The 68931-nt window shown below is 39.4% G+C and overlaps 2 protein-coding genes across 2 annotated transcripts; both read right to left on the bottom strand.

The window, feature by feature from the left end:
- Positions 1 to 9496: 9496 nt before the first annotated feature.
- LOC137287714 (carbohydrate sulfotransferase 15-like) lies at positions 9497 to 35545 on the bottom strand. The gene is made up of 8 exons (XM_067820103.1): positions 35417 to 35545; positions 21836 to 22069; positions 20572 to 20791; positions 14568 to 14693; positions 13231 to 13387; positions 11415 to 11565; positions 10028 to 10175; positions 9497 to 9678 (listed from the first exon to the last, which is right to left on the bottom strand). Exons 1-8 carry the CDS (start codon positions 35543 to 35545, stop codon positions 9497 to 9499), a joined length of 1347 nt encoding a protein of 448 aa, XP_067676204.1.
- A 2241-nt stretch (positions 35546 to 37786) lies between these two features.
- Positions 37787 to 60820, bottom strand: LOC137287713 (carbohydrate sulfotransferase 15-like). The gene is made up of 8 exons (XM_067820102.1): positions 60525 to 60820; positions 47986 to 48127; positions 47001 to 47220; positions 42365 to 42490; positions 41706 to 41862; positions 41239 to 41389; positions 38171 to 38318; positions 37787 to 37968 (listed from the first exon to the last, which is right to left on the bottom strand). The coding sequence occupies exons 1-8, from the start codon at positions 60818 to 60820 to the stop codon at positions 37787 to 37789; spliced, it is 1422 nt and encodes a 473-aa protein (XP_067676203.1).
- Between the last annotated feature and the right edge of the window lie 8111 nt (positions 60821 to 68931).

Raw genomic sequence — 68931 nt, 5'->3', positions numbered from 1 at the left:
CGACATCTGAATAATGTAGAGACCATCAGGTTACGTTCTGTCATGATCTCCCCCTGCTGTTGCCACGTACAATGTACATCTCTGACAACTATACAGATTTCCGAAGTACGAATCTATATTCATTTTCATGAAGGTGTCTTTCAACGAGGCATCTCAAGAATACGTTTCAAAGCCTCAACAGATGCAAACATGTATTATCACTATAATATCAACTACCCCAAGTGTCTTAAGTTCCCTTTTCACAGATTATGTGTATCTGATGAAATAGTGAAAGACAGTATTGTATGAAGATACGTTTAATGATTTAAAGTCCTTGCAAATGTATCATGCAACTTGAAACTGGGGATTCGTGAAGATTATCCTCCTCTTCGGGAGTGCTGGGTAAAGCTAATGCCTCTTACCCTACCTGGACCCGTGTTTGAACATGTCCGCCTGTTTTTCTGATAGACGATATCAACTTTTTAAATTTCTCTAAAATTAATCCAACCTGAAGAATGTTCGACTCTTATGTATTCGATGTCGTTCTAATCAAAGATCTTATGTGATCAGGTTGTTTGGTATCTCTAACTTAAGGGCACCCATGAAGAGCCACCTCCTCGTGGTGGGTGAGGGGTAACGCTAAGTGCTCTTCTCCCGTGTGGACATGGGACAGAATGTGTTCACAGCACTTGTCGTAAGAGGCGACTAAATTGGGTCACCTGTTTGCCGTGGGTTGCGTCCCATGTCGGTGGAGGACGGGATCCTGGTGGTTGAGGGCAGATGGGCTTTTAACTGCGTTTCATTTGCCCAACACACCACTTCGGCCCTTACTTCACCTAGACGGGTGGTTGAATTGGCCCGATTCAACCAATCGGCTGGTCATGCCAAGCCCTGTGCATGGACTGTATATGTGTCATTGCACAGATTTGATTTGGAATTGTTTTGAATTTCGACTTTGGTATTACTTGTGATGTGTAAGTTTTTGATTATGAATTCTAATATGAACTTTGCCCAGAGTCTTATGCCAGAAGGCGAAGACTCATGGGCCAATCTGGTAGTTTAATTATCTATAATTCTTCTCCTGGAGTATATCATCCGGGTATCCATGGTGCTGCAAGCTAGAGGCCCGCTTGCTTTAGCATTGTCCTGTCCTTGTGATACTCCTTGGTGGGTGGGGAGCTCGGATGATGAACCATATGACACCAACCATGGCTTATGAAGTACCAAACAAAAAACAACGTCCACTGGAAATTGATCCTATTGATACTGACCACAGACCGTCTCTATCGATTGAGTATTGGCCACGTTTCCTTGTTATTGAGACTCCGGACAAGACACCATTAAAGCTGAACCCTTTCGCAGTATCTAAGGGCATTCAAGGTATTGCTGGGGATGTTAAGAACATTCGGCGCTTACGTTCGGGTGCACTACTAGTTGAGTGCAGCAAGAAACAGCAAGCATCCAATCTGATTACTTTTAATGTCCAAATGCTCCTAAATCAGTGAAGGCAGGCTATTGTAACATACAAGTTGATACCTACATCCCCAACCCGCTCAGGTGTTTTAAGTGCCAACAATATGGACGTGGCGTGAATACTTGCACATTGTCTGTTGTGTGTGCTCACTGTGGTGAGAAGACACACACAACAGAAGATTGTGACAGTGATTTCAGGCGACCATTCATCTTCTTCGAAACAGTGTCCTATTTTGAAAAAAACAAATGGAGATAAACAGAATAAAGTTTACTCAAAATATCTCCTTTTCTGAGGCAAAAAACTGGTAAAGAGGTCTGATCTTCCAGAAAGTTATGCTACAGTAGCAAAAACATCATCGGAGTCTACCTCTAAAATAACAAAATCATCCACAGGATGCCAGACTACCTTGACTTGGAAAAATTGCGATTCTCCACAACTTTTGTACCCCGCCATATCATCTCAGACTGAGGAATCACTACCTAGTACATCAAAGTCGTCTTCTGATCACAAATCATCATCATCTCAGTCACACTCAAAATCTCAATCGACAGCTGATAGTCAACAAACTGTGAAAAGTAAACCGAAGCCAAAGCCTGATGCTTCAAAACAACAAAGTGGCAGAGCTCCTAAAGGTTCACAAAATGAAATTCACTTGTTTAATAAATATGTGTCTCTTGTAGACATGGACGTTTCTGAAAACGCCCATTCTAGGGCACATAGCTTGTCGCCCTCCAAAAGAGTGCGGGGTAGATCCCCAATAAATCCCCCCCAAAAGATAGTTTATTCCAATAATATTGTACAGTGGAATTGCAGAGGATTGAGGACTAATTTATATGAATTACAGCTACTAGTCCAAGATTTTACACCTTCAGCGTTATGTCTCCAAGAGACATATTTAAAACAAACAAATACATTTGACCTTCGTCAATTTAATGCATATCATTGTTTTTCAACTCCGAGTGATAGGGCCACTGGAGGATCATCCATTCTAGTCAGACAAAACGTTATTCAAAGCCCTGTTTCACTTATAACTAATATGGAGGCTGTTGCCGTGAGAATTACTTTACATGTAGCGTTTACACTATGCTCTCTTTATCTTTCACCGTCTTCGGCGTTTGCCAAAACCGATCTTCAAGCTCTATATGATCAGCTCCCGAAGCCCTGTATTATAATGGGTGATTTAAATGGACACAATCCACTCTGGGGTAGTGTAACTACAACCGCTAAAGGTAAGTTGTTGGAGGACTTTTGTTCTGACAATGATTTATGTATTTATAATGATGGTTCCAACACATATTTACACCCTGGTACAGGGACCTATTCTGCTCTCGACTTGTCACTCACAAATTCAGAACTACTTAATGAATTAGAACGGTCAGTCCACCATGACCTCTGTGGAAATGATCATTTTCCTACTATACTAAAATCTGTAACTCCAACTGATGTTCCTCCATCATCAAGGCGAATTTTAAAAAGGCTAACTGGGCTTTATATGAAACACTGTGTGCTGAAAAACTTAAACCCGAACGTTTTATTGACGTTCCTGATGCTATTAATTGTGTTTTTCTGAGGAACTGAATTCCATAGCTGATGAATGTATACCAAAGTCCTCTGCTGTTCCACATATTCGAAAACCATGGTTCAGCGATGAATGCAAACAAGCTAGGAAGGCAAGGGAAAAAGCAGAGCATTATTTCCGTCGCCATCCTATGGTGCATAATTTCAATAAATTTAAAATTTTAAATGTTAAAGCACGGCATACTTTTAAACAGTATAAACAAACGCCAATCTTGGCAAAATTATGTAGCCAAAATAAATTCTCGGACACACATGTCCAAGGTATGGAACATGGTCCAGAAAATTAAAGGTAAAGGTACTAAATCTACTGTTCATCATCTTAAACATGGAGATCAATTACTTACTGATAAATCAGATATTGCGAATGAACTGGGCGAAACTCTCGCTAAACATTCTTCCTCTTCTAATTATATACCTAAATGTCAGCAGTATCAAAACCAACAAGAAAAGAAAACTATTATATCAATTCTGATAATGGGGAAGATTATAATGAAACGTTTTCTATTCATGAGCTCCATACCGCTCTTGATCACGCTCCTGACACTGCTACAGGAGCTGATAACATACATTATCAACTCCTGAAGCACTTACTAGAATCCTGTTTAGAGACGCTCTTGTCAATTTTTGATGATATTTGGACTTCCGGGAAATTTGCTCCTTCATGGCGTGATGCCATAGTAGTACCGATACCTAAACCTGGACGTGATCATACGGTTCCATCCAATTATGGACCGATTTCATCAACTAGAGCGTTTGGAATCATTTGTGAAAAACGCACTAATTGATAAACAACACGCTGTGTCTATCTTTTTTATTTCGAGAAGGCAGATGACACAACCTGGAAATACGGCATTTTGAGAGATTTACATGATTTCGGTTTGCGAGGTCGTTTGCCTGAATTCATAGCCACATTTTTAAATGACAGACAATCTCAAGTCCGCGTGGGTTCTACCCTGTCTCATCATTACAGTCAGGATCAGGGTGGTCCACAAGGCAGTAGTTTGTCAGTTACACTTTTTAGTATAAAGATAAATAGTTTATCAAAAGTTTTAAACGATTCAATTGATGGATCGATATTTGTGGATGATTTTAATATTTATTGTCGTGGGAAAATTATGCATACTATTGAACGGCAACTGCAGCTGTGTTTGAACAAAATAGATAAATGGTGTCTTGAAAATGGCTTTAAATTTTCTAAATCAAAAACCAATTGTATACATTTCTGCCGTAAATATAAACCTCATAAAGACCCAGAACTATTTCCAAGTGGCACCCCTATCATAGTTGTCAAGGAGGTTAAGTTATTTTCGATTCACATTTGACCTTTTTGCCCCATATTAAATCCCTAAAAGCCAAATGCTTGAAGGCATTTATTAAAGGTTGTTTCTAATTCAAAGTGGGAAGGGGATCAGACTACCCTCCTTCACTTATATAGATCACTCATCCACTCAAAACTTGATTATGGCTCAATCGTATATGGTGGAGCCTGCCTAAGCAACCTGAAACTATTAGATTCTGTCCATCACCAAGGTCTAAGACTTTGTCGTCGTTCCTTCAGAACTTCACCTATTGACAGTCTCTACGTTGAGGCCAATGAATCATCTCTTACACAACGTTGTATTAAACTGTCCTTACAATACATTACTAAATTACACGCTAATGAATCTAACCCTGCATATAACTGTGTTTTCAATCCCCTTTATGAGGATTTGTACGACAAGAAGCCTCCTCTTGTTCCATCTCTAGGGCACAGAATTAAACCCTTTCTTTCTTCGGCCGGGATTGAGCTGGAAAACAAGAATATCATCAATTGAAAGATAAATATAACAATTATAAATCCTTATTTACAGATGGGTCCAAGGACGGTGGCGCAGTGGCTTGTGCCACTGTCAATGGATACAGAACAATATCCAGATTACCAGATAATAGTTTACAGCAGAAGCTAACGCCATATTAACAGCTCTTAAATATATTGAAAGACACCCTAAACGTAAACAATATAGAATCTATTCAGACTTTCTTTCTTGCCTTCAGGTTATTAAACATATGTCTTGTAAACATCCACTTTTAATTTGAAATTATTGAATTGTATAATAATCTTGCTACTGGCCAATACGACATCGTCTTCTGTTGCTTACCCAGCCACGTGGGCATTTCCGATAACGCAATGGTGAATCTTGCTGCCAAGGCTGCACTCAACATATCGGTAACCCCACTTCTTATTCCATACACTGATTATAAAACTAACATTACATCTTATATCCGTGATCTGATGCAGAAGAAGTGGGACACCCAGGTAGGCATCAATAAATTACATGAAATAGAACCCTATATTGGTTATTCCTACTTGGGCTATCAGTCAAGATTTGAAGAGGTAATTATGCGGCGACGTCGTATTGGCCATACTAGATATACTCATTCATACCTATTGAAATGTGAGAATCCTCCGTTTTGCATCCCATGTGATGAGAGAACCACGGTCAAGCATATCCTGCTTGACTGTGTTGAATTCTCTATCATAAGGGATAAATATTTCAATGTAAAAACAATTAAGGACCTTTTTAACACCGTAAGTTCTCATTTAATTCTTGGATTTTTAAAGGAAATTGATTTCATTTTCATTTTGATTATTATGTTCTGTAGATAGCTGCATTTTAATTCATGGTAGTTTAGATTAGTAACTTGAATTGTTAGTGGCTGTACCCTCAAAGGGGGTTGACGTACCGTAAAATTATTGTCCTCCTGAGAGGGTACGTAAGCCCAAAAACATTTCATGTACGTTTAGACTTCCACTATTTTAATCGTAGTATATGGGTATTTTTAATTTTTGGTTAGATATGACTAAATTGCTAACAGCTGAGGGGATGATGTAAATCCAACTAGGGTCCATGCAGGTAGCAAAGGTACTGTAAGTCCCCATGGCCCCTAGTATGGTGATCTACCTTCAGTTGTTGGCAATCTATAACCTGATTTTATGTTGTATTGTCCGAATAGTGATATTAGTTTTAACTTTCCACACTAGTTTTAATCCCATTTGTGATATTCTAGTTGTATTACTGTCCCTCGTTGACAGGTTTTATAGTATCCATATATTTCATTTCAGTATTAAACGTTCTCGTCACTATAAGGCTGAGATATTGCCGGTGTGACTTTAAATATTAACTCACTCACTCTTATTGACACGTATTTATGCTTGACACGGTGATTGCCGCTTGAAGACAACAATGAATAGTACTCACACTTCACTGCGGTTTTTTATGTAGTGTCCCCATGGTCCGTAGTATGGTGATCTACCTTCGGTTGTTTGCGACGTATAGCCCGTGTTTTATAATGTATCGTCTTCTTTAATTACAATGTTTTAGTTTTTCTTGCTGGTTTTACATTCATATCTGTGATATTCTAGTGTTTCTACTGTCCATCGTCGACAGGTTTTTTATAGTATACATAAATTCAATTTTAGTGTTAAATGTTCTCGTCACGATATGGCTGAAATATTGCCGATGTGACGTTAAATATGAACTCACTCACTCTAACTTAAGAAAATGTTTTAATATACTAGTCACAAAGCGAAAAAAACAAGTTTTTTTCAGATTTCCGGAAACCTACACGAAACTGGGTGATGTTAGAATCATGTGGGTTTCCGCTCATGGCAGTTTCCTGTTGCTAAAACAGACAATTCAGTTCAATTCAAAATTTCATTATGACAAACGACCATTGGTGGTACCCTAACAGTACAAATAAAGTCAAAATATAAATGACAAATTATTATGATCACTTGGTAAAAGTGAATAGATTAGTTCGTTTATCTTTTTTATTGTGTTACTGATAGTTCTTATAAATCTTGAAATTCTATCTAAGGTAAACAGTAGTTTCAATTATGCGAGATTCGGCCATTTGCTGAAACATGTAAAGATATACTGGGATTTTATACTTTCAAAAAACGAACATTGAAATAGATGGTGGAACTGGTTGTCTATCGCCGGTGAATTACAAAGATTACAATTTCTGTTTATTCCTCGTATATTTCTCTAGCGACCTGTCTCTGTTGACAGATAATGGGTTCGATATCCGAAATAACATAATGGGCTGAGAGACGTATACAGGTAATAGAAGGTATTTTTCAAACGGTGCCAGACCTTTGAACAGTTAAGATATAGTATAATAATTACTATTTGAACTTTCAAGAAAATCTTTCCTCCATTTCTGTATAAAATTATCTTTAATAGCTTATTCTGAAGTTGTTTCTGGGTTTCGATAAGAAGTACCATCTGCACATAATAAAATGATGTATTTGGCATACATGTACACAAACTTACACACGCAATTGACGTGAACGCCCTTACAGGCTTCGCTCTCAAGAAAAACATCCAAGGCATTGAGAAAATAATCGAAAATAATAATGGCGAGAAATGTCCTCCTTGTCGGACACCAAAATAACTAAAAACGAAATTGGAAGTTAAATTGTCAGCCATAACACAAGATGTTACGTTACCGTACATACTGCCCGGTGAAGATCCAGAGTAGAATAGGCCTCCAGCAACCCATGCTTGCCATAAAAGGCGACTATGCTTGTCGTAAGAGGCGACTAACGGGACCGGGTGGTCAGACTCGCAGACACATGTCATCGGTTCCCAATTGCGCAGATGGATGCTCATGTTGTTGATCACTGGATTGTCTGGTCCAGACTCGATTATTTTACAGACCGCCGCCATATAGCTGGAACATTGCTGAGTGCGACGTAAAACTAAACTCACTCATTCACTGAGATTGATACAAAAAACATTTAGCCTTTTTAAAATTGCATCTTGAAAATGGGGTAATGTCAGATGGGTTCATAGGAATTGGAACAAAATAGTCACTTCCGCTGAGGTCATCATGAACAGACCATTCAAATTTATTCAGTAGGTTTGAATCCATGATTGATACATCTAGTGCAGAATAACTTCCTATGCCAGGATGTAAATAGGTGTCATTATATACGCATGAATCATAATCTGAAAAGAAGTCTTCGAACTGTTTGCCTTTAGCTTAGTAGTTGTACCATCCCAAAGTGGGTTGTGGCCTCCATAATAATACAGGACTTGGGTAGCTGGACATGAAGAGCTTGAAGATCAGTCTTCTGAACGTATATCTCACCGTCTTCAACCAAAGAGCATAAATGTAAACGGAGCGTGTAAAGTGAGTCGCACTGCAACTACGTAAAGATTAGAAGCAACCGTAAGAGGGCTGTGGATAACATTCTGTTTGACTAGGGTTGAAGATGCTCCAGAGTCCCTGACACCCAGAGTTGAGAAATAATGATAATTATTGAAATAGATCTAAATGATCTGCCTGCTGTAAATATGTCTCTGCAAACAGATTGCTGACGGCGTACACGCCTGGACTAATAACTGTAATTCATTGTAATTATGCCTTAATCATGTTTAATTCTACGGTATGATGTTATTGGGGAGAACTACTGGGAATGTAGGTCGCACGATTTTGAAGAACGACAAGGTTTGTGGCCTAGAGTGGGCATTTTCGGACACGTCCATGTCCTCAAGCTCTGCCAATTTGTTTTAGGAAAAAATCAAGTTTAGGTTTACTTATGCCTTTATAAATTTGTTGTCCGGTAACGTTTAACGGTATAAACGCCTCCTGCAATATCTCGTTTGGCAAAAGGGTCCTGCTTTAACGGGTTCCACACTCTACATCACTCTTAAACGTGGCCAGTGGATCTGGACGGTCTTTGGTCATTAACATCAGGGTCTGTGTCAACTCGAATGCAGAAAAACTAAAAGACTGATTCTTCCAAGAGCCTTTGCCTTCAGAGCATAAAACTGTAGACTAAGTTGATAATAAACATATTCCAAAGTCAAATGCTCTTCTATGAACAAAGGTGCATAGACCAAAATGTAAACAATTCCAAATCAAATTTTGTGCAGTTACATAAAAGCGCTGGGTCTGGCATGATCAGTCAACTGATTCATTCTACCACCCGTCTAGGTGACCTAAGGGGCAAAGTGATGTTGGTCCAAGCAACCAAGATTCCCGTTCTCCACCGACACAGGGCCGCAACCCACGACAAACAGGTTGCCCAAATCTGTCGCTCCTTGCGACCAGCTATGGGGTGGTGTGGACCGAGTTGTCCCTGGATCCACTCGGGGGTTGAAGAGTTTCCCAGCACCCACTCCGAGAAGGTGGCTCTTCACGTAAGCCCCTATCTGATGAGGATATTTCCAGTTTGGAAAGAATGGCTAAAAACAAAGGGGATTTTTTAGAATTTTGAGATCGTTATAAAGAATCGTGCCGAACAAGAGGTATTTAGAAGGTGTAACGAAAACCAGTAACGATGATAAAAGCACAATGACATGTACATATTTATGTAATGGATGAAGCAGACGTAAAATCTCAAATAAAAGCGTGTTCTTTGGAATGCATATTCATATGATCTTTTCTGTTTAGGGTATCATAACCGAATTCAAGTTATGTCAGCCACAGAAATCTCTTGTCCTGTAGTATATCAGCCAAATCCTTCTTGTATCTGCTGTAAAAACTGTCCAGCAAGACACGGGTCTTTTCAAGCATAGGTACCTTAAGTATCTTCTTCTGACTGACCCGTTGATGAGGCACGTTGGCAATAGAAGTAATCCACTCTTCGGTATAATCTGAAATACAATGCCTCTTTGAATGAGGTGACCTCAAGTGGGAATATGTGCATGACAGTAAAGTAATATATGACGAATGGGTGACGATGGGACAAGGGCTAGACCAGACACGTCGTGAAAACAATAAAGAAGAAGTGGACATACATAACATTTTGTCCTATATTAGAATACAGGCTTCTAAATGCCTCTCAAGAACCTCGACAGTGAAGTAGTTGTTGATCTGATATTTTGATGTCTCTTGTCCATAAAATGAGAATTGTGATATCCTTTCCTTCACAGCACTGAGCTCTGATTCTCAGGGTTACAACTTGAAAACATACTGGTGGAACGGGAACAAAAAGGAACTCACTCAGATTCAGATAGTTGAACACTTTTGATAGCTGAGCTTTTGGATCTTGATCATGGTCCTCAGTTCGCAGTATGAGAAATTGCTCTCTGGGAAAAACCTTCAGCCATTCTCGCATGAACACTGAATAACACCCTAAGAAAATACGTGTCTGTGAAAGAAAAGTATAAAATTATGCTTTCTGAGGAAACATACTGTTATTTCTAAGGTTGCTCCGGTAAGTTTATAAACTGAAGAAAGAGTTCCAACAGATGAACACACAAGTTTAGAAGTGTAATTAACATTAAACTTGACAATGTACTATCGCATGTCCAAGTATGGTGACAAGAGCTGTCAGTAAGAAAATCAGCAAAAGAGATGGGATCACGAGAATTCAACGTCAGCTAAAACAATCAGTAACAGTGGACACAAGAAATACCATCTTCTGTGCATGGAGAAAATTAGTCGGTTGATGGAGGCAATCCGTAATTGTTGGCCATGGTCGAACGCAATCTGGCTGCCTTGCAACCTCGTCCAACGTGCTTTCTATGGCGTTTGATATATGGTGGGAGCTGTCAATTACATGGTTCAGCTGTCATGTGGTAGACGAAGTTACTGGCTACACCATTGCCTTTTCATTGACCCTGGTGCTTGAACACCAGATGGTCAGCGATATGACATTTGTAGCATCCCGTACAACGAGACTTGCACTATTACATATTCATCACAATAGCTTCCACATGCCTATGGCAAACTCTGACTCTGCCTAAATCGGCGACACACTATCTGCTCATATCCGAGAAAAGAATGCCCCGAGAAAAGAATCACCGTGCACTTGTCAGTCTTGTCAGCATAATGCAGTCTTCCTAAAGCCCCATTCTCCCAATTACAATTTGGGATGGAGTTAATATCCATTCAAAGGTGACTGGTCCACGTGTTAAGTGAGTGAGTGAGTGAGTTTAGTTTTACGTCGCACTCAGCAGTATTCCAGCCATATGGCGGCGGTCTGTAAATAATCGAGTCTGGACCAGACAATCCAGTGGTCAACAGCACGAGCATCGATCTGCGCAATCGGGAACCGATGACATGTGTCAACCAAGTCAGCGAGCCTGACCACCCAATCCCGTTAGTCGCCTCTTACGACAAGCATAGTCGCCTTTTATGGCAAGCATGGGTTGCTGAAGGCCTATTCTACCCCGGGACCTTCACGGGTCTCCACGTGTTAAGGCCCCCTTAATGAGTAAAATAATTTCGCCTCTAATATTAGATTTGGATAAGATTAATGCACAAGTACCAGGTACTTTAGGTTGAAACAGACCCTTTGACATTTCTGTGGGAAACTTGCGTTTAAAAATTAAAGAAGTGATGGGGATATTTCGGACGTTGTCACTAGTCACAAAATACATCCTACCCGAAGTCTTCGTGCTATATCTAGGCTGTACAGACATTGCTCCACAGTGTGGTTTTTCATGCAGTTCTGCTCAATCTGGATATCTTCACTCACAGCCTTATGGAAATCGGCAGCTGAACCTCCACTCCTCATTACGTAGTCAGAATATAACCTGCAAACATAATGGTATTACGGAGGCCTGCGGTCAGTATATTCCCAGATAGCATTATGACGTTGGCCCAACGTAATTGTGACCTTCGGGACAACGTTGGCTGACATTGTTGGCCCAACATCGACAAAGAAACGTTGGCCCAACGTTGGGTTAACGTCTGTTTAATTCCTCGGTACCTCTCACCCATCCTGATACGTGTGAACAAATCTGGCAATACCAAGAGATAGCAATAATACATTTTCTAAGATAATTCGGTGAAAGATCAAAGGCGCCGACAATACTTTATCAGACGATAATGTGCACTTTTTGCATTACGTCACAATGTGTTGACGGCACTGCGCCATTCCAGTATGTCCCCTCGTAATCAAACTTGTTTGCATTACGTCACAATGTAACCGACGTCACGATGGATGTCAGTTGCCATCGCCTGGTACAACCTCCCACAGTAAGCTGCTTCGTCGCACCAGGTTTCTTGGTTTGCAGTTGCATCACACAGCTAACACCACCGAGGGAAACATTACGTTTATGTTTTACGAAGGTTAAAATGTCTCATAGTTCGACTCAAAATTTTACAGAGACACGGTAATGTTGGCAATGTTTACATTACCACAATGCAATCGTGGAATGTCGCATGACTAGTCAGCTTCAACTAAATATACTGATCTAAACTTTCGTTGGTAGCAGAAATGAGACGGTCATATTGCCTTGTATGGTTTAAGAGAATCACAGATGTAATTAAAATGATCTAGAGAAGATATTTAACCCGAACATAAAGCGTCATCAAACTCTTCATCATTTGTTTTTCTAGTAACGTTTGTCTTAACGTATAGGGCTGACACGTCAAAAGAACAGCGCGTCAGTTAGCACTGTCCGAGGATTCTTAATTTAGGCCACAGACACCATCGTTTGTTTTCTGCCACAGATTAAACGAAATTAGGCTTAGACATTATTAAATACGGCATCTTAGAAAAGAAATACAGTTCGTTCTACCACCATACATAGTGTAATAAAGCACACTTTAGCCATGAAGTAATATATCGTTAAAGCACTCGGACGCAAGCAATACTTCACAAGAAAACCATCACAACGTGATATGTTCACAAAGTATTCTGTCATGAATGTTACCCAAACCACGAACACCAGAAGAGAAGAGAGAAGTCGTAGGGCTCTATTGTCCAGCACAATGCTTCGTGTGAGGACGTCAGCTTTCTGAATTTCAGTTTTTCGTCAAGTATGGGCCAACGGCCAATATTGAAGGACACTCACAACCTATGTATAGACTTTGTATATCTTACGAGCCTTCAGCTCAGAAGTTTACTTTTGTATTCCACTCAAAATGTGTTCCTTGTATAGTTTGTATCTAACCTCCACCCCTAAGTATGTATTGGCCTATCTTTCCCCTACCTGTCAATACAACTCCTTGCTCAAGAAAACTGAGAGGTGCTCCTGTCTTATATAATTAACAAGCACTTGGCTACCCCTGGTGTATTAGTTAACATTGTTTATTAATTCATTTGCCACCTGTACGGCTGTTGCAGAAAAGAGAAACCATGAAGCACAAAACACGTTCATTAAGCCATTCCATTTACCATGTGTGTTGTGAGAACGATAGCACAGGGTTGCAGTAGAAAACGCGAAAGTTTGAAACATTAAACAAGCACCCACCTGTCAGTTGGATTTCTTAAGATGAGGATGAACTTTGGATCTGTATACACGTGTCTCATAAGATGGGGTGTCAAAACCACCGGTTTTTCTAAACCTGCATTTTGGGGTATTTTGGGCCAAGCTCGGAAGTCACTAAAATCTGATGGAGATGCGTCACCTAGAAAAACGACACTATGAGTGAATGAGCATGTTTTAACGACGCTATATTGGGTATTTCAGTTAAAAATCACAAAAGTTTTTGTTTTTGTTCATAGTGACGTTTCAATGGCCGTTTTATGACGATGAACTTGCAAGTGAACATTGCATGCATGTACATGTGCCACTCACACACTCAATCAAATCCATCCATGTATCTCGCCATCCAATAATCCATCAGATCAGCCACATTCTGATCATAGGCCAACGGCAAGCATGATTTGCTGAAGACCAATTCTAACTCACATATTTAATAGTCACAGAATCAGAGCTAGTGGAAATTATAAGTGGGAAGATACAAGTTAGAATTTACATTTGTTAGGAGAGTGGATGTTCTGTATATTGCATTATTAAATGGGTAATAGTTATTATTGGGTCACAACGTTTAGTGTTTTGAATGATAATTATTATGGGTCACATTCCGTATCATAAATGGTCAGTACTTTCAGTGTTTTGTCAGCAGGCTTTCAGGAAGTGATTTAGAATTACATCCCTTTAACTGTGTTTTGATTGACGTTGGACTTCCGGGAGGCTTGTCGAGAAGATTGCACGGCGTAAGCGCTCGAACCTTCAGGAATTGATCACTGAATGTATATATGAAGGCTAATTGCCGTGTTTCGGATACGGATACATTATATTTGGGACCCATTATTTTAGAAATGATTCATTTGCATTGTACATGAAACCTCTCTTCTGATTTTTTGTATCTTGGTATTGTTTTGCTGAATACACATTATTGAAAATTTCAAACTTCTCAGTGTTATATATTTTGCCGGTTCTGAGGGGATTTCTCGCATCTTTTGTCACGGCATATGTTTAACCGTAACACCTTCATAAAAACATGCTTGTTGACGAACGGGATCGGGTGATCGGAGACGGTGACTTGCTTGCCACATGTCATCGTATCCCAGTTGTATATATTGCTCATGTTATTGACCGCTGTCTGATCCAGACTCTAGTTTCGCCATGTACATGTAATTGGAATATGTCTGAGTAAAGCGTTAAACAAAAATCAATCAGCCTACAAAGTCGATGGGAATGGGATTTGCAGACAGTAGTTTGCATTCCTGGAAAACTCTGATTTAGGCGATTTTTTAAACTGTCCAATGATTTATACCATGTATATTCAACACGCAGACTACCTGTGATCATGTAGTGGTAGCCTCCTTCTGTAGTCGTTGCTTCTATCCATGACCTGCCCACAGCAAACTGATCTTGAAAGCAGCTGAAGTTGCACGTTGTCCTATGTCCCATACTATTAGTATAGCCTGTAAAAGTGTCATTGAAAAGAATTAGTTGCATAAATCTTAATAATTTTTCCCATCACTAAACAGTTATATGTTTCCGCTGCAGTGAACTATAGCATGCAGATTCCAACAGAACCACAAATTTCTTGTTGTACTCTGCTTACTGGTGTCTGTCCAATTCAGACTGACGTTTTGACACTAGTTTTCTAGTTGATCTTTTGTAATAACATTTGGCGATTCACATTTAAAAGAGTAACGCAACATCTGTGAATGTGTAGCCCTATATATTCATAATTATGTCTGCAGTTCTTTTAAACCATTGGGGGCACTATAAATTGATTTCACGATCTTCGAGCATCGCGTGCAATGCACAAACCCATCATTTGCAAATATCACGTTTCAGTAAACACCTTTGTGAACTGGAAAATCAATTGATTTCACTGTTTATGAATAAAGAAGGAGCCCACGCAGGTAACATTTAATCAAAGTGGCCCATTTATTTACTCTTCTGAATACTGGCATTTTACACGGCGCCCTTGCAAGAGCTGTTGCTTTTTTTCCATCGACTATCAGCCGATGGGCCCAAAAACATCAGCAGACTAATGACATTTTAAACTATCAGGCGTTCAGGAGAAATAACAACCTTTCCCAGAAATATAGGGGTTTTTTTCTGTGTTTAGAAAGAGTTGCCTCCGTAGTGTTCTAAGTCCAACGGAACAGTCCGAAATCGCGTAACATCAGCCGATAAAGTGGAAGGTACGACCTATGAGAATACCATTGTTATCCTCAGGGCACATTGCAGCAGGACGTCACTGGAGTTTGGTCATTACTAATGGTCGACCTCTTGTTAGAATATATGTGCTCAGCGGAATATTCTTGAACAAGTGCCACTTGGCGGGGATTCATTAAAGATGTACTATAAACTTGACCTCGACGAAATATATATGGACAAAGGTACAACGGTACATAACTAACACCTGAGACAGGGTTGTTGTACCTTATTTGGGTGTCCATCTTCTGAATACAAGGCCCGTCTTCAGGGATGACAATGCATAGCCTCATCATGTACATGCCATTTTCTCCTGTCAACAGGCGACGACAAGAGTCCTTGACTGCGATTCACAAAAGCCTCCTAAATGTAGGAGGGTGTAGCTCATACGACCTTATCTACGACCCTCTTCAGACCTACTTTACGACCGTTTTACAAAAATGGTATCCATGCAGGGGTCCTAAATCTACGTCGAACATTGTGTAAGAGGTACTTCATGCCTTTCTTAAGGCAAAATAGTAAATCATTCATTGCGAAATTAAATCTCCTATTGCAGTGCAAATCCATGCCAAGGTAAGTATAATGACGTACAATTTCAAATGGTTAAGTGAATGAATGCGTTAATAACGTCACATCTGCAATATTTCAGCCATATCAGCCATATGGGGGCATGGTGGGCGAGCTGGCTAAGGCGCCAGGCTAGTGATCCAGCGAGGTTTCGGTTTCGGGATCGAGCCCACCTGTCACCGGGTGTAAAAACCTTGGAGTCAACTTTGTGTGCAGACTCTTTCAGTGATGTCACAACCCCTAGTGTACAGTACACAACCCTGTGCACTTAAAAGAACCCACGAATCCGTTGGTATATGACCAGATGGTGGCCACATGAACACGTGCATACACCTAGTTGCGGGTACAGCAACGTGCAGTAAACTTGGACAAAGTGCTGTGACTATGTGTCCCAGTCCACCCAGCTGTCAATTGGGTACCTCGTTAGGATGAGAGAGCCACAATAAACTCGGTGCGCCTAGTGGCAGCAATGAGTTGTATACTCCCCAGGGAGTTGAGATTGAAATACGATGTGCTGTTGAGATTCACATCCGGTGATCGAGGGGAAAATACCTAGCGCCTAGAGAAATTGCCTTGCAGTTTGATTTGTGCGCTATACAAGAACACTTATAATAATAATAATATCGTGACGAGAGCAAATTTGGAGATCATAAAGAATTAAGATGCCGTATTTAATAATTTCTAAGCCTAATTTCGATTAATCTATGGCAGAAAACAAACGACGGTGTCTGTGACCTAAATTAAGAATCCTCGCACAAGGCGAACTGACGCACTGTTCTTTTGACGTGTCAGCCCCCTACGTTAAGACAAACGTTACTAGAAAAACAAGTGATGAACAGTTTGGTGAAGGTTTATATTCGGTTTAAATATCTTCTCTAGATCATTTTAATTACATCTGTGATTCTCTTAAACCATACAAGGCAATATGACCGTCTCATTTCTGCTACCAACGAAAGTTTAGATCAGTATATTCAGCTGAAGAAAACATTGCAAACATGACCGTGTCACTTTAAAGTTTCGAGTCGAACTATGAGACATTTTATCCTTCGTAAAACATAAACGTAATGTTTCCACCGGTGATGTTAGCTGTTTGTTGCAACTGCAAAGCAAGAAACGGGATGCGACAAAGCAGTTTTCTGTGGGAGGCTGTACCAGGCGATGACATCTGACATCCATTGTGACGTCGGTTACATTGTGACGTAAACAAGTTCGATTACGAGGGGGCAGACTGGAATGGCGCAACGACGTCAACACATTGTGACGTAATGCAAAAAGTGCACATTATCGTCTGATAAAGTATTGTCGGCGCCTTTGATCTTTCACCGAAGCATCTTAGAATGTATATTAAAAGAATTGTGATCAAAGAGTAGTAAAACAGTTAGACTATCTATATGTTTAAACTAACAAAAATGCTACGTTTTAAAGCATGTTTACGTTGGACTTACGTAGAGGGACACTAATTTTACGATACTTTAACCCCCTTTGAGGACATAGCCACTAACAATGGCAAATGCTAATTTATAACACCATTGATAAGATGACGTTAATCAGTTTAAAAACCAAGCATTATATTATAATTTACCGTATACTCGTATATGAGCCTTCATTGTTTTGACAATGAAATATTTGCCCCTTGTGACGGAAAAAGCAATGGAGTCAAGCTTGACTGTCATTCTTTCAACACAAGGGATACAGAATGGAGGATCATCGCCTTTTAACAAATACTCACGAGTATACCTGCTGTGGCTAATGGGACATCATCGCATAATGGCGCATAAAGCGAGACTGCACAGGAACTTTCATGATTATCGGAACCATATATATAAAACAGCTATATATTACGACATAAACCTCTGTTTAAAGAACATCATGATTTTGTTACAGGTTCTGCAGTTGATCCTATCCTGCCTTATCGATCGGATTCAGGGTGGCAAGGAAACACGCAGTGAGTATATTCTGAAAACATATATAAGTGAGTGAATGAGTTGATATTTAAAGACATAGCAGCAATATGTCAACCATATCGTGACTAAAACAAGTTGTAAATTCACCATACATACACATAAATTCGAAAAAAAACTGTCAACTAAGAACAGTAAAACCAACTGGAATATCACAGTAATTTAGAAGTAAAACTGGCATATATCTCTAAAGGTGTATTTCAAATGCGGAGATGACAGTATAAATATAGGCTATAGACAGCACATCTCCTTGTGATGGAATGTTCAACACAATCAACGAAGACATGCTTGACCGTGATTCTTTCACCATAAGGGATACAAAATGGAGGATCTTCTCCTTTCAATAAATATTCCTTGGTATATCTTATATGGTCAATGCGACATCGTCGCATGATGACCTCTTCATATCTGGATTGACAACCCAAGTAAGCATAACCAATATAGGGTTTTTTTTCGGGCAATGTGTTCATAGCTACTTGGATATCTGGCACTTCTTGTGCATCAGATCACGAATATAAGATCTCATGACATCTTTATAATCAGAGTATGGAATAAGAAGTGGTGTCACAGAGTGCTGCTTTAGGAGCAAGCTCACACTAAAAGAGCTTGTTGTCTTTAAGATGGTGAATGCTGGATTAGAAACTTAGTCTTTGCTTTACTGGATAATGTTCTTAGTCATCGGCGTACGTGAATTAATTCTGGATACATGCATAAGTCTGTTCATAGCGAGATGTCAAATAGGGTTACATATTGTAGAATGATAGGAAACTGATCATTACCACAATGATGAGTTTCTCAAAATGAAAAACTGGTTCTTCTTGTCACTTAGACATTCAGCTCAGCTTTGACGGACAGCGACAAAATGATGGGAATATTTTGCCCTTATTTTGTAGAAAAGAAGAGTAGTTCATTTTAGAATAGCTCCTTTGCTGCATCAGCAATTGACGAGAAGCAACACCTGGCTGCAGCAAAGACAGTGATGGTAATGAACAACTCATCAAAAAAATCATTAAAGGATACAACATTCATACACTTATTGGAAAGAGTAGAGTGAGTCAGTCATTTTGAAACATAGTTTTAGTCAAAGAATAACCTATTAAATGTATTCTAACATTAATTATTTCAATATATAATTTCATGTATGTGCATTCAGATAGTTAAATTGCAAATTCGTTGTTTAATTCTAAATTGCTTCTTCAGATATTGATTGCTTCACCCCTTATTCAAAACAACAGTTCGCTGAAATCATGGAAGAAATCAAGGCGATTTTTAGTTTCAAGTTATCATTTTATGTAAATATTTATGATGAACCTGAAACAATTATTACTAATTGTTTTAGGAGCAACAATTCATGCACATTTATGAATGAACAAGTCAAAAGTGAGTCATGCCTGTGAAGGTAATATGATGTGCCCCACTGGTTCATGATATATATTCTCAAGTTTTAGAGTAACTAGTATTTCCATTGTTCCGTGAGTGGGAAAGTGAGGATCAAAGAATGATATGAATGAAGTGGTTTATATACGCCACTTCATCCTCCTGTATGTGCCATCGACACATCCTATTACACAAGGAAACCCTTGACACGAAAGCTCGGGAAGCTCTACAGAGATCCTTGATTTCATTGAGGAAAACCCATTTTGCCAAATACCTCAGTGTACACAACACTTCCTTGGAAGTCGTAATAGCATGTGAACGTCATGTAGATTTGTTCAAGAACTGGCTCTAACCTTCTGCACAGAAAAAAAATATGCCTAGGGTATCTGTATCTCAACATTAATTCAACGTCATCCAGAGTGTTTCTTTAATCAGTTGCAGTACCACAATCGTTGACGCCACCTTTGTAGTGTTTACAACCTCCTAAAGCATTTACGACAGGTCAGTCTGGGTCTTTGTGAAACGGGGTATAAAGATAAAAGGTAGTCTACGACCTGCTTTACGAGGCCGTACCGGTAAGAGGGCTTTGTGGAACGGACTTCAGGATCCCCTTTCGCATAGCAGTAAGGTGATCGTTAGTGACTAAAGTAACCGTAGTGCAATGATAAAGCATGGGCGTTAAGATTAACTGTAGTAAAGGCTGCTTCGTGAAAGTAGCCCCTTATCTTAATCCGTGGTTCTATTTTTCTATTTAGCAATTAGATTATTTCTTAAGTTCTGATGAGGTAAGAGTGTTATCATTTTAGCACTCATTAACTTGGAGATAGGGTGTTGATTTTGTACATCTCCATAAAAATGACGAACACACAAATGTCCTATGCTATGGTAATACACTGATACTTTGAAAAATACCGGGTGTTGTGATACTTGTTTCCATGTGCTCTTTGGTGTATAAATATAGTCGGAGGCTGTTCTCGGAACACAAATTTCTCATGTCTGGTAAAGTTATTTTTACTTATTTGCTACAGTATTATCAAATCGAGTCATGCTAACTGTGACCCTTTTAGCATTGACAATACAGCCACCTGAGATATATATCTACGTTTTAACAAACAATCCGCGAAGGCGCAAGTATCACTTTGCATGCACCATACCTCTCTGAAAGTCCGTAAACCTATCTGGCCAGTCCTTTGTATCTACGGTAGTGTTCATACAATGACATTACCATATCTTGTACGGCTCCAGTAGAACGTTTCCTTCTCCCCAAAACAATCGTTGCATGGGAGGACGTCTTCATGGGCCCTTATGCGATAGGAGAGGTCGGTTGTCCCTGATTTGCACACGCCAAGAAGATGGTAGTATGGGACACACTTGAGACGAAACGTCCCTCTCTCTTTTGCGTACCAGCACGGGTTTTTAAAGTTGGGAAGATATTTGGGTCTGTCCTGTTATATGAAACACAACATTGATATTTTTCACATGGTGCGATTTGCTAAAATCGTTTGTGTCCCAAATCATGACTTCACACACAAACGACAAGTAAACTGATGAAGCGAATGGACATGTATATATAACTCGGTTGCCAGTTACCTGTTTGTGATGGCCTGTGTGTATAAAATATAATTCTATCAAACACTTATCGTCTCAAACTCCTTTTGTGAGTGCAGACATGGTTTTGGAAACCAAAGATTATAATATATTAACCAGCGCTCCTTTTCATGTCTTTATCTTCAAGAGAAGTAATTGTTAAATCTTTAAGTAATTCAGTCAGATAAAGGGTGTCTAATTTGTGTGTCTGGGTACATATTATTTCATGAGTGAACAGCATAATAGCCTTAAGTAAGTGAGTTTTAGGTTTAGCAATATACGAGCAATATCAAGAGGACACGGAAAATTGGCTTTATACATCGTACCCATGTAGGGAATCGAACTCGGGCCATCGGTGTGACCACCAAACACTGTTACTGGGCAACCTGAGCGCACCTTTTGGAAAGTAAATCTGTACCTTTCGATCATAGAAGTAAGGCTAAGTCTTTACATACTTTGTTAATTTAGCTATTTCAGTCAGGTAGAGCGTCTGTGAAGTGTGTCTGGGTACACATTATTGGATGAGAGGACAGTATGGGTGTTTAATGCCTTTAATGGGGTGATTTTAGTTATACGCCGGTTTTAACTATATACGAGCAATATCATGGGGTGGGGACATGGGACATGGGCTTTATACATTGTACCCATCTGGGGAATCGAACTCGGGAAATCGGTGTGACGACCAAAGACTCCTAATGGACTGCCTCGACGCACTTCTTGAAATGTAAATCAGTACCTTAAGGGTCATAGAAATTCAGTCCGAATGCCTGAAATCTGGGTTCGATTGCAGGCATGAGTACAATGTGATACGCCCATTTCTAGTGTGATAATGGAAAAAACCGGCATAAGCTCCCACCTCACTGACTCACTTTCCCAACAGAGGAAGCTAACTCTTCACTTACCATACAGAATAGATCCTCTGCCGTGTGTGACAGTTCTCCCACGCATCGAATGCCACGCTTCTCTGACTTATGGTCTACATCCTTGGCTTCAGAAAGGTAGCCATGTGAAGACATGATGTTCTTAATGCCATAAATGGCCATTCTGCTGCAGTGCCGAGTCACAAGCCATAGTGAAGAGCAAAGAACCAGAATCAATAAAACTCGTTGTTTCAGTGGGACCTTCATCGTGACCTTCTAGAACATGATATATCTTGCTGTATGTTTTGAGTGAGTGAGTTAATATTTAACGTCACATTGGCAATATTTCAGCCACATCATGACGACCAAAAGTTATGTACTAAGAATAGATACATTAATGCTTCTTTGAAAGCATTTCAGCGAATGAAATATTGGACTAGATTATCACAAAATTAATTAAAACTAGTTTGAATTCAGTGTAAAATGCTAAATCATTTCAAAACAGGAATATAAAATCGAACGATAGATCGCCAGCAACTGAAGGAAGATCACCATCCTAGGGACCATGGGGACTTTTAGTGCCTTTGCAATCTCCATGTACCCTAACATTGCATTTATACCATGCAATGGCGATGGTGATGAAATTTAGCCACAATTTGAAAAAACAAGTATTCGCGTTTGTAAACCACGTCCCAATCAAGTTAATAAATATTACTGTAGAGCCCTCTACAAAACATGAACAGGGCTCTTATTCTCGAAACGTTCGTAGCCCTAAGGATTCGTGATTTTGATCGCAGCCAGTGTGTTGAGAATGGGCTTATGAAGTTCGTAAGGCTAGGAATGTTTCGAGAATAGCTGGCCAGATCACTAACGAATCATGTACAGCAAACTATGTTATTTAGTATGTGGTGTTTAAAAACACGCGGACAAGGATCCAAATATATGTGCATCAGTACTGCACTCTTTTGAACAATAAATGTGTGACATTCAGGTTAAATAAAAGTAGCGTATCTTCAACTTCAGATTGATAGAACAACAGCAGATATTCATGCTATTAAGCACTGTTTAAGAAAAAGGATTCAGCAGAAAAGACAGTCCCAAACAACAACCGTTTGAACGTTTGTAAGACATTCGGGTTAATTAATTGTAGCAGTTATCCATGAATCAAGATTGTACATAATATTTTGGCCAGCAATAAAAAAAACGCAACCCAGAATAAAATTATCCTTTTACAACATGATTTTGGATTTGATCAAGGAAGTAAAATATGACATCCATAATCTTGAGGGAAAAACAGTTCAACAGTTGTTGCAAAAAACTGGGTTAAATTCAAAGTATAAATAAAATTCAAAGTATAAACAAAAATTGAACCTACCCCAGTCTAAAACATGGATGGGTCTGTATTGCTCCAACACAACTAACTGTTTTGCCTTCAAACCAGTATTGCAATGTTTTCGTATAAGCAACCAGAACTGCCAGCTGATTCTACAAATGCATCTCGCAAATAAGATACAGATGCTCCGCAGGGTTGACCGATGGACGCTTGGACAGAGTCACTTACCCAGGATGTCACCAGGCGATCTGAACATATTCGTAGGTCTACCATCTAGAGATCCAATATCTGATGAAGACAGATTAGTGCTACACACAGCTGCATCAGGTTGCAGCGGTCATTAATCCTCCCATGTTATACCCACATATATCTGGGTCAAGTAATTGAAGATTTAGGTTTAGCTTCCGTTCTCGTCGAATAAAGTTTACACACATACATACATAGCCAATTGCAAGGATCGATGTTTATGCCGTTGAACACTGAATTGTCTGGTCTTCCCAATCTGCCGTCATACAATGGTATTTAGAAACAAACAAATATTGTCTCCATCTACCACTGACTAGATGAATAATTATGTAAATCCCACTCTGCAACTGATCTTTACAAATGCCATTTAAAATATGACATGTGAATTGAAGCAACCACACAACGTGTTTTGTTATTTTATCTGTGGCGTTTTACTTTCTTGTGACACAAAGGGAACTCGAGTCACTGTAAGCTCAAAAGACCGGCGTGGTATCACGTGACATGGCGTCATATGTGCCTGGCGCTAATGAATTCCTCTTGGATTTTACCTCACAACGTTACAGTGCTCCTGGATTCTGAAGCAAAAACAGATGGTTTCTAAAATGGTGGTTATACCGTGACAATTCGATCCGATTTCACATCTTGCAAGACACACTTCAAGTGAAGATGAAGAATAATCAAGCGAAAAGGAAGCAATAAAAATTACGGTAATGCTTCAGACAAGGGGAAATATAATTTGTCTGTTACAAAAATTACACTGTTGCACGACTTATACTCATGGAAACGTACAACGGAATGCGTGAAATTACAAGTATTCCTTCATTTATTCCCAGAATTTCACCCACAATGAAATACATACTTGTGAAGAAAGGACAAGGTATGATAGAGGCTCTTGTTGGCCCACAACATGTCATGATTATCAAAATTTTACAACACGATAATTTTAGCATAAAAGGAGCTAAATTAATTGTTGAAGTTACCTCCAGCAGCATTTTTATGTTTTAGTGTTGTTAGTTTTCCTCTTTGAAGACCTCATATTTTACAATATCTTCTAGAAACCTACATTTTCTGATTTTCCGAGTGATAGAAAAGTGTGAGCAAAAGCGTGACCCATCCCAATCTTTTCACCACATATGAAGCGAGTAAATTAGAATGCACAGCTAAAACATTGTGGTGGGTCACGCTTTTGCTCATATCAAAATCTTTAAAAAAGTACATTTTTTCGGTTTATGAAATTGCCCCATACAACATCTCAACAAATAAACATTGACATAAACTAACATCTTTAAAAACAACCCATCACATTTACACATCTGTGTCATGATACATTATATTTTGGTTTTGTGCTCTAAAATACACATATCAAACATCGTTATTAAAATTTTCAATATCATAAGGCACTCACAAGGCTGATTTATGAGAGGTAAACAATGGTGTTTGGCTGTTGGTCTCTGCTAGAAAAGTAAGAAGATGTCTGAAGATTTTCAAAATATGATCAAGCAGTACTGTAAAGGTGAGAATCTTTGTTATTATGTAAGAATTTGATCATAGTTGTTCTATCATCTGTGTACCAAACACCTTTGAGTCACCTGTCACTGTCAAAATAACACTGTCATTCAACAGGATTGCCATGTATAAACATATGCATTTTCCAAGAACTTGTGTACCTTGATGTTTCCAATGACATATTACATTTCATTTAACCAAAATGACTACACTTAACTGTAAGAAAAGGAGTCTTTCAGCTACGTAGAATAAGAACATTGTATCAAGGTCTAGCAGATAATGAACACAAGCAGACGTCAAGTCATTCATAGTTGTAAAGTGTATTATATAAGCTTAAATTCGCACTGGTAGACAAAGGAATATGTAGCCTAATGGTTGCAATAGCGGGATGTTGTTGTTTTTTCGTTATCAGACATGCAGGTTCAAATCCATGTAGCTTTTCTTTCTTTTTTCAAAGTTTGTTTATCTAGTCTACAATGTTTAACTAAACTGTTTCACATCAAATCCAAATATTGTAATTTTTTTCTTAAGTTTAGTAGCCCATGTTACAACACTGGTGAAACATGCTTTAATTAACATCATGTAAATCTTTTCTTAAGACACTGACCATTCACCTTTTCAAGTCGGTCTAGTTGCCTTTGTTCCCAATATTTTAAATTAATATTTTATACATTTTGATCTACTTTAGATTCATACATTTTTGAATACTGCAGTTCTTGAGAGTGAATCAGATACTGAGACTGATGACTGTATGAATGAAGAGTAATAGTGGATGTTTTATATCTTTAAAGTGGATAAGTTGTGAATAATTACTCTGTGAAGTCTTTTGAATACTGACTTTAACATGTGCATGGTGTTAATATGAACCTGCCCTGACAATGAAATTTCACCCGAAATGGGCCCCTTTGAGGTCAAGGCCTGTGATTTTTATTGCAACATGGATGGTTATTGTAATAACATATGATGATTGAGATGTTAACTGTATATTTGCTAAAACTGGTTGTAAATGCTGACTTGTAACGCTTACTAGTTAGAATGAAGCTGTGCCCAAAATGAAGCTTTACCCAAACCAGGCCCCTGTGATTCTTAGTGCAACATGATTGTTATCATGCTTACATGTTGTACAATGGACCCATGGATTACATTTGCATAGAATGCTGTGAATAATGACTAAGTTTTGGGGACACAATTGGCAAGTAATTGAATTAACAATGTTTTGCAACCCTATTTGGGCGCCTTGAGGTTAAAACATTATGATTGACATTGACATGTTTTTCAGCATGACTACCTGTCGTATAACTGCTGTAATTTGCATGTAAATAAAATAGCAGATGTAAATAAGCCATTATGGCACACTGATATTTCCGACTTCTTGTTATTTTTCATGGGAACTGATAAAACCCATTTTGGGCCCCTCTGCAGTAAAATTACACCTCAGAACATATCAAATATAGCATTTTTATGCAAATCTAAATTGTCTCTAAACAAAGAACATGTTTTCAGCCAATTCTGTTAGTGGGCCAAAAACCACCCTTATCATACCTTGTCCTTTGGTAAAGAACAAAGGAACAATTGTAATTTCATGTTTTCTCGTATTCGTTTCTATCAGTATGTGTTGTTGCAAGACAATAGGATCCTAGTTCCCAGTAATAACTTATCAAGTGTCCATACAAGAACCCTGCCTGGTCGAGCAGAGATAATATCAGCGAGGCATAAATTGTTTTTTTAATTTATGGCTAGACTGTCCAAAAATTGCTACCATCTGAACGGCCAGCTTGGATCCACCCAGGAACAAATGTACTATTGAAGCCCATGGTGATCTACTTTTAGCTCTTAGAAATCCATAGTCTGATTTTATCATACATTGTCATCTATAGTCTGTCATTAACGGTGCAATATAAAAGTGGGCTAAAGACTGCCTATAATTGAAGGTAGATCACCATACTGTTATAATCTGTATGCATGGTTATCAAGAACCGCAAAAAAATTCGTAAAGACCGAGCTCATATTATAAATATATTATATCAGCTCAGCCAGATATACATTTTAAGGATATCATGCAGCAGAGATGACCCTTGTCCCCTCTAGGCGCAGTCCTGACAGCGAATGGGACGTCTCCAGGAAACACTTAGTCTAACCGACCAAGAACTTGCCTGGAGAATATGAAGGCTCCAAAAACACTGCAGCATTCTACATTATCTGCTGCTAAGGGCTGTGCTCCAAAGTGGAGGACCCGGGTACTTTCCTGATCTGCGGCAAAAGACCAGGAGGTACCAAACCAAGAGCACCGAGAACAAATGGGGACTTGGGTGCAAGCGAGACATTTCAAAGGCGAGGTCTACATATTGAGCATGCTTTTCCTGAATCTCCACAATCATTTTGCTCCAACCCAGGGACAGGGTTATGTAGGATTTATAAACCAGTTGAATTAGAAATATACATAAGGCTTAAAAGGTTTGATTGTTACCTAGTGGTTGTCTTACGTATGTTTGTGGTGTTAGGTGCGTCTTAGTGTCAGTTGAACTGTGTTCATTCTATGTTGTCGGTAGTGTATGCAGTGTAGTACGGAGTGTTCGCTGCTTTTGAAAGAAGATGACCATTTGTTTTTAAAATCCATTCAAATGATTTTTTTTCAAATGTACATACACCTTTTTTGCATTTGGTATCGACATATTTCTCAATTGTTATCTTGAAATATCTTCTTTATATTGATAAAATGTCATGTTCCTTAATCCTTCATTGATAATGGTTAATCTTCCGAAGTTTACTCTGTAAGCTCATCAACATGTGTTATCGATATTTGATAAGAGCCTGATTCTATTGAATATGAAGTGCGGAAAGGCCACTATATATGATCGTGTACATGTTCCGGTAAATTCTATGCGAGGTTACTGGAGTGATATTGTTATGGGTAACGATGCATGTTTGAAAATACAATATACACTTTCATATATTGGGATGAGCATACTTGATGCAGTTAGACCTAACTTGAGGTGAGGGTGACGAACGAATTGTTATATAACCAAATATACAGCATAGTATTTGATAGATCTAAACGAGTTTGTACGTTACTTGGAAGTGGCCAGCTAAAAGATAAAGCATTAAGAATTGAAATGATTGTTGTAGATGCTCAATGTTAATCGGGTCTTGTGTGGACATAGTCTGGGGACTTGACTATTGCCAGTTTTATCTATGATGTAGATATTCTCAAAATCTACACTCTCCTTGTATCCACGTCGGGATTTAATGACTGTGGCAATAAGGAGTGAGTGAGTGAGTGTACTTTTAAGCCGCACTCATCAATATTCCAGCTTTATGACGGCAGTCTGTAAATAATCGAGTCTGGACCAGACAATCCAGTGACCAACAACATGAGCATCGATCTGCGCAGTTGGGAACCGATAACATGTGTCAACCAAGTCAGCGAGTCTTACTACTCGACCCCGTTAGTCTCCTCTTACGACAAGCAGAGTCGCCTTTTATGGTAAGCATGGGTTGCTGAAGGCCTATAGAAATATTGTCTATCATTGAATATCCACTTTAGTAACCTGCTTGTTCGTCATATACTTTGCTGTTTTATTCCACCTAATTTGTAATCCTCTCTTATACTACCTTTTTAAATAGTTTCCCTTAAACATTTTGTAAACAAATTCGTCTGTGATGCTTTCATCTTTCAGTAGTGGGGTCTATTATTCTTACACTCCAAACTTGTGGAATATGTCCAAATTAAAAACATTGTTGTGTATGGCTAATAAATGTGGCATGTTATAAAGAATAGAGGCCTTGATCATTTCGGTGACAATGCGTACCATCTGGTTCGGTGCCTTTTGATTTTTTAACTCACGAAGCTCTTCTTAGATCTCCGACTCCTTTATTACATAGTCCAATTCATCAACATATTCTAAATTATCCTCCAAAATTTCAAGATGTTCTTTAGCATGTCAAAGCAAAGCACTTGTAGATACATTGCCGACAGTTAACAAGTACACTCTGAAAATGTCCCCTCGTATTTGGCCGGCTGTATAAGTACCTAAGGCTGACACGGTCTGGTTATGGTTTCACTGTTTTATTGCGACGTACCGCTGCCGGTGACGATTCGACGGATTTCATGCTTCGATGGGTCACTTGCCCACGAGTCTAATGGTTGAGGACATCCACTGCTGTCGGCAAGCATGCGATCTATTCCATGTTTCTGTTTCCGGGATCAATAAAATCTTGTGAGTACTGGTGTTACAAGAGACGTTCGGCTAAGGTGTGATCGAATCTCTTGACGATGGCTTGGCTGCGGTGACCTCCCTTTATGCCTCGTCTCTTCTGAACGTCATGTTTGGCCAGCAGCTGCGACACACTTCCAGTGAACGTACGTCCGGGATCGACTTGCAACACAGCAGGCCAGGTCATGATTCTGCATTTGTAGATGCATTCGAAGGCTTTAGCGACTTTGTTTGAATCTTTGGTCGTCAGCAGTTTTGCTTCCTTGTAGCGACTGTGCGGCGTGCACGAATGTTAAGGTGTAGTTGTAGGTATTGTGCCTCACCCTGTCGTGTGGGAGACACAGGAGGTCAGCATGGTAGACGTGATTTGGCGTCAAAATTTCCAATTTTCTTCTCGGGATGTATAAAGGCGGGTAGGTAGACTTGCCAAATGGCTTGTTTTTTGCGCCAGGCTTTGGCTTTCTCTTCCGAGACTTGAGCTGTTTTGTCAAGCTTCAGGGCAGCGTCCGCGTCTTTCCCCTACATTTGCGAGCTGTTATCAATTTTCCCCATTATCTATGTATGAATGTGTGCATGAGCATTCCATTATTTGATACCAGTGTCCGCAAGTGTAAGTCGATGGCGATCCATCGTTTTGTGTCCAGGAGAGACAGCGAGGCCTTGTTGATCATCAGTCAGTACACTCTGTGTCCGTGGCTTCTCAGCATGTTCATTTTGGTGTTTGAACGTCTTGTTCTCGAATAGGTCTTGCGACCTCGGCAATAGACGTGGCTTCGACAAACCCGGGATCGAGGGCAAGGTGACTAAGAGATTTAGAATAAGAAACATGTTAACAGGAGACCTATTTAAAAGAAACTGATACTTTTGACTTTCGTCAATTCAATGCACGTCACACTTTTTCACTGCCGGGTGTGAAGGCAAATGGAGGATATTCCATCCTTGTTAAACATGATACTTTTGACTTTCGTCAATTCAATGCACGTCACACTTTTTCACTGCCGGGTGTGAAGGCAAATGGAGGATCCTCCATCCTTGTTAAACATGATACTTTTGACTTTCGTCAATTCAATGCACATCACACTTTTTCACTGCCGGATGTGAAGGCAAATGGAGGATCTTCCATCCTTGTTAAACAGAAAGCTATTTACAGCCCTTTTACACTCAGAACTGATCTCCAAGCTGTTGCAGTGCGGCTTACGTTGCCCACTGCTTTCACACTATGTTCTCTCTATATACCACCCTTTTCAACTCTTCAAATGAATGATCTACAAGCGCTTTATGATGAACTTATCAACGGCATTATTGTGGGCATTATTGTGACCACAACCCGGTCTGGGGTGGTTCAGCTACAAACACTAAAGGTAAACTACTGGAGGAGTGTATTTCAAGTGGTGATTTATGCATTTATAATGACGGTTCAAACACATATTTACATCCTGGCATAGGAACATATTCGGCTCCCGATATGTCAATTACAGACCCAAACCTATAAAATCGGAATGGTCAGTCCATGATGACTTCTGTGGTAGTAACCATTTCCTAACACTACTAAACCTGTAACCCTGTCTGATGTTTCTTTCTTCTTCCAGATGGAACTTCAGAAATCATTTTGGCCTGTTTCCAATTATTGTTGAGTCATGGTTTTCGAATATACGGAATTGCAGAGGACCTTGGTATACATTCGTCAGCAATGATATTCATTTCATCAGAAATAAGTTTTAGAGCATCAGCAATATTAACAAAAAATTCAGGTTTAAGCTTGTCCGCACATAGCATTTCATATAAGCCCAGTTCCTCTGCCCTTGACCAGGCTTACGATACTGCTTCAGGAGCTGATGATATACATGAAGCTGGAAAACATAGCTCCCTCCCGTCTTCTTTCTTCTCCCCCTTGGCAGATGGTTAGGTCCCAAGTTGACCTAACATTAACTACATTTAAAAAATCAGAAACGAATGAATTACAGTATAAACAAGAATATCATCAATTGAAAGATAAATTATTATAAATCCTTATTTACAGATGGGTCGAAGGACGGTGGCGTAGTGGCTCCTTTGCGTTTGCTGTCTTCTCTTTGGCAGTTGGTTAAGCCACAAGTTGACCTAACTCTAACACAGTTTGAAAAGTCAGAAACTAATCAATTACAATATATACAGGAATATCGTCAGTTAAACAATAAATATTTCAATTACACATCCACATTTACAGATAGGTCCAAGGGTGGTGGCACAGTCCCTTATCTCTTAAAACAATCTCTTATGGAGAGGGTACGAAGTCCCAGAACATTCCAGGTAAATTTGAACGTTCCTCTTTTTTAGTCGGAGAATATGTGTAGTTCTAATTTATAGCTAGATGTGTCTCAGTTGCTAGCTACTGAGGGGTTAATGTAAATCCAGCTAAGATCCACGCAGGAAGCAAATGCACTGTAAGTCCCCATGGTCCTTAGTGTGGTGATCTACCTTCAGTTTTCGCAATATATAGCTTGCTTTTACCTTGTATTGTCCTCTATGCGTAAACTGTTTTAGATCTAGTTGCTGTTTTACATTCGAATCTGCGATGGTCTAGTTGTTCTACTGTCCTTCGCTAACAGGTTTTTCCAAATTTCCTTTAATTATTTTGTATGAAATTAATTGTTCTCGTCACGGTATGGCTGAAATATTGCCGATGTGACGATAAATTTTTACTCACTCCTAAACTCTTCCACCGATTTTCTTCATATTTTGCATGCATTTCGGCAAGAGTTTACGCTACAGCAAAAAAAACAGGATTGGGAACATTCTTGATGTCTTCGTTAGATTAATAAATACTTAATTACAAAAACAAGTGGGACATTCTCTCCTTTTATCCCCACTTACCCCATGTTCACTGAACAGTCCGTATTTCAAAAACTATTTGAGTGATTTTAATCAGATTTTGCACGCACTTCTCCAAATTTGGGCCGTCCCAGAGCCGCCCTAAAAGAAAATGCAAGAGATCGAGGATTCTTCAGATACATTTTGGCTTAAGCTCAAGGCTAGTGATCCAGCGATGTTGCGGTGTTGGGGTCTAGCCCACCTGTAACCGGATGTTTAAACCTTGGTGTTAGCTTTACGTGCAGACTCTTTCAGTGTTCAGCCTGTGCACTTCAAAGAACCCACGAATCCGTTTGGTATACGTCAAGATGGTGGCTACATGGATGTAATGCATTTTAATGACCAGCTTGTATCTTGAAAGTATCCTATCAGTTATCAACCGGTACTGTATTATCGCTTAGTTTGCGTGAATAAACGTATCGTGAACATTCGTCATATTGTAAACACCTAGTTGTGGCTTGCTTGAGAGGCATATTTTTAGAAGTTGGAAGTAAATAGGAAGTGTCCAAGTTCACTGCACATTCCTGAGCCCACAATTAGGTAGGATAACTGTATATGGATGACAACTTCTTTAATACTGGAACACGACGTTTCGATACAGGTTCTTGTATCGTTTTCAAAGTGTAAATGATACAGGAAGAGAACAGGCGATATATATACATAAACCAATTAACAAGTTATGATAAAGATAAAGGGTTAACAATGGATACAAGGATAACATGGAAGCCAGTAGCGCACAGAGCCTAGTATGAATACAAGTTAACAATGTGATGATAACTAAGTAAGCCAGTGAGGTACACAGAGTGGGTTGTTTGTACAGTAGGCTAGAGTGGTTTGATGAACTCATCGTAAGCCGAGGGGATGGTCTCTGTTAATCAGGGGTCGGTATCGTTTGATGTTGATAGGTTCAGTTACTTTCCTTTTGGTAATGGGGATGGTGTACATCCAGGTAAAACCATGCAGGTAGCAGAAGTACTGTAACTCCCCCTATAGTATGGTGATCTACCATCAGTTGTTGCCGATCTATAGCCTGTTTTTACACTGTATTGTCTGAATAGTGACATTAGTTATAACTTTTCAAGCGTTTTAATTCTAATTGTGTGTCACCCGTGAACGGCCACCTCCTCGTGGTGAGTGCTGGGCTAAGAGCCGTTCACCCCCTTTGAGGACCCGGGGGCATATTTGGTCCACCAGTCCGTTTGTCGTGGGTTGCGGCTGTCTCGATGGAGGACGGGATCCTGGTGGTTGAGGGCATGGGAGCAGGACCATTGTTCCTATTGCTCAACACACCACTTTGACCCTGATTTCACCTAGACGGGTGGTCGAATGGGCCTGGTTCAACCAATGGACTGGTCATGCTAAGCCCTGTACATGTAAATGTTGCTACACATATTTGAGAAATTATTGAAATATTTGTCTTGGTTTCATGATGATTTATTTGTATTTCGATTGTACAATTCCAATTTCTTAACTATGGAGTCCTATGGCAATAAGGCAGTGGCTCATGCGCCAATCTGGTGGAATAACTACATTTGTATTATTCTGCTAGAGCATATCATCCGGGTATCCTTGGTGCTGGAAGCTGGAGGCCCGCTTGCTTTAGCATTGTCCTTGTGATACTCCGTGCTGGGTGAAGAGCTCGGATGATGAACCACATTACACTAACCATGGCTTATGAAATACCAACAAAAATAAAAAAACGTCCACTTTATACTGACCCTGGTCATTCTGACCATAGACCGTCTGCATCGATTGAGTATTGGCCGCGTTTCCTTGTGATTGAGACTCCTGACAAGACACCGTTAAAGTTGAACCCCTATGTTGTATCCAAGGGTATTCAAGGTATTGCTGGGGATGTGAAGAACATTAGACACTTACGTTCGGGAGCGCTGCTAGTTGAGTGCTTTAAAAAAAACAGGAAGCAAACAATGAGTATTGAATCTTTCGTGGGCATTCCGGTCACGGTCTCTCCTCACAAAACCATAAACACAAGTAAAGGTATCGTCAGAGATCGTGATCGGCTGTTTGCTGATATGTCTTGACATAGCATCGAAAATGAAAGATCAAGGTGTGCTAATGAAATTATCCAAACAAATACCCATCTGTTTTCCTTCTCTTCTCCAAATGCTGCTAAGTCAGTGAAGGCAGGTTACTGTAACATCCAAGTTGAGGCATACATCCCCAACCCACTCAGGTGTTTTAAATGCCAGAAATATGGACACGGTGTATCTACCTGTACACTATCTGTTGTGTGTGCTCACTGTGGTGAGAAGACACACACAACAGAAGATTGTGACAGCCATTTTAAAACATGCACGAACTGCTCAGACGACCATTCATCTTGTTCGAAGTGTCCAATTTGTAAAGAGCAAATGACAATAAACAGCATAAAGTTTACCCAAAATCTCTCTTTTTCTGAAGCAAAAAAAAAATAGTGAAGAGATCTGACCTTACAGAAAGTTATGCTACAGTAGCAAACACAGCTCTATAAAAAATAGAAAAAAAATTATCCACAAGTTGCCAAACTACCTTGACTTGGATCAATTGCGACTCTCCACAGACGTTATACCCTGCTATATCATCACAGACTGAGTGAGTGAGTTAATATTTAACGACACATCGGCAATATCTCAGCCATATCGTTAGGAGAACATTTAGTACTGAAAAGAATGTCTACTATAAAAAACCTGTCAACGTAGGACAGTAAACGAAGTAGAATATCACAAACGGAATTAAAACTAGCGTGGAAAGTAAAAACTAATATTACTATTCGGACAATACAATATAAAAACAGGCTATAGATTGCCAACAACTGAGGGTAGATCACCATACTAGGGACCATGGGGACTTACAGTACCTTTGCTACCTGCATTGACCCCAGTTGGATTTACATCTTCCCCTCAGCTGTTAGCAATTTAGTCATATCTAGCAAAAAGACACATCTAGGTAAAAATTAAAAATACACATATACTACAACTGAGAATAGCGGAAGGTTTAAATTTACTGTGAATGTTTTTGGACTTACATACCCTCTCAGGAGGACAATAATTTGACAATACTTCAATCCCCTTTGAGGGTACAGCCACTACCAATTCAAGTTACTAATCTAACCAACCAATAATCAAAATGCAACTATCTACAGAACACAATCATCATGAAATCAATTTCTTTTAAAAATCCAATAATTAAATGAGAACTTACCGTGTTAAAAAGGTCATTTATTGTTTTGACTGTAAAATACGTATCCCTTATCATGGAGGATTCAACACAGTCAAGGAGGATATGCTTCACCATGACTCTCTCATCACAAGGTATACAAAACGGCGGATCCTCACCTTTCAATAAGTATTCATGAGTATATCGTGTATCGCCAATACGCCATCGTCGTAAAGTAACCTCTTCAAATCTGGACTGACAGCTCAAGAAGGTGTAACCAATATACGGTTTTATTTCATGTAATTTATTTATACCTACTTGGGCGCTCCACGTCTTCTGCATCAGATCACGGCTGTACGTTCTAATGATAGCTTTGTAATTAGTGTATGGAATAAGAAGTGTTGTCACATATTTCTTGAGTGCTGCCTTGGCATCAAGATCAGCCATTGTGTAACCGAAAATCTGTACGTGGCTGGGTAACTAATAGAAGACGATGTCGTATTGGCCAGTAGCAAGATTATTATACAGTTCAATAATTTCAATTAAAAGTGGATGTTTACAAGAAATATTTTAATAGTCTGAAGGCAAGAAAGAGAGTCTGAAAATATTATATACTGTTTATGTTTAGGGTGTCTTTGAATATATTTAAGAGCTGTTAATATGGCGTTAGCTTCAGCTGTAAAAATAGAACTACTATCCGGTAATCAGGAAGATATTGTTCTCGATCCAATGACAGTGGCACAAGCTACTGTGCCCCCGTCCGTGGATTCATCTGTAAATAAGGATTTATAATTGCTATATTTATATTTTAGTGATGATATTCTTGTTTATATTGTAGTTCATACGTTTCTGATTTTTTTAAATGTAGTCAATGTTAGGTTCACTTGTTGTCTAACCAATTGCTAATGAGGAGAAGAAAGAAGTCGGGAAGGAACTATATTGTCCAGCTCAATGCCGGCTGAAGAAAGAAAGGGTTTAATTCTATGTCCTAGAGGAGGGACAAGAGAAGATTTTTTATTGTATAAATCCTCATAAAGGGGATTGAAAACACAGTTATAGGCAGGGTTAGATTCATTAGGGTATAATTTGGTAATAAATTAAGACAATTGTATACGGCATTGTGTAAGAGATGGTTCATCGGCCTCAATGTAGAGACCTGTATCGAAACGTCGTGTTCCAGCATTAAAGAAGTTGTCATCCATATACAGTTATCCTACCTAATTGTGGGCTCAGGAACGTGCAGTGAACTTGGACAAAGTACAGTGACTATGCGACACGGTCAACCCTGGTGGGTACCTCGTTAGGAAAAGAAAGACACATCATTGTTACTGAGCGTCACAGACAAGTCGGTGTTATTGGAGAAGAGAATGTCTTGTCCAACCACTGAATATGTTTTATTTTCGGTTTGACCTACTTGACCATTGGAACTTGAAAGAAGTGTTTAACATTTGTATGAATGCCATGAGTCATGTTTAAAATGTTTCCTTGAAACGTGGCTGAACAACACAATTCCCCTTTATGCGCTGTAATCTGCATCCAGTTGTTTGTGATCTACAGCCGTGTCTATTTTGTGCTGTTGTCTATAATGATTTATTATTAGACAGAAAGCTAGATAGCTAGATAGCTAGCTAGATAGATAGAGAGATAGATAGAGAGATAGATAGAGAGATAGATGGTTGTACCCTCGGAGAGGGTTTAAGTGGCATAGAATAATTGTCCTCTGGATAGTCAAAAGTGCTCATGGTCCCAAGTATGGTGACCCGATTTGATATTGTTTTCAAATGATTTGCATTTTACACTGGACCTATTTTCTGTTAATCTAATCCTTATACTGTCGTTCGCTGAAAGACTTTGAAAAAGTATGCATATGAGTATGCTTAGTATATACACCTACCTGTCATCACAATATGGCTAAAATATTGCCGATGTGCAGATGAACTCTTTCTCTATTGAAACATGGGAGATTTCCAGTTATGTAAATGGCCATGGAACCTTGTGTCCACCAACTCAGCAAGCCTGACCACCCGATCCCGTTAGTCGCCTCTTATGACAAGCACAGTCGCCTTTTATGGCAAGCATGGGTTGCTGAAGGCCTATTTTAACCCTGGACCTTCACGGGTCCTGGCCATGGAACCTTACGCATCTCCTGAAGTCAGATTCATGAAGTCCAGTTCCTTTGGAAGGGTTTTGGTAGATACAATGTGTGTAAGCTGTTAAGCCAAACGTTGTAGGAACACAAATTGTTTTAGAGTTTGTCTTTGCTCATGGCCTAGATTTGTGTTTGAGTGAGTGAGTAACTTTAGTTTTACGACTCACTCAGCAATATTCCAGCTATATTTCGGCGGTCTGTAAATAATCGAGTCTGGATCAGGCAAACCAGTGATCAACAGCATTAGTATCGATCTGTACAATTGGGAACCGATGACATGTGTGAACTAAGTCAACTCGCCACCCGATCCCGTTGGTCGTGTCTTGCGACAAGCAGAATCGCCTTTTTACAGCAAGCATGGGTTGCTGAAGGTCTGTTCTACCCCGGAACTTCATGGATTTTGTGTTTGATATTAATGGAAGAACTAGGCTCTGACAAGCAACTGGTCATGATACCACTATGACTTACAAAAATTACAAAAATTATTCAGAATGTATATTCATATAATTGTCTTTGCGTAAGTTATAACAGCATTTAAATTATGTCAACCACAGAAATCTTTTATCCTGGAGTAAATCTGCCATATCCTTTTTGTATCTACTGTAAAAATTGTCCAGCAGGACACGGGTCTTTTCAAGCATAGGTCCCATAAGTATCTTCTTCTTACTGGCATGTTGATGAGGCAATTTGGCAATGGAAGTTATCCACTCCTGGGTGTAATCTGAAACACATTTTCACTTTGAATGAGTTGTCCTCAGGTGGGAATAAGTACATGGTAAGGAAATGAATTGATCCGGTGATCTAGGACGTGTTTGGACGATAGAATGAGGATTATATTATCCTTTCAGCCGTCACAATGAGCACTTCTCCTCAGGGTGACAACTTGAGTGTACATTTGTGGATCGGGAACTAAAGGAACTCACTCAGATTAAGATAGTTGAATACTTTTGCAAGCTGAGCTTTCGGATCTTGATCATGGTCCTCTGTTCGCAGTATGAGAAATTGCTCTCTGGGAAAAACCTTCAGCCATTCTCGCATGAACACGGAATAACACCCTAGGTATATACGCGTCTGTAAATGAAAAGTACATGTTGTTATCTGAGGTAACGTACAGTTACACGGTCGATCTTTTTCAGTTTACCTTCCCTTCACTAATCAGCCAGGTGCGCTGATCCGGATGGTCCAATCAAACTGACAGCGCATATGTGCCGTACGTGTTACTCGTACTATTGCAGTTAGAGACAGTTAACCAGTACTGCCTTCACCTTCACCGGCAACGTTCACACTGGTGCATGGACCATATATATTTCCCTTTTTACGATGATATATCAAGTGTTATGTCCTGAAATATTTATTCCATGATTATATGATATACCTGGGATATTTTGCAAGAATGAATCGCGAAATGGCAGTTTAAATCATTAGGCGGTGAAATCATTTGGACCGTCCCTTATTGCATTTCAAAAGGAGAGTTATCGCCCCTCACAACAAAAAGATTGCACATTGTTCTTCACCATTTCATTTGAAAGGTTGTAAGGTTACGAACTGAACCTTTTAAATCGTCACTTAGGTGTAAGAGTCTCAAGTTAAGAAAAGACGAACACAAGTTCAGAAGTATGTTTAACTTAACACTTACGATCGCATGTCAAAACATTGCGCCAATCGTTGCCAATAAGAAAGTCAATCAGCACAATAGATACGAACATGAGCATAAAATGTCACTATCCCCCGTGACCACTGTTTATTACTGATTATTGTAAACCAACAGTGCACATTAATACATTTCTCTGGGATTTTGATAGAATCTTCGAAGGCAACAAATTCTTGGACGAATTATTCAAAGATTATGGAGAGTACAATCCCACGGCACATAATCATGATCAGGTAACAGTGAACTGGTTGTATTGTCATGAAATAATATCCTTCGATAATCTTTATTGACAAATGAACTGCTCTGCAAATCTCATGTATTAGTGTATTTAAAATACTCCAGTAGAGTTGAGTTGTTATTTATTTTGCATTATTCCAGTTATGTTGTGACGAGTTTAGGTTTGCATTTATTACCGTTAATTGTTCAAAAACGTTTTGCTTCAAAAACATATATTTTCATTTCAAGCTAAAAGAGTAGTTATCATTCATCCAAAGAATAAGTTTATGATGTTTCTTGATATTGATCTTGCAAATGTCACTAATCCCAGAACTCCGACTTTTCCTCTTAAATTGGAGATTCCATCGCTAATGGCTCCACCTTTGCTGAGGTTGATAAGAATGTCCTGTGGAAAATAATTGTCGGGTCATTATCGAAAGCAACTGATAAAAGTAGCATTTGAGGCTTAAACCTTTCAGACGTGTGAAACGTTTCACAAACAAAAGGAAGTTACAAAGAATGTCACAAGGATTCTGAACACAATTATCAAAGAATTAAAAATAAAATAGCTATTGTTTAAAGAAAACACCTTTCAACATGATTTTCATCTGATCTAACTCTGAATGATAATATCATTTTATTCTGAAATTGCATTCTCCGTTGCCATTGTTTCATTATCTAGGCCCACTTCGCACTTGCACAGAACTTCATTATCTATTCTCTCTTCGCACTTGGAAATGTTCCAGGGCATACACAGTTCTACCCGTTATATAAATGTCATCTTCGATAATCAACAGTAGGGCTAACTTGACACGATCAAATCCATGTGGTCATCCTTCGTTGGACTGGAGACACACGTGGTGGAGAGAGTAGCATAAACGGAATTCTTTCATTGTCATTGTGATTACAGTGGTATTTCAGTGATTTTGATTAACGCGAATAGATGTAATATACTACTCATCAAGTTTAATTAAACACTGAGTGAATAGTTTAGTGTGTTATATTGACAGTTATTCGTTTCGAACATGACATCTCGTCCTGTAGATAATAGCGTGACCCTTCCTATGTCGTTTCTTGTCTCTGGGGCAACAGCGAAGTAAACCTCGAGAGGTTAACCGCACTGCGACCTATGATCGCGCTACATTCAAAGATTTCCTTGAAAAAAAACTCTTCTCACTACAAATAAGTCAATTTGGTTTACAATATCGATAAATAATTAGGTTTGTTCAGTTCCCAGGATTATTAGAAATTCAAGATTCCAAATTTCAGTGTTTAGAACCTCTGGCTGATGTTGTCGAATTTTAACAAATTCTTCGTGTTGAATTCCAATGAATCCAGGAAATTGAACGAACCAAACTATTTATCTTCTAATTACAGTCATGCATCTTCTGTTCATGGAGCGAATTAGTTGTTTCACGAAAGCAAATCCACAATCGTCGGCCTTGGTCGTTCTTCATCTGGTCGCCACAGTTTCTTCTGCTTTATATGTTTTCGGACACCGGGATCAGCAGTATTCCAAATATATATGATGTGATCTATAAATAATCGATTTTAGATACAACACAGTGATTCTCATCATGACCATTGCTCTGTATGACCAATTCCACCCTCAATCTTCGTCACAGACAGTGACGATCTGTGACTATGGGGATTTCATACGGACCATGCTGGTCAAATGCCAATGCACTGTCTCAGTACTCATACGTTTCTGGGGGCTTCCAACTGTTCGTTGTACACTTCCTGTAGCACCTGATGAAATCTTTATTCATTATCCTAGGTCTATCAATGGTGCTTTTGGTGACCAGAAGATGGTTCTTACGAGGACGGTAAATGCATTACCAAGTGCCTATAGTCTGCACAGCATGCAGTCTTCCTACAGAGTGGTTCTCTTAGTTCCAAGGCATTTGGCATGGAGTTGGTATCCATCCAAGAATGATTGGTCCATGTGTTAAGGTGCCTTTCATAAAACAAATGTACAATGACATTCACGCCCATGTCGTTAACATTGTCGACAGCAACGAGATACTTTTGACAGTTCAGTGGGAATACCTTTACAAAACTTTCAAGAAGGGACGTTTCTTTGCATTGTCCTTCTGACGGCACAAGTCAAAAGACATGTCCTACCCGAAGTCTTTTCGCTATGTCCAGGCTGTACAGACATTGCTCCACAGTGTAGTTCTTCATGCAGTTTTCCTCGATCTGAATATCTCTACTCACAGCCTTATGGAAATCTGCAGCTGAACTCCCACTCATCATCATGAAGTCAGAATATAGTCTGCAACCATATGGTATACACGTGTGAATAGATAACGAAATTACGGAATGTCAGTGCATTATGAGGTATTTTCTTTTGACGTGATACTAAGGGTTTCAGCTGAAACTCAAGAAAATTGACTTGATAAATACGACGTATAGAAGTTTATTGTTTACTTAAGTTACTGTTTTATTCCCAATACTGTAGTGCAAAGATTGTTTGCCACATTGTTTCCTGAATCTCGTTAATCACATTGTTGTCAACATCAACAGAAAATTCACATGGTCAGGTTTGTTGGTTTGGATGCAAAAGATTGAAACATAAAACAAGCACCCACCTGTCAGCTGGATTTCTTAAGATAAGGATGAACTTTGGATCTGTATACACGTGTCTCATAAGATGGGGTGTCAAAACCACTGGTTTTTCCAAACCTACATTTTGTGGTATTTTTGGCCAACCTCGGAAGTCATTAAAATCTGACGGAGTTGCGTCACCTAGACAAACGAGACACTGAGTATGCTTAACGACGCTATAATGGACATTTCATAATGGGTGTTCCTGTTCATAGCGATGTTTCCATTTCAGATTCTGACGGTTTTATGAAGGAGACGTGACTTCAACCAAGTGAACATTACATGCTTATATGCACCTCTCACCCAAATCCATCCATCCGATCAGCCACGTTTTTCAATAAGCCAAAGGACAAGCATGATTTGCTGAAGACCAATTCTAATTCAGAAAATTCAATAGTTACAGAAACAGAGCCACTGGAAATTATAAGCGGGAAGATACAGGTTAGTGACTGCCGCAATATAGACTCGACTGCCGCAATATAACTCGAATATTGCTGAGTGTGGGGTTAACCAAACATCAACCAGTCAACAAAGTCGATGGGAATGGGGTTTTCATAACGTAGTTGGCATTCCCCGATGATTCCACGCCGGCTTTTTAAATTGTCCACTGAATTATACCATGTGTATGCAACACGTCTATTACCTGTGATCAAGGTGTGGTAGCCTGCTTCTTTACTTGTCTCTTCTATCCGTTTTGCGGCTTCAGCAAACTTATCTTGAAAGCAGCTAAAGTTGCACGGTGACATACTTTTCATGTTAACATCATAACCTGTGAAAAAGTCATCGAAGATCAATGTGTAAATCATACTCTGTTTTTTATCATTAAGCAATTACATATCCTGCTGCAGTGAAATATTATCTAACTAAACATGCATAGTCAAAGAACGACTGATGTCCTGTTTTACTTCGCTTATTGGAGTCTGGGCAATTGAGACTGACATTTCGATACTAGTTTTTTCATTGAATCTTTTGTAAAAGTGTAATAACATTTGGCGCCTAGAACCATGATTCACATTTAAAAGAGTAACGCACCATGTATACCCCCGATGTGCAGCTATATATTCATAATTATGTCTGCCTAGTTCTTTTAACCTTTTGGATTTTAGAAACGACGATCCTATATCATCACGTACAGTTCGAGCGCTCGTCATTTCGCAATGTAGTCAGTTATTTAGTCTTCTGAATGCTGGCATGTTTCCGGGCGCCCTTGTAAGAGATTTTACTTGCGTTCCATCGACTGTCAGCCGATGACCCCGAAAACGTCAGCAAACCAGTGAATTCTTTGGGCCATCACTGATGGTCAAGCTCATGTTAGACTATATGTACTCAGCGGAATATTCTCGAACAAGTACCACTTGACGGGGATTCATTAAAGATGTAGGGTGGCTTCACAGACAACTCTAAACTTGACCTTGTGACGATCAGGCGAAATATAAATGGACAACGTTACATAACTGACATTCGAGACAGGGTTGTTGTACCTTATATTGATGCCATACTCTGAACACAAGGCCCGTCTTCACGGATGGCAATGCATAGTCAAATCATGTACATGCCATTTTCTCCTGTCAAGAGGCGATGACAACTCTACTCGCCAAGAGTCCTTACCCGAAGTTTACCAAATCCTCCTAAATTTAGGAGGTCGTAGCCCATACAGCCATGTGTACGGCTCTCCTCCAACCTCCTTTACCACCTTTTCACAAAGAAGTCGTATCCATGTTGCACGATGAGGTCCCAAATCCATGTCGTACACTGAATGGGGGTACTTTGTTGCATAGAAACGCATAACGTGAGTGAGTGAGTTAATATTTAACATTACATCAGCAATATTTCAGTCATATTATGACAAGCACAAATTTGGCGATAATAAAGTGCATGTATGTATTATAAAACAATACATAACATAAGAAGAGGCTGCAGACTGCCAACAACTGAAGGTACATGTAGATCACCATACGACGGGAACTTATATTACTTTTGCTATCTACATGGCTCCTTGATTGAATTACAACATCCCTTCAGCTACTGGCGATAATTTAAAAAATTAGCCGAAATTGAAAACATATCAAAACACATATTACAAAACATGTTTTCAAAATTTACTCAATAATTCTATTTCTTTTCTTAAAAAAAAAACAAAAACAAAAACAAAACAAGCATTGAATGATAAATAACAGCATGAAACAGATTCTTCATTGTTTTGATACTGAGATGTTTATCCTTTGTAATGGAACAATCAATGCATTCAAGCATGATTCTTGATCTTCACCTTTTTAACAGATATTTATGAGTACACCTGCTGTGGCCAATATGAAATAGTCGCATAATGACCTCTTCAAATCAGCACTAACAACTGAATTAGTTGTAACCGATTGTTCGTTTAACTGCATGTAATTTATTAATGCCTACTTAGAAGTTCCACTTAGTTTCCAACAGATCACGGATGTACGATCTACTTTCTTATACTGTTATTTGTCAGTTAGTGCTTGTTTTTGTTTTGTGTTTTTTAAAGACATAGAATTATTGGGTAAATGCAAAAACTTGCTTTGTGAGTAGATAAATGTAATCTTATCAGTGGTAGTATAAATTAGCATCTGTGATTGTTAGTGGCTGTATCATCAAAGGGGGCTAAAGTATCGTAAACCTAATGTCACCCTACGTAAGTCCCAAAACTTTCAAAGTAAACGTACCAGTTGTATTAATGATTTAGAGTAGGGAATAGGGAGTGATGTCAGAATGCATAAAGCAAGACAGAACGGGAACCTGCGAATCTTCTTGAATTTCAGCATGGCAAACTGAACTGAATCATTAAAATTGACAGTAAAAATGATGACGAAATAAGTAACAAGCCATCAAAGTCATTGTCTATGAGTTATGATTATGTTAAATGTTTTTTGTGTTTATGTAACAAAATGGATGGAGAGTGCTGAAAGGTTTCAAGGTTCTGCCACCAAATTCAGTTGAAGCCAAGATTGTTGCCATGGAAACTCAAAAATATTATATTCAGAAATCGAATACTATCAAATGGGACCAGATTTCACAGTGTGCTAGTTCTGGGGAAGAAACGTTGAACGATTTTTTAGTTCTTCTCAGGAAAAGAGCACTGCCAGAAATTTCAATCTAAGACAAAACTGTTGCCATGGAAACACAAAAAAATGTATTCACAAATCCACAAGCACTACTACCAATTTCAGTGTAAGTCAAGATTGTGGCCATAGAAACGCAAAAGGTATTCAATTCGGAAATCCAAACTGCCAAAAGGCACCAGTAGACCACCAGATCTATCAATGGTGCCAAGTTTGGTAAAGAAACTTTAAATGGTTATATAGTTCTCATCCGGAAAAAGAGTACCACCACCAATTTCAGTCAATCTTGTTGCCATGGAAACGCCACAAATATTTTGTTCAGAAATCCAAAACTACATAAATGCAGGAGACTACTAGACATATCTATGTGCCAAGTTTGGTGAAGAAATAGTGAATGTGAAACTCCAGAAAAGACAAATGCACATGAACGCACGGATTGACGGATCCCCGATTTGCCAAATACCTCAATGTACACCACACTTGCAGGGGGGTCGAAATAACACGTGAACGACGTGTACGTTTGTTAGGTGGGCCTGTAACATTCTGCACCGATTGAAAACAATATGACTAGCAAATCTATATCTCGACATCATGTCAGCATCTTCAAAAATGTCTTCTTTGTTTGCGCGTGTTAAGCACTTATAGTACTATAATCGTTGACTCCACCCTTTTAGTGTTTACAACCCCCCTAAAGCACAGGTCAATCGGGGCTGTTTATGGCACAGTGTAAATATACGAGGTCTTTGTGATACGGATAAAAAGGTAAGAGGTAGTCTATGACCTGCTCTACGATGTCGTAGCAGTAAGAAGGCTTAGTGTAACGGGTCCCAGATCCCAATCCGTGATTTGCCGAATGAGTCGGAGAGGTCCTCCAGTACTAGATATTGACACATTGGAAGAAGACCCATTATGCTCTCATCAAGATTCTTCAATGTTAACTTCAACGTCAGGGTTGTCATTGCACTTGGTGGATGTGACACCGGATACTGACATTGCGCTTGCTCATTTATACTAATTTGACCTTCAGAATGTGAAAAATGAACGTTCTTGCTAATGTTATATGACCATACAGGTTGTTCAGCTGCATGACCAGGGTGGACAAATGGCACAAACGGCTGATCGAGTTAACTTCGTTAAATAGGGGAGTAGAGAATGCTGTTATCGTTGTGTTCCTGTGAAACATGCATTCATGGATTCGTTACACAACTTGTCCCGGAAAACAACTCTTCTGAAGAAAGCAATCATTTCATATTTCAAGTGCATTGGTTTTACAGTAGTCAGCTGTCTAGTTTGGTTCACTAACTTTACAACGTTAAGTCAGAGTCAGTTACTTTCAAAATCCGATTCACTGCTGTCATTGCTGCCATGAAGCCCATATAGGCAACATTAAACCAGTGAATTGATTATAGAAAATTAGGACTTTGCTGACGAGTTCTCAACACTAAGATGTCAAAAGTCGATCTTGTCTTGATTCTTCGGGCATGTTAACAATCACCTGACAAAAGCGCACCCCTTGACAATTATAGACCCAATTGTGCAGTTGTGACACGGTCAGACATTGCATTAGTATTCACTTGATCAGGTCAAGCTGAGCAACCTGTTATCAACACGACAACGAAATGTGAATTTCACTTAATACACAATCTTTATTTTTCGTCTACATTATTCCTTAGGGATCTCCCACATTGTTCTGCTAAGGTAAGGGGGTTATCGATTTGTACACATTAACTTAGGGATAGGCCTCCATAAAAATCACCAACACACAACCCCCACCTTTCCCTACAATAAACCATTAAGGGTCCTTAAGGTCCTTTGCTATGGTCAACGGTAACGTATCGATACTTTCAAATATATATATATATGCTATATATATATATGTGTGTGTGTGTGTGTGTGTGTGTGTGTGTGTGTGTGTGTGTATCTGTTTCCATGTGCTTAGCACAGTCTCAATTTGAAGTCTTTAGTCTCTAAGTACGGTCGGAAGTTCTTTTCTTCCCTATTTGAATCAGCGTTATAAAATAGAGTAATGTTAACTGTGAGCCCTTTTGCACTGATAATACATTCAAGTATCTGAGATGTCAATCTACAAACATACTGCGAAGACGCAAGTACCTGTATGCATGGGCCACTACTTTCTGAAAGCCAGTAAACCTATCCAGTCTGTTTACAGAAGTGTTCATATAATGGAATTACCATATCTTCTTCGGCACCAGTAGAACGTTTCCTTCCCCTTAACACAATCACTACAGGAGAGGACGTGTTCATGGGCCCTTATGCGGTAGGCGAGGTCGGTAGTCCCTGATTTGCACACTCCAAGAATATGGTAGTATGGGACGCACTTGAGACGAAACCTCCCATTCTCCTTTGCGTACCAGCAGGGGTTTTTAAGGTTTGGCAGATATTTGGGTCTGTCCTGTTATAGAAGACACAACACTGTGTAATAGAACCATTCATATTTTTCACATGGTATGATTTACTAAGAAATTTTGGTTCCTAACGACACGTAAACTGATGAAGCGAATGGACATTTACACATGGTTGCCAATTTAACATGGTTGATTGTGATGCCTGAATGTCTATGAATCACTGATCGCCTCAAACGCCCTAAAATTCATATATTCTTTTCTAGTGCACACTTGGTTTGGGAAACAAAAGATTATGATAGATTTACCAATGCTGTTTTACACGCCTTCTCCTTCAAAAGAAGCGATTGATAAATCCTTAGCTATTTCAGTGAGATAAAGCGTCTGTGAACTGTGTTTTTGGTACACATTATTGGATGAGAGGACAGTATGGGCGTATAATATTTATGCCTTTAAGTGAGTGAGTTTAGTGTTGCACCGCTTTTAACAATACACGAGCAATATCATGGCGTGTGGACATGGGAAAAGGTATTTATGCAATGTGCCCATGGGGGAATCGAACCCGGGCCATCGGTGTGACGACCAAACACTACTACCGGGCTACCTCAACGCACCTCTTGAAAAGTAAATCCGTACCTTACGTTCATAGAAATTCAGTCCGATTACCTGAAATCTTGATTCGATTGCAGGCATGAGTACAATGTCTGACGCCCAATTCCAGTGTCCCCAACCGTGGTATTGCTGGAATACTGCAAAAACCGACGTAAGCTCCCAACTCACTGACTCCAACCAGAAGAAGCTAACATTTCACATACCATACAGAATAGATCCTCTGCCGTGTTTGACAGTTGTCCCACGCATCGAATGCCATGCTCCTCTGCATTACTGTCTACTTTCTTAGATTCAGAAAGGTAGCCATGTAAAGACAAGATGTTCTTGATGTCATAAATGGTCGTTCTATTGCACAGGTGGGTCACAAGCCATAGTGAAGAGCAAGCAACCAGAATCAGTAACATCCACCGTCCGTGTGTGACCTTCATCATGACTGGCTAGGAAAGGATACATGCATTTTGAGTGAATGAGTGAGTTAATATTTAACGTCACATCGACAATATCCCCGCCATATCGTGACGACCAAACGTTATGTACTAAGAGTAGATATATTCATGCTTATTTAAAAGCATGTCAGCGAAGGACAATATATCAACTAGATTATTACAAATTAATAAAAACTAATAACTCGTTTCAAAACAACCCGTATAAAATCGGACTATAAATCGCCAGCAACTGAAGGTAGGTCACCACACTAGAGACCATGGGGATTTAACATGAACATTGCAGTAGAAGATGTATATGTTATTATGCACTGTTTAAGAGCACGTGGACAAACATTCAGCACAAAAGACGATCACAAACAGCAACTGTTTGTAAGACATTTGGGTTAATTACAAGTAGCTCACTTTGCAGCAGTTGATCCATGAATCAAGATTGTACATAATATTTCCACCAGCAATAAAAATGAAAGAAAACCTACTTTCAACAGCTGTTGAGAAAAAAACTGGGATAAATACAAAGTTTAAACAGAAATTTAAATTACCGCTGTCCGACAAGTGGATACCTCTCTATTGCTCCAACACGACTAACTGTTTTGCCTCTATACCAATATTTCAATGTTTTCGTATCACACTTATCCAGAGAGACGTATCTGCTCAAAAGACGTTCCTTTGTTTTCCGGCCGTATTTATTCAAATTAGTACTCTCAACTCCCTGACGAATAAGCAACCAGAACTGCCAGCGGATTCTACAAATATATGACATCCATCTCGCACATAGGATATATATGTTCTGCTGGGCTGAATGAGGTACGTTTGGACAGAGTCACTTACCCAGGATGTCACCAGACGATCTGAACGTATTCGTGCGTCTACCATATACCTGATGAAGACAGATTAGAGCTACACACAGCTGCATAAGGTTGCAGCGATCAGGTCAGGTGGAGCCATTAATCTCCCAATGTTATTTATTGCCATGAGCCACGTTTCCACAAACAGATATATATATATACACCTGGAAATTAATCAAGCAACACCCCAATTTTTTCTATTGGAGCAACTTTGAAGTGTTCTGACAATCAAAATCTGCCGGGTTGATATAGTTTGACACTTTTTTATTCAACAGACGATCTCTGACAAACAACTTAAAGGGAAAAAGTATCAAGACTTTGCTTTATTGCAACGAAATCCAAATTCTTAAAACTGTCTTAAATTCATGAAAAAATGGACACAATTTACTATTCATCCACAGACGTTGTTGTCAGGTGTATTAACACAAATGTCACATGGAAAGAAAGAACAGTCATCTGAGAGTCTGCACACCGACTTTCATCAATATCTAGTGTGTCCTCCCTGCGCACGCACCACCGATTCCAGACGCCTCCTCATTCCTTGGATGAGTCTCCGGATCTGATTCTGGGGGATCCTGTTCCACTCCTCATGCAGGGCAGCCGTCAATTCGTTGAGATTATGGACTGGTGGGTCTCTCTGCCTCACACGACGGCCAATAAAGTCCCACAAATGTTCAATGGGGTTGAGGTCAGGGCTCATGGCAGGCCATGGAATTCTGTCAATTGCATTTTGCCGCAAAAAATCATTTACAGCATGCGCCCTGTGAGGTCTAGCATTGTCGTCCATAAATATGGGTCTCGTTGCCAGAGGATGGTTCTCAAAATGAGGTACCACAGCCCTGTCAAGAACCTCCTGTTGGTAACGAACACCGTTAAGGTTGCCACGGATGGTAATGATATCCAACTGGCAGTTCATGGAAATGCACCCCCATACCATAACGGAACCTCCCCCAAAGGCCACAGTCTCCTGGATGTTCCGTGGAGCCATTGCTGTGTTCCTCTGCCTCCAGACCCGAGTACGACCGTCCACCATGTGCAGCAAGAACCGGCTCTCATCTGAGAAATGGACCTTCCTCCAAGAGGCAATGTTCCAGTGCAAACGGTCATTACACCAGGCCAGTCGGGCTGCCTTATGGGCTGGAGACAGTCTGGGTCGCTTGATTGGCCTCCTTGCCCGGTATCCTGCAGCTTTCAGACGATTCCGAACAGTCCTGTTCGAGATGGGTCTCCCTGGAAGCCACTCCTGTCTCAACCGAGAGCTCGAGTCGAAGGACCTGCGCCGTACAAGTCTCAGTAAAGCTCTGTCCTCCCGGACTGTGGTCTTCCTGGGTCTTCCTGGTCTAGGCAGGTCTTTAACTTCATTAGTGGCCCGGTATTTTTTCAAAAGTTTTGAAATTATGGAATGATGTCGTCCGATTTGAGTCCCGATTTGTCTTAGAGACATACCAGCATTCCTCATGCCGATTATTTGCCAACGAGTGGCCTCTGATAATTTCCTACGTGCCATGACATTGAAATGAATGAAAAACCGAATGCAATCGACAACCTGCGCTTGTAAACACCCCAGGGAAAAAGTGCATTTTTCGAAAGTTGAGGTTAAAGCAATGCACGTGCGCTGTGCAAGCTTCACGCGCGTCATATCAACCCATGAAAAGCTCATGCTGTATGTCAATACATCAAAATTGAATAATCAATCATCAAAATTACTTCGTTAAACTTTGTTAAGTTTTTATGTGTCTTTGAATTTGGTGTTGCTTAATTAATTTCCATATGTATACTAAAAGTATAGACACACACACACATATATGTATGTATGTACGTATGTATGTATGTATGTATGTATGTATGTATGTATGTATGTATGTGTGTGTGTGTGTGTGTGTGTATGTATGTATGTATGTATGTACACACACACACACACACACACACAATTGCATGGATCGATGTTCATGTTGTGTGGTGTGATACAAAGGGAACCGTAATCACAGTAAACTCAAAAGAAATCTAACGTCGTCATTTAATTGCAATATACATACTCATGGAAACAAAAAAGGGAACACATGAAAGTGTCCTCCCTTTTCTGGCTTGCCTAACTATTTGTATTATACCATACTTTCCGAACATATAAAGTCGTAGAAGACTCACCAGATATTTCATTCATAACACCCCTCCTGTCCATTATATTATTTCTTGTGTCCTCGATTCAATCATTTCAAGGAAGTTGCTATGGAAAACAAGACTTTTCATCCGCGTAAAGGCATTCTAAAGTTACCTTTCATGAATACAATTGGACAATTATTTTGTAAAATCACAATAGGGCACCAGAGAACGGCCACCTTCTCGTGGTGGGTGCTTCGTAACGCTGAGAGCCGTTCTCCCCCGATGTGGACCCGGGGGGATATTTGGTCCACCAATCCGTTTGCCGTGGGTTGCGACCCTGTGTCGGTGGACGAAGGGAAAACTATTAGATTCTGTCCATCATCAAGGTCTAAGACTTTGTCTTGGCTCCTTTCGAACTTCACCTGTTGACAGTCTGTCGAGGCTGACGAACCATCTCTTGAGCAGCGACGTATGAAATTAGGTTTACAGTATGTAACACAACTACATTCCAATGAGTCAAACCCTGCATATAACTGTGTTTTCATCTTCTGTATGAGGATTTATACTATAAGAAATCTTGTCTTGTTCCGACTTTTGGTTTAAGAATAAAACCACTTATTTCTTCTGCCAGTATTGATCTGGATATTATAGCCCCTTCCCGTCTTCTTTCTTCACCTCCTTGGCAGTTGGTTAGGCCACAAGTGGACCTAACATTAACTGCATTTAAAAATCAGAAACTAATGAATTACAGTATAAACAAGAATATAATTAATTCAAACATAAATATAGCAATTATGAATCCTTATTTACCGGACGATGACGCACTGTCATTAGATCCAGAACAATATCTTCTACACTGCCGGATAACAGCTATATTTTCACAGCTGAAGTAAACGCTATATTAACGGCTCTTAAATATATTCCAAGACACCCTAAACATAAACAGTATATAATCTATTCAGACTCTCTTTCTTGCCTTCAGGCTGTTACAAACATTTCTTGTAAACATCCACTTTTAATTAAAATTATTGAATTGTATAATGATCTTGCTACTGGCCTATACGACATCGTCTTCTGTTGGTTACCCAGGCATACGTAGGCATTTCTGATAACACGATGGCCGATCTTGCTGCTAAGGCAGCACTCAACAAATCTGTGACAACACTTCTTATTCCATACTCTGATTATAAAGCTACCATTAGATCTTATTTCCGCGATCTGATGCAGAAGAGGTGGGACACCCAAATTGGTATCAATAAACTACATGTAACAAAACCTTACATTGGTTATGCTTACGTGGGTTGTCAGTCCAGATTTGAAGAGGTCATCGAGCTACGATGTCGTACTGACCATGCAAGGTATACGCATGCATGCCTATTGAAAGGTGAGGATCCTCCGGTTTCTATCCCTTTTGAGGAAAGAATCGCGGTCAAGCATGTTTTGCTTGACTGTGTTGAACATTCTATCACAGGGGATAACTGCTTTAAATCGCAAATTATGAAGGATAACAATAACAGTTGTCATTTAATTATTGCTTTTTTACAAGAATTACATTTGTTAAATGAATCGTAAATAGATAAATAGTTTGATAGTTTGAATTAGTAATTAAGATTGTTCGTGGCTGTATCCTCGATGGGGGTTAAAGTACTGTAAAATTATTGTCCTCCTGAGAGGGTACGTAAGTCCCAAAACATTTCTAAGTACATTTAGACTTTCAACCATTTTAATCGTAGAATAGTGATAGTCTAGGTCGTTTCACTGTCCTTCGTCAACAGGTTTTTATAGTTTACATGTATTCATGGTGAAGTTACAACTTGCCGACGTACTATAAATTTTAACTCACTTACTCACTTAAATTACAATAAATACAAAATAGTTTCCGTCTATAACGGAAACACCCGACGGATAATAAGCAGAGGGGCCTAACGTGATATGACGTCATATGTGCCTGTTTCTGATGACTTCCTCTTTGATTTACCTCCCAACGTTACAGTGACCATGGACTCCGGTGCAATAACAGATGGTTCTCGTGCCATGTCTGAAATGGTTTATATGTCGTACCAATATGAAATCCGAATTTACATCGTGCAAGACAAACTTCCAGTGAAGATGGAGAACAATTATCAAGCAAAACAGAAGCACTGCTTCGTGTCATATTTTTAAAAAATTAGACCATATGAATATGTAATGTATGAGGAATGCTATCCCTAAGAAAAACAATGTTATATCTGATTGCAGTTCCTTTTGTGTTAAATGTGTGACTGCAGGCTGTTTGGAATTTTTTAAAAATGGTCATACTTCATACTACAATAGAAATTGTGTGCTACACTGTTGCAAGGAATTATAACAACCATGGAAACGAATAAGAGAAAAAACGAACGTGAATTTCACCACCAGTGCAATACATACGTTGTGAAGAAACTTGGTAATGAGTAAATGAACATTTGTACTCTCATGCTTTTTCTTATTCATTTCCATCAGTATATGTTGTTGACTAACGAAAAGGTCCTATTTCTCATAAACAAGATGTCTCCGTAGAAGATCCTAACCTGGTCGAGCAGATAATAATTTCAGCAATACATACAATTATGATATGTTAATATATAGTTAGATTGTCAAATGTTGCTAACATCTCAAGCTTGAATCCATGAAGGAAGGAAATGTACTGTAAATCCCCATGTTTCCTATTATCGTGATCTACTACCTTCAGTTGTTAGCAACCTATAACCTGAGTTTATAATGTATTGCCATTTATAGCTGAGATGGCTTGACTTGATTAAGAGTTATGACCCGCCTCGCGTTTAGCGGGGGATAGAGTATTAGGCTCCGTCCTTTCGTTCATACGTACGTACGTGCGTACGAAATTGAATATCTTAAGAACCGTTGACCAGATTCTTTTCATAGTTGGTACCTACGTTTATCACAGTATGCGAGGGGTCCCAGTCAGGTTTGGTAACTTCAACCTTCATTTCAAGGTCACAAGGGGGCTTTAACTTTTTGTCCTTGTCATCGAGACATCTACTGGATATTTTGCATACTTATAACCAAGCTTTAATTAGGGAAGGCGCGGGACGGAGTGGATTTGGTGAGCTAAATTTACAAGGCCACAGCGACACTTTGACGATTAAGCTTCTCAGCCGGATATCTCATGAACGGTTCTCTGGATTTTCTTCCTACTGTGTCAGTATTTCTCTTAAATGCTATTTATAAACAATTTCTATATTTCTATTCTTACACATTTCATACACCCTGACATTCATGTAAAGGTCAATGTTTCCAAAAGAATAATCCAAAAGTGCGAATTGTATCTTCAAGGTGTATTTGGATATGGCTTCGACATCAAAATGAAGGTCGAAGAGGAAGGACATGTGTTGTACGATTTATTTAGCAATGTACCAAACGTAGAATGCCTTCACATTCACCAATAGCAACCAAGATGTAGTGCATGATATTACGTGCGTTTTAGCTTTTGGGACAGAAGTGACTATTGGTTGGAAAGACGACTGACTGAGGTTGAATGTTATACAATTTGGTTACGTTGCGACATTTTGTGGTACAAGGTAAGAGTGTAGAACAGACCACATAGCCAGCTAACGGCCAAGCATAAGGTGGTTTAAAACTGTAGTCTGCGCATCGAGACGAAAGAACCACACGTATACCTGCAACACGTGAAATAGGTCTAATGTGTACTGACGTCATTCGTTTATCATGTTGCCACCAATTTTTAAGTTATTTCCAAGGGACGTAAGCAATGGTGTGTTCATTGTGGACATAGACCTGTCTGTTAATGTAGCAACTTTGAATCGATATAACGCAAAAGGTAAATTAGGTACTTCTAATATGTTTTGTTTGGGCTGTAAAACTACTTGATAAACATTTCTTACGATGCAAATATGTGGAAGACAAAAAAGTTAATTTTAAACTCCCATCTTCACTTTTATTACTTTAGTCTGATTTGATAATTTGCGGCGGGGGGATTATGTCACCTTAGTGACAATGCTTGTTTTAAACTAATTCATGTGATAGTCTAGTTGTTCTTCCTCATTTACATTCAATTACTGTAAATCTATAACTTGTTATAGTCACGATATGGGTGCAATATTGCCGATATGATTTACAATGTTCACGCACTCATCCATTCAAACACTATGCGTATGGGGTGATCATTTGTGTGTAAGCATCCTTTTATAGGTTATCGTTTATGTTCAGTGGGGTTTCCTTTTTTTGTAAATTGTTACGTGGGTGTATTTCGTGTAAATTGATTTATTGATTAAGAAATAATTACTATTGGGTCACAACGTTTGGTGTTTGAGTGATAATTACCATGGGTCACATTTCGTATCATAAATGTTCAGTGCTGTTTGGCAGCAGGCCTTTAAGGAAGTGCTCTAGAGTTGCCTCCCTTGATTAATTGTTTACTTCCGGGAGGCTACCAGAATACATCATTCAGCCATCATCAATCTTCGTCCACGCTTGACCTACATAACCGCTGCCTGACCGATCGCTGTGTTAAATTCAAGAAGACATGTTTCTCACTCTCACACCGAGACTTCGGTGAGTTGACATTATATTTGTGACCCATTACTTTAGATTTGACGCAGTAGCATTGTGCATGAAATCTTTATTGTGTAACTACGCATTTATTTTTCGCTGAATACAACTTATTGAAATTATCAGACTTCTCAATGTTGTATTTAGCTGGCTCTGAGGGGATTTCTTATCTTACACCTTTTGTCACGGCAAATTTTTATTCGTAACACCATGTTCGTTGTCTTGTATGTGCATTTCGGTCACCTTTCATGTGGATTTGGGGTAATCAGTTATGTGTATGTGGGTTACCGTTTTCATAAGCATATGGGTTACATTTTTATGTAGTGTGGAGTTATCATCGGTCTGCAGATGGGGTATCTTTTATATGAACGTTGGATATTGTTTTTCATGTGTCAGGTTATTGTTTGCGTGCATGGAGGAATCGTTTATGAGCGGATATGTTATCATTTAGTGCAGTGGGGTATTGTGTATGTACTGGGTTTACCTTTCATGTGTATGTAGATGATCTTGTGTGTGCATGGGCGTTATCGCCGATCAGCATTGGGCATATATACTATGTGCATGGGCGTTATCGTTGATGAGCGTTGGGAATATATACTATGTGCATGGGCGTTATCGTTGATGAGCATTGGGAATATATACTATGTGCATGGGCGTTATCGTTGATGAGCATTGGGAACATATGCTATGTGCATGGGCGTTATTGTTGATGAGCATTGGAAATATATACTATGTGCATGGGCGTTTTCGTTGATGAGCACTGGGAATATATACTATGTGCATGGGCGTTATCGTTGATGACCATTGGAATATATACTATGTGCATGGGCGTTATTGTTGATGAGCATTGGGAATATATACTATGCGCATGGGCGTTATCGTTGATGAGCATTCGAATATATACTGTGTACATGGGCGTTATCGTTGATGAGCATTGGGAATATATACTATGTGCATGGGCGTTATCGTTGATGAGCGTTGGGAATATATACTATGTGCATGGGCGTTATCGTTGATGAGCGTTGGGAATATATACTATATGCATGGGCGTTATCGTTGATGAGCGTTGAGAATATATACTATGTGCATGGGCGTTATCGTTGATGAGCGTTGGGAATATATACTAGGTGCATGGGCGTTATCGTTGATGAGCATTGGAATATATACTGTGTACATGGGCGTTATCGTTGATGAGCGTTGGGAATATATACTATGTGCATGGGCGTCATCGTTGATGAGCATTGGAATATATACTGTGTACATGGGCGTTATCGTTGATGAGTGTTGGGAATATATACTATGTGCATGGGCGTTATTGTTGATGAGCACTGGGAATATATACTATGCGCATGGGCGTTATCGTTGATGAGCATTGGAAATACATACTATGTGCATGGGCCTTATCGTTGATGAGCGTTGGGAATATATACTATATGCATGGGCGTTATAGTTTATGAGCACTGGGAATATATACTGTGTACATGGGCGTTATCGTTGATGAGCATTGGGAATACATACTAGGCGCATGGGCGTAATCGTTGATGAGCATTGGGAATATATACTATGTGCATGGGCGTTATCGTTGATGAGCATTGGGAATATATGCTATGTGCATGGGCGTTATCGTTGATGAGCATTGGGAATATATGCTATGTGCATGGGCGTTATCGTTGATGAGCACTGGGAATATATACTATGTGCATGGGCGTTATCGTTGATGAGCGTTGGGAATATATACTATGTGCATGGGCGTTATCGTTGATGAGCGTTGGGAATATATACTATGTGCATGGGCGTTATTGTTGATGAGCGTTGGGAATATATACTATGTGCATGGGCGTTATCATTGATGAGTGTTGGGAATATATCCTATGTGCATGGGCGTTATTGTTGATGAGCATTGGGAATATATACTATGTGCATGGGCGTTATCGTTGATGAGCGTTGGGAATATATACTATGTGCATGGGCGTTATCGTTGATGAGCGTTGGGAATATATACTGGGAATATATACCATGTGCATGGGTGTTATCGTTGATGAGCGTTGGGAATATATACTATGTACATGGGTGTTATCGTTGATGAGCGTTGGGAATATATACTATGTGCATGGGCGTTATCGTTGATGAGCATTGGGAATATATACTATGTGCATGGACGTTATCGTTGATGAGCATTGGGAATATATGCTATGTGCATGGGCGTTATCGTTGATGAGCGTTGGGAATATATACTGTGTACATGGGCGTTATCGTTGATGAGCGTTGGGAATATATACTGTGTACATGGGCGTTATCGTTGATGAGCGTTGGGAATATATACTATGTGCATGGGCGTTTTCGTTGATGAGCGTTGGGAATATATGCTATGTGCATGGGCGTTATTGTTGATGAGCGCTGGGAGTATATACTAGGCGCATGGGCATAATCGTTGATGAGCGTTGGGAATATGTACTATGCGCATGGGCGTTATCGTTGATGAGCATTGGGAATATATCCTATGTGCATGGGCGTTATTGTTGATGAGCATTGGGAATATATACTATGCGCATGGGCGTTATCGTTGATGAGCATTCGAATATATACTGTGTACATGGGCGTTATCGTTGATGAGCATTGGGAATATATACTATGTGCATGGGCGTTATCGTTGATGAGCGTTGGGAATATATACTATGTGCATGGGCGTTATCGTTGATGAGCGTTGGGAATATATACTATATGCATGGGCGTTATCGTTGATGAGCGTTGAGAATATATACTATGTGCATGGGCGTTATCGTTGATGAGCGTTGGGAATATATACTAGGTGCATGGGCGTTATCGTTGATGAGCATTGGAATATATACTGTGTACATGGGCGTTATCGTTGATGAGCGTTGGGAATATATACTATGTGCATGGGCGTCATCGTTGATGAGCATTGGAATATATACTGTGTACATGGGCGTTATCGTTGATGAGTGTTGGGAATATATACTATGTGCATGGGCGTTATTGTTGATGAGCACTGGGAATATATACTATGCGCATGGGCGTTATCGTTGATGAGCATTGGAAATACATACTATGTGCATGGGCCTTATCGTTGATGAGCGTTGGGAATATATACTATATGCATGGGCGTTATAGTTTATGAGCACTGGGAATATATACTGTGTACATGGGCGTTATCGTTGATGAGCATTGGGAATACATACTAGGCGCATGGGCGTAATCGTTGATGAGCATTGGGAATATATACTATGTGCATGGGCGTTATCGTTGATGAGCATTGGGAATATATGCTATGTGCATGGGCGTTATCGTTGATGAGCATTGGGAATATATGCTATGTGCATGGGCGTTATCGTTGATGAGCACTGGGAATATATACTATGTGCATGGGCGTTATCGTTGATGAGCGTTGGGAATATATACTATGTGCATGGGCGTTATCGTTGATGAGCGTTGGGAATATATACTATGTGCATGGGCGTTATTGTTGATGAGCGTTGGGAATATATACTATGTGCATGGGCGTTATCATTGATGAGTGTTGGGAATATATCCTATGTGCATGGGCGTTATTGTTGATGAGCATTGGGAATATATACTATGTGCATGGGCGTTATCGTTGATGAGCGTTGGGAATATATACTATGTGCATGGGCGTTATCGTTGATGAGCGTTGGGAATATATACTGGGAATATATACCATGTGCATGGGTGTTATCGTTGATGAGCGTTGGGAATATATACTATGTACATGGGTGTTATCGTTGATGAGCGTTGGGAATATATACTATGTGCATGGGCGTTATCGTTGATGAGCATTGGGAATATATACTATGTGCATGGACGTTATCGTTGATGAGCATTGGGAATATATGCTATGTGCATGGGCGTTATCGTTGATGAGCGTTGGGAATATATACTGTGTACATGGGCGTTATCGTTGATGAGCGTTGGGAATATATACTGTGTACATGGGCGTTATCGTTGATGAGCGTTGGGAATATATACTATGTGCATGGGCGTTTTCGTTGATGAGCGTTGGGAATATATGCTATGTGCATGGGCGTTATTGTTGATGAGCGCTGGGAGTATATACTAGGCGCATGGGCATAATCGTTGATGAGCGTTGGGAATATGTACTATGCGCATGGGCGTTATCGTTGATGAGCATTGGGAATATATCCTATGTGCATGGGCGTTATCGTTGATGAGCACTGGGAATATATACTAGGTGCATGGGCGTTATCGTTGATGAGTGTTGGGAATATATACTATGTGCATGGGCGTTTTCGTTGATGAGCGTTGGGAATATATACTATGCGCATGGGCGTTATCGTTGATGAGCATTGGGAATATATACTATGTGCATGGGCGTTATCGTTGATGAGCGTTGGGAATATATACTATGCGCATGGGGTTGTTGTTTATGTGCATAGGAATATGGCTTATTTGCATGGTCGATATCATCCAGTGAGTGAGTTAAAATTTGAAGTCACATCGGCATTCTTTCAGCCATACTGTGCTCATGGCAGTTGTAAATTTATGAATGTATACATGAAAACTTACATATTTACCTGTCTGCAAAGGACCGGAAATAATTAGTGTATCGTTAGCGGTACAATATAGAAATGGGCTACAGATTGTCAATAACTGTTATCGTCTGTGTGCGTCGGTGTTATCAATAACCGAACAAAATTCGTAAAACGTCTAGCTGATATTATAAAATATATCATATCAAATCGGCCTGGTGGTAACAATTTCAGCTTTGCATTATGCAGCTGTGGGAACCCTTTAGCCCTCTACACGCAGTCCTGGCAGGGATTGGGAGGAGTTCCAGTAAACGCTTCCGATATAAACCCATCAAGAACGTCTCTGGAGAACGTGTAGGTCCCCATTGCTGCACCCTCCTGCATTACCCAGAGTGTCAGAAGGCTGTGCTCCAAGGTGAAGGACCCTGGTACTGTCCTGATCTGCGGCAAGAGATCGCGAAAGCCAAGGACATTGAGATCAATGGGAATTCTCATGACGGGGGTGCAAACGAGACATTCAAAGGCAAGGTCTGCAAACTGAGCATGCTTTTCATCAATTTTGACAATCATGTTCCTCCGAAAAGGGACAGTGAATTCAGTGATATAAAAAAAGTCATTAAAGTCATCGATACAACCCTCTATCGTTATCTTGAAATATGTTGTTTGTATTGATAAAATGTCATTTTCTTAAATCGTCCATTAATCATAACTAATCTTCTCATCGTCGCCGTGTAAGCTGATCAACGTGTAGTATCGATATTTGATAAGAGCTTTTTTTTTCATGGAATGAGAAACATGGAAAGGCCTCCACTACTTGGGCGAGAATATGCACGCATGAACTTCCCGTGTCAGCCTCATGTAACACTTAGTGTGCCTCTCGTCACATATTACAGAAGCGTATGTATGTATGTATGTATGTATGTATGTATGTATGTATGTATGTATGTATGTATGTATGTATGTATGTATGTATGTATGTATGTATGTATGTATGTATGTATGTATGTATGTATGTATGTATGTAGGTAGGTAGGTAGGTAGGTAGGTAGGTAGGTATGTAGGTAGGTATGTAGGTAGGTATTGTATGTATGTATGTATGTATGTGTGTGTGTGTGTGTGTGTATGTATGTATGTATGTATGTATGTATGTATTTTGCCGATCATTAATGCAACAATACATACACGTTTAGTTTCCACTATACCAAATACACATGTACAGCATTTACAAAACACTCTCCTCTTTTCGTGTGTAATCCCATCTTCTTGTTTTAGTAATAAAACTTATGTTTTCCTCACCACTTTTTACATATATAGTTCTCTCAGTGATGATTCTTGAATTTAAGAAAAAGAGCTGCGACAGTATATCGTAGTATCGATAATTATAATCGTGATACTTTATCGGACGGGGAATACATCAATACTTTTTCCCGTATCGTGATATGTATCGCGGGCCTTAAAATTGTTAATTTTCTCTTGAAATTGACGGTCATGTCAAAATTTACACTATTACTTGATTTATGTAACTATACGTCTTTGAGTAAATATAGTTAAAACGCACGTATACATCTTCTGCAATCCAAGTATGGCCAAATCCAAACGAAAATACTAAATTCCCGATGTTACAAGTCCAGGACTTCCAGCAAGCTTCAGCAAGGAAGCATTTCACAGCACCGTTTCCTGTGTCTGTCGTCTGGCATATGCAGTACTATCAGCCCAAACCAATTTCACTTTTTCATATAAAATACTGCTAAGGGATATCGTCCAAGTTCTCCAAACACATATTACATGAATACTTGATTACATGTGTCACGTGATTTCGTTCAACTCTCGAAATAAATTTGCAAAATTCACGATGAATCTCCTCGAAACGTTATCCATTCTTGTAACCCCATAAATCTGATCCATGTGTTATTCTTGGAATAATGATCTGTCAAGAATAGTGATCTGGTAATTTCATTTTTTGTTATTTACATATGGTCCTTATCAATCAGAAAGATACTATTTCAAGCTTGCTGTGAAAGATAGGAATTAGGCGAACTCTATATTAGTTTACTTGTTGTGAATACGTCAGCATGTGCTTACATGTAGAAACTATTTGTAACTGAAAGCCATTGTAATGTCATCTCTCGGTCATCTTGACGGTCCCTAATTACCACACCCTGAATTCACTGAATACCAATGTAGTGAATACGTCAGCATGTGCTTACATGTAGAAACTATTTGTAACTGAAAGCCATTGTAATGTCATCTCTCGGTCATCTTGACGATCCCTAATTACCACACCCTGAATTCACTGAATACCAATGTTGTGAATTCTTCAAAAGTCACTGACGAATATCCCTTTGCATACTGACTGCTTCATCATATATGTATATACATTATGAAATGATACAAATAATGTTGGACTAACCATACGACCATGTCTTCTGCCAACAGACGGAACAGTTGACATATTTCACTCAATCCACTCCAGTGTTAAGAGATTATCTAAGTTCTGAGCACGTTAATTTGAAAGTGTTAAATGTTTTTACAGTTACCCTATTCTTCTTAAAAACATAACTTACAAGTAAATGCTGCATTGAGTCCAAGGTCTCAGATAAATCTATGAGGACTGAAAACATCCTGCTTTCTTGTAAATATATCTCTGTACTGTTCATAGTAAAATGAAAGTGTTGTCTGTTGTTGAATATACACTTCTGTGACCTGCTTACTTCTCGTGTAGTTTGCTGTTTAATTCCACCTGATTTCTGATCCCCTTCTTTGTAAATAGTTCCCCTTCAACATTTCATGAACAATCCATAATGGGATTTAAAGCCATTTAAAATGCTAAGTTGGATAAGAAATATGCATAAGGCTTTAAAGGTTTTGGTGTTATTTGGTGGGCTTAGGGGTGTTTGTAGTGTTAGGTGTGTGTTAATGTCAAGTGAACTGTGTAGCACCATCCTGTGCTGTCGATAGTGCTGTGAAAATAAGATAAACATTTTTTTTCAGTCCATTTAAATGATTTACTGAAATGGAAATGTGGAATGGTTAATCTTCCCATGTTTACTCTGTAAGCTGATCAACATGTGTTATCGATATTTGATAAGAGCCTGATTTTATTGAATGACTATGACCCAGAAGCTACTGGTATTGCTTAGTCAGTTACTATTGTTGATGGAATGCCCTCTACAGTATGCCCACTTGTAAACTACTCTTTTGTACAACCGCTGTCAATGTCCCAAATTTTCAAATTAAAAATGTGGATATGAGATGCCACAGTAGTAGTGTTCCACAGTTGTTAACTACGATGTCTTTGGAAGTTCACTTGTAGTAAAAGTTGTCAAAATCATAGAAGATCTTATGATATCTTACCAAGACTTGAAAAGGTTACAAATATGATGATATTTGTACTTCTATCAACGAGCGTTGATATATTATTCACTCTTCATTAGTGCTACATTCGGTTCTGTCATTAGACCTGCAGTGCAGTTACCATAGCATTGTGACGTCAAATTCATGACGTCGTAGCATTGTCACAGCATTGTCCAAACTCCATTGTTAAAATCATTCTATATGTAGCTTGGGAGTATCAGTGGGTAGGCCGGTGCAATAAAACATGTTATATTACTTACAAATCTTGTCCGTTACTCTGTCATTTGCAGATAAGGATAAGTTTGGATAAGTAAAATACCTGACAAGTAAACAACTTTTCACGAGTCCCTTGAAAGTTTAATTATCAGGTTTCGACTGTATCTCCTAGGACATATTGTTTCATCTCACACAAGCAGTATTGCATTTGAAGCACAGTTTTTGAAAGATAAACATTCATCTTTACAGGGGAGATCATCAAATCAGATCATCAACTATATAGTCAATTTCTTCATAACCAGTTCTTGCATAAAAATCTCCTGCTAAGAACACATATCAATGTCTCCATGCTAAAGCATAATATTTTCCAGTCTAATAATACCATCACTTCCTTTTCTGTCTAGATAATATTTTTGACAGCTCTCAGGGAATATACAGCAAAAGCAAAACAGATGATTCCATGTAAGACTCTGACCATGTAATAAATAAAACATTGTTAGCATCAAATTAGAAAGATAAATGCTACTTTAGAAAAGATAATATGGTTCTGATGAACATAGTCTTGAAAACTATAGCAAAATACATCAGACATGTTTTGGTATTTCATGGCATTCCCCTGAACGAGACTAAAACAGACTGATTGTGAGAATGTCGTTATGGAAACTGGGTGGACTGGGTCTGTACCTATAGAATATGCTCACAAGATCGGGTGCAAGAGAGCAGGGAAGAACCTGGAAGGATAAACAGTAAGTACTCACTGCAGCACGTCAGATCTCAGAGGATCGCAAAGCAGGGCACAATGCGAGGTTCGTGTTTCTGGGGATTTCAGTACCCGAGTTCGGGACGTGAGGAGAAAGCTAGTTGCAATGATGATTGAGAACAGAGAGAGAAAATCAAATTCGAGTCTTCAATTCGGCACTTTATATATATGTGAGAGACAAGGTGTACAAGAAATGTGTGGTTGAAGTCAAACTAACATGTTGTCAATCATCACGTGTCAGTTTCATTTCTAGGAATCCTCAGGATGAGTGAGTGAGTGAGTGAGTGAGTTTAGTTTTACGCCGCACTCAGCAATATTACAGCTTTATGGTGGCGGTCTGTAAATAATCGAGTCTGGACCAGACAATCCAGTGATCAACAACATGAGCATCGATCTGCGCAATTGGGAACCGATGACACGCGTCAACCAAGTCAGCGAGCCTGACCACCGTTAGTCGCCTCTTACGACAAGATGAGTCGCCTTTTATGGCAAGCATGGGTTGGTGAAGGCCTGTTCTACCCCGGGACCTTCACGGGTAGGATGATGATCTCATACGTTTGACTGTTTAGTGATCATCACTGTTTCTCATTATCACATGAACATGCAAGCAAATTTGGGTGAAATCCCGGAGTGGTATGTGTTTATGTGCGGCCTTTTAAATAGTGTAGTATATGGCACTTAGAAATATATAAAGTTAACAGTCTAAGGGAGACAACTCCGTAAGACTTAATGCCAGCTCTAATGCTAGCGTCAACTAGAGTGATGTCCCTTGAAATGCGGGTGGTGGAATAAACATGACTGCTGTTATGACATGAATTGTTGTTCTGTCATTGACTAAGGTTAATCACGATGGATACACGACAGTACTATTACTTTGTTTAATTGTTGTGTAGTTCATAAATGTATTTAGCATTCTCCAAGTATCCACGTGACAGCTGACGACGCTTTAGAGTGAGTTAATATTTAACGTCACATCGGCAACATCTCAGCCATATCGCGACGAAAACAATTTATATAAGAAAAATGAAAAATGAAACCTGCCATGATGGGCAGTAAAAATACTAGGGTATCACAGATAGGACCATAAAACTAGCATGGAGAAGTAAAACATTCTAGTAATTAAAGCAGACAATACAGTGTAAAACACGGGCTACAGATCGCCAATAAATGACAGTAAAACACCATATTAAGGACCAAGGTCACTTTCATACCTTTCCTACCTGCATGGAACACAGTTGGATTTACATCATCCCTTCAGCTGCTGGCAATTTTACGATATGCTAGCCAAAATTAAAATAACACGAATACTATGATTAAAAACTCGGTAGACTTAAATTTACATCGAATGTTTTGGGACTTACGTGCCCTCTCAGGAGCACAATAATTTTACAATACTTCAACGTCCTTTGAGGGTACAGCCACTAACAATCTCAGTTTCTAATCTAGACTACCAATCATTTAAATGCATCTCTCTATTTACGATTCATTTCACAAATCCAATTCTTTTAAAAATACAATAATTAAATGAGAACTGATATTAGTACGCGATTAAAAATATTTATCCCTTGTGATGGAATATTCCACACAATCAAGCAAAAAGATGCTTGACCGTGATTCTTTCATCACAAGGGGTGCAAAATGGAGGATCCTCACCATTCAACAGGCATGCATGTGTATATCTGGTGTGACCAATACGACATCGTCGCACATGACCTCTTCAAATCTGGACTGACAACCCAAGTGGGCGCAACCAATGTACGGTTTTATTGCATGTAATTTATTTATGCATACTTGGGTGTCCCACTTCTTCAGCTTTCGATCACGGATATAATATCTGATGACAGCTTTATAATCAGAGTATGGAATAAGAAGTGGTGTCACAGATTTGTTGAGTGCTGCCTTAGCAGCAAGATCGGCCATTGTGTTACCTGAAATACCAACGTGGCTGGGTAATTAATATTAGACGATTAAAAAAATTCCTTAAGTGGATGTGTGCAAGAAATATTTTAATAGCCTGAAGGCAAGAAAGAGAGTGGGAATAGACTATATATTGTCAATATTTATAGTGTATTCGAACATATTTAAAAGCCGTTAATATGGCATTAGCTTCAGCTGTGGAAATGATTCCTTAGAGAATCAACGTGCGCTATCCGACTTAATGCATATTTCGCACACAGACCCGCCAGGCCATTTGCTTATGTTATTGAAAGAGGTGTGATTTCGCCGATATAAACTAAAAATATAAAGTATGGAAACCCCCTAAAATTGATGATCGCATTTGAACCTAAACGTGGTGAAACCATGTATATTCTCAGGTAAATGCAATTTTTACAACTTAAATATATCATAAATATCTTGCAGCATAGAAGCATAAACATGATGCTCTAGAAAAGAACATTACACTGTTTACATGGCTTCATGTTCACAACACAGGACTAAAGTTCATCACTAATTCGGTTTTTAATTGTAGCAAACTAAAATTGACTGAAGTCACCGTAAAATAAGGTGAAATAAGTGAGGCTGTTGGGGTCGTTACAGCAGACACAAGACAGTTCGCATTTCATTTCAGTCGAACATAGTTGATGCTCCAAAGAGCACGTGCTTAGCACCAGGATAAACTGGCACGCCTTAACTGATCTGTAAGTAGTGTGCGTCTGATTTGTCGTCTTGCTCTCAATCCTGAGAATTTAGGAGTGGCCTGGTGGTGCTGATGGACACCTTTTGTATGGATGCCATCTACATGTCGCATCTGTGTACAAGTAGACGTTTGGCTTCGTCTGGCGTAACGTACGAGAGCAGGATCTTGTCTTTTCTTGGACGTTCGAACCTTGGTGCATCCTTCACTTTACCGAAAGCACTTTTGCGTATGAGCTGATGACTGTGTGATTAATGTATAGTTGTGCTCCAGTAACAGGACATGTCATACCTGTCTAGTGCATACCAGTAATTTGCCATCTTTGATTCTGAGGCACTGGACGCTTGGGCATTTCCCTGGTTAGTCAAAATAACAAGTAACAAAGTAACAAGTATACTCAACGCAAGCATGCACGTGCAGCTTGGAACAGGGTGTGTTTGTGAGGTTATGCTCACAGTTGGTGTAGTATATGAAATATGTACTTGTAGTTGAAAAGCAATAGTTTCTAATTTGACTTTACAATGTGTCAAGCTATACTTTTGACAAGGTGTATATATGTATAACGTCGTTGCCAACAAATCCGTTACCAAGAAAAGTTTTAGTTATCGATGTCCGTATTAAAGCTGCCTGAAACGGGGGTGTCCTGGCCAAGCCAGCAGGTGTTGGTTTAAATTACTAAACCTATCAACCGTGATAGTCCCTGAAACAATTCAGGATTAGGGTATAGTCAGCTGATTTTTCAGCTAAAAAGGACATAGCCCGTCACATACATTTTCTTCATATGTTATTGCATTCACAACCACAAAGCATGTGTTTTGACTGACTGAAAATCATGCGTAGGATGCAAATGCAAACAATGTAAACAATGTAAACATACCCTGATATCCAACGATACCCTATATGTGAGATATAATTGACAGTTTTTCGGGAAATCCATTTACGGTATTTGAGCAGATACTGTTTTCTGGATTAAAATATTACCATTACGGATATGACACCTTAAGAGGACCCCTACAGTGTATTCATGCGCAATAGCGACTGACAAACGGCCTTACATCAAAGCTTAATTATACCTGATTGTGTAAAGTGACATCCCATTGGTCGCCAGAACTGCACCACGCTTTCACAGTTTTGGAGGTCTGGCTTGTAGGCCACAATTTGTGTCTTAGTAAACAGGAGAAGAACTAAAATTACTATCTTCCTAGCTTTATTAATGCATGCTAGTACGCATAAGAGAATGGGAAATTTCATCTAAAGTACTCTCATAGTACCTTATCAACCGGCCTCTCCTACAGCATAAGGGCCCATGAAGACGTCCTTCGACGCAATTCTTGTTACAAACAGATGGAAATATTTTACTGGTGCAGTAGAAGATACTGTAGTGGTATTTATTGTTAATTAATACATAATTTATACCAGTGTGTACGAATGAGTGATTGACTGACGAGAATTTTAAAAACATTGACCGGTTTTCAAGTATATATAAACCAGTTCTTTCGGCGTTTACTGTATGTATCCTTGCTGAGTTTCCCGTCACACTCTGCAATATTCCAACTATATGGCGGCGGTCTGTAAATAGTCGATTCTGGTTCAAACGATCCAGTGATCAAGAGCATGAGCATCGATCTGCGCAATTGGGAACCAATGTCAACCAAGACAGCGAGCCTGACCATCTGATCCTGTTAGTCGCTCCTTACGACAATCATAGTCGCCTTT

The sequence above is a fragment of the Haliotis asinina genome, chromosome 6 (assembly GCF_037392515.1).
Source record: "Haliotis asinina isolate JCU_RB_2024 chromosome 6, JCU_Hal_asi_v2, whole genome shotgun sequence".
In the NCBI taxonomy this organism is placed as follows: Eukaryota; Metazoa; Mollusca; class Gastropoda; order Lepetellida; family Haliotidae; genus Haliotis; species Haliotis asinina.
Note: the sequence above shows the minus strand (reverse complement) of the source record. Positions and strands in the feature narration are given on the sequence as shown.

What these genes read in the sequence shown, in the direction of transcription:
- LOC137287714 (XM_067820103.1), bottom strand. Translation starts at nt 35,545, where the DNA reads ATGGCTGATCTTGATGCCAAGGCAGCACTCAAGAAATATGTGACAACA. An exon ending in AGAAGACGTGGAGCGCCCAA is followed by an intron (nt 22,070 to 35,416) that starts GTAGGTATAAAT and finishes ATCATGTTCTAG; the next exon opens with AAGGTCACGATGAAGGTCCC. An exon ending in CAGAGGATCTATTCTGTATG is followed by an intron (nt 20,792 to 21,835) that starts GTAAGTGAAGAG and finishes TTCATATAACAG; the next exon opens with GACAGACCCAAATATCTTCC.
- LOC137287713 (XM_067820102.1), bottom strand. Translation starts at nt 60,820, where the DNA reads ATGATTGTCAAAATTGATGAAAAGCATGCTCAGTTTGCAGACCTTGCC. An exon ending in CTACCACACCTTGATCACAG is followed by an intron (nt 41,863 to 42,364) that starts GTAATAGACGTG and finishes TCGTTTGTCTAG; the next exon opens with GTGACGCAACTCCGTCAGAT. An exon ending in ATTCAACTATCTTAATCTGA is followed by an intron (nt 37,969 to 38,170) that starts GTGAGTTCCTTT and finishes AATGTGTTTCAG; the next exon opens with ATTACACCCAGGAGTGGATA.